The sequence below is a fragment of the Carassius carassius genome, chromosome 6 (assembly GCF_963082965.1).
Source record: "Carassius carassius chromosome 6, fCarCar2.1, whole genome shotgun sequence".
Lineage (NCBI taxonomy): Eukaryota > Metazoa > Chordata > Actinopteri > Cypriniformes > Cyprinidae > Carassius > Carassius carassius.
The window spans coordinates 10,455,964-10,522,431 of record NC_081760.1 but is presented as its reverse complement, the minus strand read 5'-3'; the positions used below and the strand labels follow the sequence as shown (position 1 = coordinate 10,522,431).

The 66,468-nt window shown below is 34.9% G+C and overlaps 3 protein-coding genes across 6 annotated transcripts in view; all 3 read left to right on the top strand.

The window, feature by feature from the left end:
- Positions 1-29,368: 29,368 nt before the first annotated feature.
- On the top strand, positions 29,369-43,204 carry LOC132142374 (ATP-binding cassette sub-family B member 6-like). Of its 3 annotated transcripts, none has more exons than XM_059552186.1 (20): positions 29,369-29,447; positions 30,724-31,288; positions 32,787-32,924; positions 33,016-33,205; positions 34,813-34,905; positions 35,008-35,200; positions 35,436-35,557; positions 36,219-36,328; positions 36,479-36,544; positions 36,680-36,805; positions 38,137-38,213; positions 38,312-38,375; positions 38,453-38,538; positions 38,646-38,703; positions 39,143-39,247; positions 39,399-39,573; positions 41,642-41,754; positions 42,332-42,426; positions 42,559-42,627; positions 42,720-43,204. In XM_059552186.1, the coding sequence occupies exons 2-20, from the start codon at positions 30,773-30,775 to the stop codon at positions 42,877-42,879; spliced, it is 2,556 nt and encodes an 851-aa protein (XP_059408169.1). In that variant the 5' UTR covers positions 29,369-29,447; positions 30,724-30,772; the 3' UTR covers positions 42,880-43,204. The 3 variants fall into 3 exon arrangements, with proteins under 3 accessions (XP_059408169.1, XP_059408167.1, XP_059408170.1); XM_059552184.1 differs by having other exon boundaries at positions 29,408-29,562; XM_059552187.1 differs by lacking the exons at positions 41,642-41,754; positions 42,332-42,426; positions 42,559-42,627; positions 42,720-43,204 and adding an exon at positions 39,709-39,852 and having other exon boundaries at positions 29,408-29,562.
- A 1,985-nt stretch (positions 43,205-45,189) lies between these two features.
- On the top strand, positions 45,190-51,808 carry LOC132142373 (protein CNPPD1-like). The gene is made up of 8 exons (XM_059552183.1): positions 45,190-45,389; positions 45,752-45,842; positions 48,654-48,735; positions 48,842-48,962; positions 49,086-49,214; positions 49,361-49,422; positions 49,779-49,896; positions 50,891-51,808. Exons 1-8 carry the CDS (start codon positions 45,327-45,329, stop codon positions 51,500-51,502), a joined length of 1,278 nt encoding a protein of 425 aa, XP_059408166.1. The 5' UTR covers positions 45,190-45,326; the 3' UTR covers positions 51,503-51,808.
- Positions 51,809-57,458: 5,650 nt separating this feature from the next.
- LOC132142372 (reticulophagy regulator 2-like) overlaps positions 57,459-66,468 on the top strand; it is a 16,295-nt gene continuing 7,285 nt past the window's right edge. For both annotated transcript variants that reach the window (XM_059552182.1, XM_059552181.1), the window contains exons 1-5: positions 57,459-57,799; positions 60,590-60,693; positions 61,361-61,391; positions 61,510-61,639; positions 64,043-64,127. In XM_059552182.1, coding sequence (XP_059408165.1) covers positions 57,573-57,799; positions 60,590-60,693; positions 61,361-61,391; positions 61,510-61,639; positions 64,043-64,127 — 577 coding nt within the window. In that variant the 5' untranslated portion in view covers positions 57,459-57,572. The remainder of the gene's footprint in view (positions 57,800-60,589; positions 60,694-61,360; positions 61,392-61,509; positions 61,640-64,042; positions 64,128-66,468) is intronic.

The following is a 66,468-nucleotide window of genomic DNA, read 5'->3' as shown; positions in this document are numbered from 1 at the left end:
TGTTAGATTAATGTGCAGGACACTTTGCCTAATAATAAAATGTATTGTATAGTTAATTTTTATGCATATTTGTACACATAATGACCTGGGGACAGAAATGGATTCGGAGGAATGGCCCTTCAACTGCTGGATCACATCCCTGAACTTAGGAGCCCCTAGCATGGCATGAACTTTAACCTCTGTCTTTAAAGTGCTGGCTAAGATGACCCCAAAAGTGCTGAGCATTCAAACAAATAGTTTGGAAGATTTTGGTTGAAAAAGAACATTAGAGTCTCAAGAGAGATGAGAAGGAAAGAGAGGAAGAAAGGGTCAAAAGAATGAGAGTCACTATGAAAGGAAAGAGCTAAGGATAAAGGAAATCGTAAAGTCTGCTTTGGTTGATCTTGTTAAAATGACTCCAGAGGAGCTGAGAGCTGCTTCTAGCATGCATTTCCTTTTCAACCTTTGTATTTAGATTAGTTCCACAGTTTCTAATTATGATGCATATTGCAAGTGTTTTGAGAATGCATTGTTCAGAGGAAAACAAATCTGTTAATGTACGATGGTCAGCTTTGAAAGGAATTGATACAGTAGCACACAAATTAAGTTCTGCATGAAGAAAATAGTTTTTGCATTGTGCCATTTTTTTTGTAACATTTATATAATTTTTTTAAAATCTAAATTCTCATTACTATAGTGCATCTCATTCACATCAATGTCCATTCTCATTAGATTTCCATTATTGCATTTTTTACTACCTACTTAATATTATGATGTAAAGATTTTGTAAATATTATACAAAAATATATATTTTTAATCAACATAAATTGAAAGCATTAAAACTATATTAAAGTCAAAATAAATACATTCATATTGAAATGATGAATATTTATACATTTATATTGACTATAATAGCAATTATTTTTATCATTTTAATATACAGTATATTTTTTCATTACAGTATTTATTTATTCATTCATTCGTTTAGCAAAATAATGTCTCAAAAATTATTAATAGTCCAAAAAACAAAAATTTCAGTCACTTTTTAATAGAGGAGACTTTTGATTGTTTGTTTACTCTAGGCTGACCGGTCAGATGTGTCTTTTTCATTTTTTTTGACTATTTTGAGCTAAAGATGATGGTTTATGATAACTTTTCTGTCAGATTTGATTAATTTGAAATACATTATTGAAACAGAATCCTGATGAACAGTTTTGGAAATTGTGGTCTTTTTTTAATTCAAGAGCTGTACTTGTTTGACTTGTATGACGGGAGAGTTTCCCAAATTGAGCAAAGAACTGCAAAGCGTTACACAGACCAGAATCAAAGTATGTGTGCAGATTTCATTACAATCAAAGGAAATGCAAAATAACTTCCTTTTAAGTTTGCTCAGCCTTGTAGAATAGTAGAAAGCAAGATAAAAGCACTCCAGATAGGTTCATTCAGCTCTATTATGAAATAATCTCTTTATAATTGAGCAGAAATAATTCTAGGCAGAAATAACCTTTTCTATTGTTGTGGTTTGAAGAGTTTTTCAGTTCTTTCCAAACCACAGCAAAGACAAAATAGCTCATTTTCTCAGGATGAGAAAGTCTGTCTTGCCCTCTGTATCTCATTCCCCAACAACAGATCAATTAGAATTGAGTTGCTGCAAGCGCGATGTATTGATCTATGATCATAATTTCCATAAATGCCATGAGTCCAGAGACACAATTGATCCAGGCCAGACTTGGGCCATTGTGTCTATATATAAGCATTATTTGCATCATAATGGGAGACACCATGCAGATCATGTTATGGAAAATAAAAATCACTAGTGAGACCTCTTTATTTGTAAGTCATTTTGGATAAAAGCGTCTGCAAATTGACTAAATGTAAATGTGTTCTCTCAACTGCTTGTCAGTCTCATTAAGAGAATAAATAGAGATTGAATGGAGGCTTTCAAACATCTTTATCCTCCAAACTTATTTCTTCCTCTTCTTCAATCCCGTGTTTATTCATAATGATTGCACTTTATTTCACAAGTGCATAAATTGTTGGAACAATAAAAAGCTCCAATTTTATCATTGGTGACATTTTTTACTGTACATCTCCCAGTGAAATTGGTAATAGCTGACAATAACTCCCTTTCAAATGCAATGATGTGTTTTGAGCATATACATTTTTATTAGAGAATGCAGTGAAATGTCAAGATCTTTTGGAGGTAAATGTTGTTGAAATGTCAATAAAGTAGTTTAATAATATTCTATTCTGTTGTTACCCCTCATAATGCCCCATTTTAATATATATATTTTTTTACATTTTCTAGGGCAAAACTTGCCTCCACCATGCTTTAATACGTTGCCAGTTCATTACTGCAGTACATGGTTGCTAAGGAGTTGCTATGCAGTTGCTAGTGCATTCTGGGTAGTTTCTAAGCTGTCTATTGTTCAATATGTATTTTTTTTTTTCATTTTATTATGCAAAACTCAAAAGTATGATTGCTTAATAGCAAATATTAAACATATTGTGTAATCTGTATGTTCAGTGTATTTGTTGTAAAAAACTGGCTAAAGAAAAAGTATTTTAAAGATAAGGGTTTTAGATGGAAGGACACACACATTGTAAAAACATTATTTCAAACACTCTGTTTCCACATCCACAAAGGAAATCAATAAATGTACAGTTTCACACAGTGCTGTGTGTTAAACAATCTCAGAAGGTCAGCAGTAGTCAGTCGATGGCCGGGAAGCTAAAATCTCACTTCAAGTCTTAAGAGCAAATAGCACATTATTGTCGGAGATTCATCTTTTTCCAGTCCAGCAGGAAACTGGGATTGAGGCTGAAGACAGTTTTCTTGGTTTTAGCAACACATTGCCACCAACAGTCGTAAACTCTTCTTTTATGGCAATGTTAAATAAATGTATTCTGAACACCACATACTTTTTATTTAGTTTTGGTCTTTTGGCACTTTATTCAGAGGAAAATACGACTGTATTTCTATAAAGGACAGGATGAGAGAGCATGTGCAACTGCGCAGTCCACGACTTTGACAAAATATTAATTCATTAGTTTAAAAAATAAATACAAACACATGTCTTTCCAAACCCATAAAAGCTTAATTTATTTTTCAGAACACAATTTAAGATATTTTGGATGAAAGCCGGGAGGCTTATGACTGTCCCATAGACTGCCAAGTAAGTTACACTGTCAAGGTCCAGAAAAGTATGAAAGACATTGTTCGAATAGTCCATCTGCCAACAGTGGTTAACCGTAACGTTATGAAGTGGCGAGGATACTGTTTTTAAGCGAAGAAAACAAAAATAACGACTTTATTCAACAATTCCTTTGTCAACAGTCTCCTCTGTGTCTCTCCATGTCACTCAGGCGCGGCTGACACAGAAGAGCGTAGACAGTTTGAGTGATGTGGAGAGACACACAGGAAACTGTTGACAAAGGAATTGTTGAATAAAGTCATTATTTTTGAAAGATGACGTCTTTCATACTTTTCTGGACTTTGACAGTGTAACTTACTCTGCAGTCTATGGGACAGTCACAAGCCTCCTGGTTTTCATCCAAAATATCTTAAATTGTGTTCCGAAGACAAACGATTTTTTACGGGTTTGGACCAACATGGAGGTAAGTGATTAATTAAAAAAAATCATTTTGGGGTGGAGTATCCCTTTAAACTACTCATGATTGTGATTCACTATATAGAAATGCCTCATGATTGTTATTGTTGTGAATCGTGTTGTATGCTTTGATGCACTAAAGATACATTAAGATTCAAGAACCGATCATTTGTTAGAAACAGGTGGCTCCGATGCTCAACTGTGCATGTAAATTTGTTTGTGTGAACATATAGATTTTTTTGTGAAGGTGAATTAGGTTTCATGCATTGTGCTCCATATTTCTTATTCTGCTGTGCTTAAACTTCAGTAGTGGGGAGCAACTGGTACTCTAAAGTAACATTTTACTAGATTTGTAAATTTCCTTTTGCTTGCTTATCCTAAAAGTGCCAAAATGTTGCTAGTGTGGTTGACATGGCGTTCCTATAGCCTATATCAACCGGCTTAATGCCTGTTTCACACATGCTCCGTCTGCAATGCGTATGCGGTCCGTGTGTGTTATGTATGAGGTGAAGACAGAGTATGTGTGAAAAATATATATATATATGTTATTAACAAGAGATTCCAAAAATCCATCTTCTAAACCATGTTTTTACCCAACCCAAATGCACTTTGATAGATCTGCAGTAATTGAAATTTATGTTTTAGAATTGTCCGGGTGGATTTGGATTGGAGCAGAGCCGAAGCAGAACCAAAACAATGCTATTCTGCAAGATACATGTAGATTTTTTAACCGATCAAGGTCCAGATGTTGCACAGTGTAAATTTAAGGTTAAAGATTTGTTTCTCTAACCCCTAAATATGAACAATAATACAGATGTTTTGCTTGGCAATCACCCCTAATTATTTGTGAGATCCGTGCCCAGTTAACAACTATTTTCCCAAACTGCCCTCTTCTGTCCCCGGCTGTGGAGTTCTGTGGGGATAAAGAACCAAACACTCAAGCTCATTAACCAGATTGTTTACATGGCATCAATCTCTTAATTTTACAGTGTTAACTACTACATGCTACAATACAACATAGTGTTTCTCAACAATAAAGCTAGATTCATGATGTATGTGAATTCCAGATGTCAGAGACAGTCATCCAGACCACAGGAATAGTGTGTAAATATAACCTCAACGTTTCAAGCATTTGCGTTTTGTTAACAAACTCTTGATTTATCAAAGAGAAAGTTATAATGAGATTTACCAAAGCAAATGCAGATAATCAAGGGAATATATCTTGTGTGTGTCCCTGGGGATTCAATTATGGCAAAATGACACGATCAGACATGATGGATAACTGGCTGCAACTAAATGTGTTTGGACTGCAGCTTCACAAACAGTAATGCAGTGAAATGTGGGAATGTGTAATGGCCTTTTTGTGTATAAATGTGTCTGAATGTGCATATACTGTATATGGATGCATGTGAGAGCTGTTTTCAGGTTTCAAAATGGCCAAATTACTGCCAGTTATCATTTCTTTCACTGTCACTAAGCATTAGTCCATTTTTCTATCTCTACAGCATTACCTTGATTGAAAAATGGTAATGAAGATGCATAATGAAGAGAGCTAATATCCTGCGGTCAATAAAACAACCTAATAAAGTCAGTAGACTTCCATCTATGCACCACAGCACCAGACAGCTGAAGTTTATTATCGGACAGATGACTGAATTACCTTCTCAAACCAAGGTGAAAGTCTTTTGATGACAATGGTGACTAGTATCTCAAAAGGTATTATAGGGATAATTGTTTGTTAGCAAGCATCACTGTTGCCCATACTTGATCAAGGTTGTTAAGGTGCAGTCATATTATTCATTGTCCGTGAAATTTTGTGTGTGAAATTCAGTCATTTCTATAGGAATCCACGCCACTGCGAAAGATTTTCCCATGCAAATTTCACTGTACTGAACAACAGAAAGCTGTTTTGTTTGAAACTGACTTCTGTGTGAGCAATGCTTCATCGCTACAATATTGACAACAGACAATACAAATTTTTTTGTGTGTGTGCAAAAACCACCTAGTTGCCACTCAAACCATCCTATAGCAACCACCTATCAATGCCCTATTAACCACAAGGCAGCACCTAACCACTTACAGTAACAATACACTAGTAACCACTTATAGCACAAATAGCAGCTCTAGCAACATGCTAAAAAACACTCAAAAAACAACAAAGGTCCTGCTGTCTGTTTAACACCCTTGCTGGTGAGTTTTGCACAGGTAAACCACATCATTTTAATTAAAAATCGAGTTAGTGACATGCTGATAACATCACTGATTTTATTCTTTTTAAATTTGAATGTGTTTAATTATATAAGATTGTGCACATTGCAGTAGGTCTGTACAGAAAGACGCGGAATATCCTGTGGAAACACCATATGATGCATGTCTTCAATAACAGCACATTTCTAATCAGCTGGAAAGTAACGCTGATGGTTTTTAAATCAAAGCCCCTCTTTTATTACTCCATCTGTTTCCTCTGGATATGGCTGGCATTTGGTTTCTTGGTTGTAAAACCACATTTGTTTTTGTCCCGTTTTTATTTTACTCACAACTGTCCCTTTATTTCAGGTAGATTATTAATATTATTTTTTATATATAAGTTTTTTTTATACTTGTTTTTTTTTTTGTCTGTTTAACAACATTTCCCACAGGAAAGGAAAATCACAAATGGGATATTTAACATCTCAGTTGTTTCTCCTAGACGAAAAAATGAGATTACATGGACAGCAAATGAAGACTGAGCACCTACTCAAAATTCTGCTCCCAGGAACCCAAGAAGAAAGTCATTTGTGAGTTTGGAAAATGTCCGATATTTCAGGATGGGCACATGATTTTCACCCTGAGCTTCACAAGTTATTCTGTGTTCTTGATTTCCATCAGATTTCATTGTCATTGCTATCATGATGTTTGGTAACAGCCACATACTGGTCATAAAATGCAAATATTGTCTTAATAACGTCTTCTAACTTTTTGATTATTTGGCATGCCACTGTGATCTTAAGGTCATTATTTTTTTCATGCAAAAAAAAATAATAAAATAAAAATACTATATTGTTTCTTTATTGTAAAAAATATTTTTTACAATATATCAACAGGGTTCCTGCAGCTGACCAATGCATTTCTAAGACTTTTCCAGTTATTTGTGATTAATGGATATATATTATATATTTCAATAATGTATTATTAATAATTTAACTGTAAATACATTTATATAATTAACACAATATATATGTAACAATTTTATATTCATCAATTTCATAAATATGCACTCAAAATGAACAGTTTCTGACTGATCAAATATTTTAGAGGAGGGAATAGTTAGAAAATATAGAAATTTGCATTATTTCCAGACCTCACAATCAAAATGTTAAAATTTCATTACATTTTCTTTGTAGAAATACCGAACCACAATCTGAAATCAGGGATTTCAATATGAATTCATTACTCATCAAATTCCTCCATGACCAAATAATCTGAGCTGCTTTCAAACTTCATGTTATATATCTATACTCTTACTGTGTCCAAAATTGTCTCACTTGTGTCTTTTTCTATTTCTTCTAAGGAACTGTTGGAGAAACATCTTTCAACAGTTTTGATACTTGAATGAAACATAATTGATAACTCAAGTCAAGTCTCTTAAGGTGGGAAACAGCCAGCCCAGAAAAGCTCATGTTGAGCTGGCTTCCTCGAGCACCTCATTCACACAGAATGCAGGAGAAATCCAGCTGCACCTCCAAAATATTTGTGATCATGTGACTTTCTGAGTGCTCAAGCTCTGAAATAACAAACCATGGGTTAAACAAAGACAAGCGCTAGCAGATGTGTGGGAGCAGCAGGCTTCAGATCAGTCAACAGACACGTAAAGCTGCTTGATGCACTTCTTTTGTCATCCACATCCACTTAGAGCCAAGCTTTTGGCCAGTATCTTTATTGTTTCTTACCACGTTGCTGCCGCACAAAGAAACACAACTGAAAACATCATGTAGCTTGCAGGTATGTAGGAAGCAAGAACCACAAACAAGGTTTTCAGTGTCTCAGTTATTTCTCCTTAACAGATACAAGATTACATAAAGATCAAATGGCTTTTGCTTAAAGGAATAGAAAAGAAAAGTCATTGCAATCATTTTTATTTCAACCAAGACATTTTAGCAGAAAGTTGATACTGGCTGTGAATGAAGGTAATTAAATAGGAGTCACTGGAAAAAGTCTTTTATATGATGCAAAAAACATAATAGAGATTACACACACACACACACACACACACACACACACACACACACACACACACACACACACATATATAAAAGAGGAAGACACCAGTATCATATAACATCATATTGCAAAAATATATTATATTAAATATATATTTTTGTGATTTACTTAATTTATTGAATAAATGCTGCCTCTAAAAAAGATTTATACAAAGTATATAGTATGCATGCTACAAAATTTACCTAAACGTAGACTGAATTTGGAATAGCATATTAGCATACTAATCTTTCTGTCATATTAAGATGGAGCTGAAATAATAAGAATGCTAATATGCTATTCTGAATTCAAATGAAACATAATTACAGCTGGCACTGCCCTCTACTGGTGTGAGACTCTCTGGATGACAGGCTCAGGGCTCATTTAGCATGTTTGATCATGAGCAGCTGCTGCCTGTCTGTGTCTGCAGGGAGTAGAGGGGTCACCGATACTTGCTTCCTGTGGTCCCCAGCAGATGGCCCTGCTTTCTGGCACTGGAGTCGCAGGCCCGTTCAGATCCCCTGGGCCAAATTAAGAGGCCATTAATGGAGTTACTGAGAATGGCATAATAGGGTTGATAGGCAGCTCCAGCTGATCTGAGACCTGTCCTCTCACAGCTTCCTCTCGTGTTGGAGCACAGCATGTTGTAATATTCTGTGAAAGACTAACACAACACACCACCTGATACACGCTTTATGCTTGTGAGGGAATCTGAAAAGTGAGGTTGAATGTTGTTTTGGTGTTGTTGTTGTTGGAAAATTGGAAATTCTTGACTCTATCTGACTTCATGAACATGAGCTGAGTAATGATACACTATATATATATATATATATATATATATATATATATATATATATATATATAAAATACTGGGGGGGGGGGGGGTTAACATTTTTATATAAGGTATATTTAACAAATCAGCCTAATTTCTTTATGATCTAAATAATAATATATTTTATAAAAAAATTTCTTGTGAAAACCCTTGTATTACAGTTAAATATATATATATATATTAAAGAAAACTACTGAACTTTTTTAAGAGTGATGATGATAAGTAATGCATCCTATTTTAATAAATAAATATTTTAAATAAAAGATCTGGTGAAGGCTTTTAAAATATAAATGTACATATTTAAAATAAATGAATCTTTGTGATTATATATTTTTTTAATGATGACAATTAATGCATCCAATTATAATTTAAATAACTTTTAACTTTAAATAAATGCAATGTTTTCTGACAAAAACCTTGTATTTTTAATGTATTTATTTATTTGTTTGTTTTATTTATTTTTTGCATAATGATGACAGTAGGCTACATACCATTTTAAAATATATATATATATATAATTTCCTGACAGATAAAACTGTTGTGAAAAGTAGATTGTGAAACATGTCTGTAAAGTTGACATCAGTAGAGCAGAGCTCTAAAGCATGTTGATTGGCATGAGCTGGAGGGAAATTTAAAAGGGCAGAGTTAAATTTGAACCTGCCTTTCCAGTCAATCAACCTGGCCTATAACCTGATGTGAAGGATAAGGTGGTTATAGAGCCAGAGTTTGAACCCAAGGGACTAGTGCTGGCAAACACTGTGGATGTTCATGGTGGAGAGGTCTCCGTCAAAGTGCAGATAAAGCAGGATTTTTTGGGGATCAATCAGTTCATCAACCCCTCTGATATGACTCTGTCAAATCTCAAATCTCCATCTGTTGGATTTAATGACCAGGACAGGATTGTTGCTTTGGAATCCGAGCTACAAGGATGTGGGAGCACATTAATGGTACTGTATGGCCTCATAAAGATTGTTATCTCTTGCTGTTTTGTAGTTGTGATTGTCAAGACTGGTCTAAAATGGAACTTGCCCATGATGCTCTTTGACAAATAACTGTTTGTTGTCACCTGAATTAGAAGCGTGTCTATTCAGGGGCATCAGTACATGTGAACATGAAATTTATATATATATATATATATATATATATATATATATATATATATATATATATATATATATATATATATATATATATATATATATATATATATATATATATATATATAATTTGTGTGTTTCTTGCATTTTATTGAATATTTAGTTTGTTCTTTTGATAAATTTATTTTTGTCTTTACTACTTTCTTTTTAATTGTATGTATGAACACCGTTTTAATATTTGTTTGTGGAATACTGTGGAGTCACTTGTGTATTCATTTGTTTTGGTGTATTCACCTTCACCTGTTCTTAACGCCTATTGTGAAGACTAATGAAGCTGTGCTTGAAATGGCATCTACAAGCTACAAGGTAAACATTTGAAACCAAAATGGTTACATGACAACCAGTTTTCAGTTTATACTTTAAAAACTATGCTGCAGTGAGAGCTGGTGAAGAACATCTGAATTTCTCCCTCAAACTCATGACTGGTAAGGACTCTTTTAGTGATATTGTGTTGAAATTGTTGGTCTAATGGTTTTAACCTGTCCTAAAGATGACTTGAGGTATGAGTGACCATCTAATGCCTATCTGGGAGATTTAATTAACCAAGAAGCCTCAGTGGTCCGTGCTAATCTCATTCCTCCGCGGGTGTTTGTGGAAAGCTGTGCAGCTGCTTTGGGCCCCAGTGGGGAAGCCACCACCATCTGTTTGCCTAGAAACAGCAGGTGAGCAACTTTTCCAGATAGTCCTTTTGAGCACTTTACTATTGTGTGCCATTGAGTTAAGCTGTTAACTACAATCTTGAGATGCATGATGGATGCCAAGCTGACAGAGTCCAGGTTCATGTCCAGGATAAGTTCCAATTTCAGATCGAAACATTCAGATTTGAGCTTTATTCCAGCAGAATGGTGAGTCAATTAAGGCCCCAATATACTTGGGGCCTAATCAAAGATTTCTAACAATATCAGACTACAACTAAGTTTATTCAATTGAAGCCACTTCCCAAAGCAAACCTTCTGTAAAAGTTTGCCCTGTCTGGTACACATTCAAACTACCATTAGCAATTACTGTTGATCTGTGGTCTCCGCTATCATTGACATGGAAATATTGTCTGATTTGTTGCTTCTGTTCAGTCCATCAAGATCGGACTCATGTAAAGCATTTTCTAGTAAAAACACAGCTGCCATTCACAGCTGTAATTCTAATTGAAAGCGACACTTAAAATGTATGTTAAAAAGCTGCTTGCTTTAAATTCTACTGAATGAAGTGCCTTCTAAATAAACGTAACCTGATTAGACTGCTGAATTGTCAAGCTGGAGCAAACGTTTCCACATCACTACTATCAGATGTTTTAACTGCTGTTTTTATTTACATAATCAACTAAAAGGGATGTTTATGCTACTGTACCACTATATTGCTACTCTGGTATTTCAAAGTTCTTATCTAAGTTAAGAATGAAAACTTACTTTGCTGTGAGTATATTGGGGCCTTTCCTGTAAAGTTTGTTCCATTTACACTTGATCCAGATCAGCCATCTGTTAATCTAAATTAACCATTTCCACCTAGATCTAAATGACTTGTCATTTGAAGGCTACTACCACATCCAGTCCGATTGATACAATGAACAAGGCCTGTTCATTTGTTAAAGAAACAAACCGGTATGGGTGAAGTAATGTTGGAAACAAGTTTAGAAGTCTTGGTTCAACAATCCATTATTTGAATTAGATTTTTATTTTTTCATGTATTTATTTCTTCAGGCAAAGTGTGTGGCTGTTGTGAGACCAGCTGCACTATGAGGAAGGGCAGAAGTCTGAATACTGACGGTATTGTTCAACACTTAACTCCATCCAAATGTGTTTGGAAATGTGTAAACTACTGCTGTGCAACTTGATAATGCAGTTTACATCCTTTTTGCTTGTTGTTGTTGTTGTGTGGTTTATTTATTTAAGATTCCACGTTGGAAGATGAGGCTACGATTGGACCAATTTTTATTCATGAACCGCTACCAATGGAAGATGAGCCTTTGCTGCAAATTCAAGAATCTTCTCAGGTATCATCAAATCATGCAGGTGACCGTATTGCCTTGAAAAGTATGATTCATTTAGTGTACGGTGTCCCCAAAATATACACTCCCGTTCAAAAGTTTGGGATTGATACGATTATTATGATTAATTTTTTTCTATTCTCATTTTTACCCTGGCTGCAATAATGACAGTAAACAATATTTTGTCATTTAAAACTGTTTTCTATTTTTTACAAATTTTAAATTTATTTGTCCATTTTAAATGTCAACATCATTACTCTAGTGTTCAGTGTCACATTATCCTTCAGAAATCATTCTAATGTGCTGAGTGTTGAAAAAATAAGTGCTGCTTATTTATGTGGACATTGATGCATTTTGCAACAGCAAAAATGTGTGTATGTATAATGCACTATACAACAAAACATTTATACAAAAGTCGTTTACTAACAGTTTTGATTTAATGTGACTTTGCTGAATTTCTGCTGTTTATAAGAGGCTTAATAAAAAGTGTTTCTTCGGCTACAGGTAACAACTCTTTCAGTAATTTAGTGGGTACAGGATCTAATAAACATGTTGTTGGTTTAGATGCAGTGATAAGTTTATTTAGCTCTTCCTGTCCTATATTTGTAAAGCACTGCAGTTTATCTTTGGGTGCGATGGATGAAACTGAAGTGTTAGACGCTGTAGAATCTACATTTGTTATTGTATTTCTCATGTTATCTATTTTATCAGTTAAGAAATCCATTAAGTCATTACTATTTAACGTTGGTGGAATATTTAAATCAGGTGGCGCCTGGTAATTTGTTAATTTAGCCACTGTGCTAAATAAAAACCTTGGATTGTTTTGGTTATTTTCAATAAGTTTGTGGATATGCTCTGACCTGGGAGTTTTTAGAGCCTGTCTATAGCTGGACATACTGTTTTTCCATGCAATTCTAAAAACTTTCAAGTTAGTTTTTCTCCATTTGCGTTCAAGACTACCAGTTTCTTTCTTGAGAGAGTGGGTATCACTGTTATACGATGGCACAGTACGTTTTTCTCTAGCCTTTTTCAATTTGATTGGGGCAACAGCTGCTGATGTATTAGAGAAAATAGTGCCCATGTTGCCAGTCATTTCGTCTAGTTCATGGGTATTTATGGGTACACACAGCAGTTGAGATAGATCAGGCAGGTTATTTGCGAATCTGTCTTTGGTGGCTGGAACAATAGTTCTGCCCAGACGGTAACACTGAGAATCATAACTACTCTCACTGATATTAACTATTATAGTTCATATCGTGATACGCAGCATGCAAGATGCAAGGAAATGATTGGTAAAATCATCACTTTGAGGTATGATATCCTATTTCAGTAAGATCGATTCCATGCTATAAAATTAAATCTAGTGTATGATTAAAACGATGAGTGGGCCCGGTGACATTTTGCTTGACTCCAAAAGAGTTTATTAGGTCAGTAAACGCAAGTCCTAATGCATCATTTGTATTATCAACGTGAATATTAAAATCTCTGACAATTAGCGCTTTATCAACTGTAACCAAAAGGTCTGAGAGGAAATCTGTTAATTATTTTAGGAATTCTGTATACGGCCCTGGTGGTCTATACACAGTAGCCAGAGCAAGGGATACAATAGATTTCTTTTACATATCTGACAGTGCAGAACATTACTTCTGCTTAATGTTACATATCTGACAGTGTAACATTAAGCAGAAGTATTTTGAATGAGTTAAACGTGTATCCTGTTTTCTGGGTAACATTGAGAATATCACTATATATTGTTGCAACCCCCACGACCAGTCTGACGGGGCTCATGCTTATAACAGTAGTTTGGTGGAGTAGAATTATTTAGACTAAAATAATCATTTGGCTTTAGCCAGTTTTCAGTCAAGCAGAGTACATCAAAACTATTATCTGTTATAATTTCACTTACAATAACTACTTTGGGTGTGTGTGATCTAATGTTCATGAGCCCAAACTTTAAAGGTCAGGTTTTTCGTGTGTTTTTTTTTTATTTTTTAAGCTTTGATTGTGTTTACAGTGCGCAGTATAACATGGGTTTATGTTTTGCGTGTAAAAAACAGTATTTTTCACACAATTCACCTATCTGTATACCGCTGTTTTCACTATCATAAAAACAGGCTGATGACTCCCTTGTTCTATAAAGTCCCTCCTTCAGAAATACGTAACGAGTTCTGATTGTGCCAGCGGTTCCTGTGTTGTAATTCGACAGCAGCTTAGCGCACGCTGCCCTCCTGGAAACGCAATTGGGCTAGTTTTGAGAAGCAAGTGGACAGGATTTGTTTTGAAAACCTGGCAATCCTGATCTGAACGCACGTGCTGGAGATGTACTTCTTATGTACAGAACGTCTTTAACAAGATGCGCATGAAAATCTCATTTGATTTTTTTTATTTTTTTTTTGCACAGCCCTCACATCTAGTTAACAAAGCTAAACAACGTTTCCCTTTGTGTAATAAGTTACAGAAAGTGCACCAACTTATATAATAACTTAATAATAAAAAAAACTGCTGTGTTTTGAACTCTCTCACAACAGACACGGAAGAGAAGACAATGATGAATAAAGTCATAGTTTTTGCTGTTTTTGGACCAAAATGTATTTTCGATGCTTCAAAAAAATTCTAACTGACCCTCTGATTTCACATGGACTACTTTGATGTTTTTCTTACCTTTCTGGACATGGACAGTATACCGTACACACAGTTTCAATGGAGGGACTGAGAGCTCTCGGACTAAATCTAAAATATCTTAAACTGTGTTCCGAAGATGAACGGAGGTCTCACGGGTTCGGAACGACATGAGGGTAAGTTATTAATGACATAATTTAGATTTTTGGGTAAACTAACCCTTTAAGACGCCTTTCCACTGCACACGACATTCGGACACATTTCTCCCTCTAGTGGCAGTTGCGCAGAATTTTCAAACTGGTCGTGCAGCAACCGTTACTTCGGCATATTTACCATGGTAATATAAATCATTTTTATGAATATAATAATGTATATGCAGAAGTTCACATATTTGAATGCATCTGAGGCTCAAATCGGACCCGAAATTTTCGCATACGCATATGATCGGAACTCCATGCACTACTTTCAATTGGAAATGAATGACTTCCGGTCTGTCGTTTGCCAGAGACAGTGGAAAGGCGGCTTTACCCTGGACTTGTGAGCGTCAGCCCGGGATGATTCCAGCGCGGCTCTCCGCTCTCTCAGCTGGGCCTTCCTCACCTCCAGGTCGCAAATCTGCTTCTCCAGGGCCTCCAGCTCGAGCTGCATTTGAATGTGTCCTCACCTGCAATCAAAGGCAGACATACAGCCACCATTAAAGCGAGTAACCGTTAGTAAAGCAATGGTTGTGTCTGTGTGTGTGTGTGTAAATAGAGTATTAGCAATGCAAGCATGATTAGCGGCTACCACGCTGTCGATGCTAATGGGCTGTAAGCTAAATAGCAGAACCAGGAAATCAAAATAAATCTAGTGACAACAAGTTTGTTTCTGTGGTAGAATACGATAGAGGATATATTCACACATTATGGGAACGAAAATGATGTATAAAATAGATTTTTAAGATAAAAATAGTCTATGAAAAAAATAACATGACAGAGCTCAAACGCAATACACACTGAAGCAACAAACAGGAAGTGACATAATCATAAAATTGATTTTGATACGTGTTTCTATTTTAATTACTCAGGTTCATATTTGAAAAAATAAATTAATCAGCAAATTTGCATCTTTGTATCCACTTCAGAAATTAAGACCAAGATATGTGGACTTGTGAAACTGGGACTACTGAATGTGTAAAGAATAAAGAAAACACGATTTGGTCACAGAATATTTTTGAAAGCTGTGGGCAATTATAGTGGATTTTTCACTGGAATCGTTGTTGTTGTTTTCAGTTCCTGTTCTTGTATAGCACTGAATCATGTCTTTAGTATTATCAACACTTAAATATACTTATAGTATCTGATTTGTTATAAACATCTAAATTTTTCCCTCATTCTGTGAACCGTTTCTATGTGGTTAAGCATTTATTCTGCACAGTTATTTTCTGATAAAATAATGTTTAAGCTATACATATATTCATACATGACTGAAGGGACACAATAATGATAATAATTATGATTTTATGCTGTCATATAAAGAGAACATTTAGAGTTATAGGGTCAGATTTAAGATTCATATTCATAACCTGAATGGTTAAAATATATTTTAAAAAATCTGTTTTAAAATCCACCAACTTTTATTTTATGACCACTTATAAGTCACCACTTCAGAAACAAGAATAAGCTGCTGAAATGACCTCGGTGTTCATTCATTTTACAAAGATAATCTGAAGACGTATATGTATTATTAATAAAGGAGTCCAGACTCAAGGCCATTATACAGACTAACAGGTACTTAATTGCTTCCTCAGTGTCTGGAACTTGGGCTGCAAAAGAAAGGTAATTAAATCTCCTCCTCCATTATGAAGATTTCTTTGAAGGGGGTCTTCATAAAGGGGGTTAATTATGAGCTCTGACAGGGTTCATCTCGCTTCACGACAGGAGGCCTTTTGTCATCTTTATCTGGGTTGGTCTACCTTCCTCATTCAAATACTAGAGGAACAAAAGAGTACAATAACTGAAGTGCTTTATTTAAAGAGTAGTCAGGCTTCTCGTAAGCATTAAACAAAAGAAATTACACCGTGCAAATCTAGAATGACATTTACAAACTGCCAAAATACAGAAACAGTAAAGAATTATAAAAGTGTCAAAATTTTTTATGAATACTAAAATACATTTATATACTGACACAAAAAAACAAATAAAATAAAAATAATAAAATGTAATAAAAAAAAATAATGAAGTTGTTATACTTTAAAAAAAAAAAAAAAGGCCAATGAAATAAAAAAAAAACATGTTAAACATGAGTTATTTGAAAAACAATATAACACACCTTTTTATTAATATTGTGTATATATTATAGATATGCAAGATAAAAAAATACTAATTTAGTCAGATATACTTAAAATAATCTAATGCACATATAAAAATACACATTCAAAATATATGATCTTATAAATAATATCTCAAGAAGGTTTGACTCCTAGATTTTATCTGAAAAGGTTGAATTTTTTTTTTTTTTTTTTTGTGCAATGTTTGAAGGTACTTCTTACTCTATAGTTATGTCATTAAAATTCTCACCTTATATGGCTTTACTTCAATTTAATTTGTTATTTTATTAAATGCAATGTTAGTTTAATGCATTTTGAAACATTTACTTTGAGTACAAACATTTTGTGACCTGAAATCATCAGATTTTTTTTTTGAAGACAAACACATTTTAATATGACCATACCATTTAGTAAGTTATCATAACTGCCCTGAATCCACTTGAGCATTCCCTAATTTTGCCATCGTCAGCATCTCGTTCTGGGCATTTGGAGGGCAGCAAAATGCCACACCATTAAAAACTGGAGGCATTAGTAAAACACACAAAAATAACATGACATCAGCCGGCTACAAACAAACCATTATACTTCTAAGTCCTACTTCATATTAATAAAGCTTCCTATTGCTTTTATGGCCATTTTAATTACGTCTGTTTGTCTTCCTGTTCCCATGAGCCCCGTGCATGGATGCAGTCCATTTCAAATGCAAGACATGGACCATAAAACTCAATCACCAAAATATAAAATTGGATTTTAATGCAAGTGGCTGTGTATTAGTCTAACTGCTCCATGATCTCTAATGTGAAATATAACAAAGCTTGGAACAGTGACGATATCAAATGCTTTATTCAGAGGACAAACAAAAGGTTTATATAACCAACTTAGGATATACACTACCATTCAAACATTTGGGATTTATAAAGGTGTTTGAAAGAAGTCTCTTATGATCACCAAAGAAATTATTTTAACTTAAAAAAAAACTCTTATTAAAAGGTGGTTTAGCACTCTAAACATTCAGAAATCATTTGGATTGAAGTTGAATTTTTTTCCTCCAAAGAATAAAAGCATACTCGGACACATACCTCAAAAAGCGCTGCTCTCCAAAACAAATACCGATTTTCTCATCTTTAAAGGATTGAGAAATTCAGTAGTTAGAGAACTGCGTAAAGCAAAGACAGCCTATTTTATGCAATTGATTTGAGGATTCGGAAGGAAATAGTGCATCCCTTTGGAAGCACCTTAATAGCCTTACTAAACTTAAGCCTAGTCAACAAAAAACAATAGCTGAGTTGGAAGTGAATGGAGTTATCAGCACTAACAATTCAGCTATTGCAAATGAACTTAATAAATTCTTTATTCAGTCTGTTGAGGAGCTTGCTGAGACTTTTGAACCAGCAACCCTATCACAGACTACAAAGTCTGACCAATCAGATCTTTTTCAAATTAAAGAGGTTAGTCAGGAAAAAAGTACATAAAATTATTTATAAATTAAATAAATCTAAGTCAAAGGATGTATTTGGGTTGGACACTGCCTTTATTACAACTCACTGCTCTGCTTTGATTAAACCTGTAACCCACCTTGTAAACCTTTCCATCAGAGTGGGCAATTTCCCACAAAGTTGGAAACAAGCCATTATTAGACCGATTTTCAAGGCTTGCGCAAAGAATCAAGCAAGCAACTACAGGCCAATCTCAGTACTGCCGGCTTTCTCCAAAATTTTAGAGAAAATTATCATAGAACAGTTAGTAGAACATCTTGAAGGTAACAAACTTATCAATTCTAAACAGTTTGGATTCAGAGCAGGGTATTCTACAGAAATGGCTAATTGCTACCTTACCGAGAACATTAAGAGTAAGTTGGACAAGGGTAATGTTGTGGGAGCTGTGTTTATAGATCTAAAAAAGGCCTTTGACACCGTGAACCACAACATACTATTGAATAAACTTACCTCCTTCAACTTCTCTGAACATGCTATCGGCTGGTTTGCATCATATTTGGAGCATAGAGAGAAACGTGTTAAAATAAACACCGAACTCTCAACATCATTACAATCCACAATGGGTATTCCACAGGGCTCCATTTTGGGGCCTCTGCTCTTTAGTCTATATATAAACGACTTACCTACATGCTGTCAGTCAGCCAACTGCCAAATGTATGCTGACGATACAGTAATTTATGCTTCAGCTAGGACACCAACTATAGTAGCAGAGACCCTGACTAAGAAATGGAGGGTATATCCCAGTGGCTTAAAGAAAATCATTTGACGCTTAACGTCAAAAAGACGGTATCTATGTGCTTCTCAATTAGAGGAAAAACTAAATGTACTATTAAAATAGATCAAGAAGCCATAGAGGAAGTTGAGGAATTAAAATCTTTAGGTATTATTCTGGATCCCCAACTCAAATTCAATACACACATTAACAAACTCTGTAAGACTGTTCGGACAAACCTAAACTGTTTTAGAATGATTAGGCATCATATACCTGTCAAAGCAGCTTTGCTGTTTTTTCATGCTATGATACTTTCTCATTTATCTTATTGTGTTACTGTATGGGGTCAAGCCTCCCAGACAACAGTCAAACCCATCATGTCATTATACAAACAAGCACTGAAAATAATGGATCAGAAACCAATTATGTGGCATCACTATTTGATTGTACAGAAATACAAGCTTTTAAATTTTGACAGTTTTATTAAGTTCTCTTTTCTTAAGCTGATTTTTAAATGTATAAATAATCAAGCTCCAGCCGTACTCTGTCCTTTTGTGACAAAAATAAACACAAGGAGAGTTGCCACTAGGAGAGCAGCGGGTGGCAACTGCATAGCAGAGGGGCGCAAAACCACTTTTGGCCACTCAAGTTTTTCAGTGATAGGGACCCATTTTTGGAATGATTTACCAACGGAAATAAAAACAGAAACCAACCTGAAAACATTTAATAGAAAGGTGAAACACTGGCTGAAAGAAAATCAAATATGTGGACATTGACTCATTTTTGTTGCAATGTATTGTCTGTGCTGGATGTGATGTGATGTGTTGTGTTGTGTTGTGTAATGTGGTCGGGATTGTGTAAAATGTTAATGTTAGTGTTTATAAGGTATTTGTTGCATGATTGTGTAGTTTACACTACGTAGTTTATATTTAGTATATGTTTTTAGAAAGGCCTGACCAGGGACTGGGGTTGCAAATTAGCCTATTGGCTAGAAACCTTTTATGCAACACATTTACACATTTTGTTATGGCTTTGTCTATGATAATTATGTATGTAACAATGTTCGCTGCATTGTCCCTGATAAATAAACTAATAAATAAAAATAAAAAAATACACCAGTGCATTTGCACATCTTTTACACTGAAAAACTGTGAATGGAAAATTGTTACCATGCTCCAAACCGACAAAGAGTTCTGCATTAGTCCTTTTAAAAGTTGCTGGGACCTTTGCTACAGATGGGACCCCTTGAACAGAAATAAGAAGCTAATGGGCTTTAACCAACTAACTGCGAAAGAACTGCGACAAAAGAAAATAGTGTTCCAAGTATAATTACACACAAAAGTCCAATTGCAACCACCAAACCAGCCAGAGTTTCAATTTGATGGATAAATCTTTTTCTTTTCTTTTTTTTTTTAAGAAGGTGAAAAGTAAGGGTTGTGACAAACCTACATCATTGTATATACAGTGGACCCAAAAGGTATTTGAACTAGGGTTGGTAATTTAACGCATTAATTAGATTCATTATGGAGAAAAATAATTAACGCGTTTAACGCACTTGCCCCGCCCCAGACCTATGTGGATCATCTGCCATTTCATACAGTCGACTGATGACTAATATGAAGCAGGTAGATATTGTGTCATTTTAGACACAATGTTGCCTGTTTTGCTCAATTTTGCCAACCAAAATATAAAGACAAAATCAAAACTGTTCATCCTGAGCAACCCACAGCGGCATTTCATTTCTTAATCCACGTTTTGAATGAATTGGGTGAACCCTGGGCGATTCAAAAGCACAAGGAATCGTCTGCTCTCTAAGCTCTTGCTGTTCTTTGATGTCACACACAGGTCGGTCTGATGGTGATGATCCGCTTCAAGTCGAACAAGCCTAATGCTTCAACGAACCTTTCATAAAAAACCATTTACTTCACTCCTAAATGAATCAGCCATTTGAACGATTCAAACAAATGAATAAATGACTCGATGACTTAATCATTAAGACATTTACCACCACCTACTGGCAGTTTTAGTTTATTATTTAGAGTATCATTTCATTAAAGAAATTATTTAATATTTTCATAGTAATAATAATAAAATTAAGAAAATAAATTAAAGTTATAGTTCACCCAACCAAAAATGACAATTCTGTAATCATTTACTCACATGGTCCAAAGTAAATGCAATAATTTTATTCAAACAAAATATTTCTTGCTGAACCCTGCTTTTTGTAATCTCTGTTTGATGCTTTGCACAACAATGACTTTAAATTATCTTTTCAGAGTAATTTCTTCAAATTTGATGTGCAATTAATTAATCTCCACATCATGTAATTAATTAGATTTTTAAAAATCTTAACGCTTACCAGCCCTAATTTGAACTCTTAAGTCACTCTTATTGTGGCTAACACTATTTCAATGATTTTCTACCAAGTGGTCTTGAGGTGATTTTTCACAGACGTAAATCCATGAATAAAGTAGCAATAGTTCACTATAACATGTACCAGGAAGTGTATTATTTTATAAAATGCACAAGACTAGTCTTAATTCAAGCAAAGTGCACTACCATGAAAGTTTAGGGTCTGGAAGAATTAAGAAATAAATACTTTTTAGTAAGGACACATTAAATTAAAAGTTGAACTTCTTTGACCATCTTAAAGTTTTTAACATTTTTTCTAGATAACATGCTCAATTGAGCTCCTTCCTGCAAAAAAAAAAAATATCTTTATGTAGATTTTCAGTCAGGTTTCAGGCCCCACCATAGCACAGAAACTGCACTTGTAAAAATTACAAAGGACTTGCTTCTTGAATCAGATCAAGGCTGCATCTCATTGCTACTTTTACTTGATCTTAGTGCTGCGTTCGACACCATAGATCATGACATACTCATAGATCGATTACAAACCTATACAGGTATACAAGGGCAGGCTCTAAGATGGTTTAGATCCTACCTGTCCGATCGCTACCATTTTGTTTATTTAAATGGGGAGTCATCCATGGCTGGACTGGCCATTGGGCATACCAGGCATTTGCCCGGTGGGCCAACGTGCTTTTTGGGCCGATATATCTCATACTCATCCTTTTTTTTTTTTTTTTAAACGGCCCATAAAATTTGTACATCGGCGGCCCATTCGTTTTGTTTTGTTTTGCTTAATTGGCGGCGCTGGGTTTGTGCCGGTGTAATGCATTGGTCAAAGTCAGTGTTCGTTTTTTTTTCTGACAGACCAGCCCATGAAACACGTAGATCAGCGGCCCATTGGCTCTTTTCTTGATTGACACTGGGCTGGCCCAATCACAACTTTAAACGAGTGAGCGAGCGGCAGCAGTGTCAGTAGGTGTTTCTCAATGTCAAGGAAGGATCCTCGGAAGCCAGTATTCCGAGGATGCTACGTCATCGACATCCGTCGAAGGACTGTTCCAATGTCAAGGATCCTCGGAATTTCAACCAAGGACTGAGTCCTTCGTTCGAAGAATATCCCATACACAGGAAAGGATGCATATGTGTATCCTTCGCGCTCTCAAATCACCCACAATCCTATGCGCGCAGCTTTGCTATCTTGTTGAAAAATTCAAAAATGTCGAACGTTAGCGGAGTCGGAGGATTAACGGTGTTTATTTACGTTACCAAACATTTGTTATAACTGTAGTAAATATAAGTAAAGTTTAACGTTTAAATGCAAGTACAAATTACTACCATATTTATATTGTAAATTATACAAATACAAATGGTTAACTGAACCGGACCTGTCATTTAACAATTGGTTGCGTCATCGGCATTTCTTTTATAAATAACTAGTTAAGTTGTCCAAAGTAATTTAACGATACAGCGTTATTCAAACTGATCTTTTCACTGACGTAATGACGCAATTACGTGCACTTGCTAGCCTGTTCCATTTACGTGTTCTCCGAATGCTTAAGTGGAGTCTCGCCTAGCCTCTGAAGGAAGTGACTTGGAAGGACACGTCCTGCCAAGGAAGGATCCTTGACATTGAGAAACACCTAGTGTGTATCTGTAAAAAAAGATGGAGAAGAAATGCAAGGAATGTGCAGATAAATAGCGTGAAAAAATAGAACCAGGCCCTTAAAGCAGACACTGTAAACTGTGTCAAAATATATGTTTTCTGACCTTCATCAGCTCCTGTGGCAGATGATGATAGTGAGGACGGAGGATCAGGAGAGAGATGAGAAAGTGTAGAGCCTGCGGTAAGCATAACTACTTTCAAAACACTTAGGCCATGTCATGAGTGTAGATTATTTCCACATCTGCATAGTTGACGATTACCGCAATTCACTAGAAATTTAATAAGAGGCATTTGTAAACCATGTTTTCCGCCAAAATAAAAGCTTGATGCAGTTTGCATCAAAATAAAAGATCATGTGCTTATCTCTTTCAAGTATAGAAATTGGTACAACTAATTAAGAAAGTTTCCTTTATTTTTTTGTGCATTTGTTTTACAAAATATGGCTATTACTGTCATTGGATTAATATTATAACTATTATTATGTATAGGTGTAATGTAAATAGACACTGTAGCTAAAAGAGGTTTGAATTTTTCTTTAATTTGCACACTGAATATGGGTTGGAGCTTTTAATTTTGAACTCTCAAAGTGCACCAGATTAATGAATTTAACATTAAAATGCACAAAATTTTCTCACGGGGGGGCATGCCTCCGAACCCCCCTAGAAGGACCGAGGACACACCACCATAGTTTTAACAAAAATCCTGTAAGAAACACTGGTATTGCTATGCCAGAGCCGCTTATAGCTTGTTTTAGGATTCACCGCTGTGGAGTATAGTTCAACTGTATTAATAAATATAAAATTTTGACTTATTTCATCTGTTAACTCTCACTCGTTCCTATACTCACTCATTACATGGCATTAGTGGTTTTAATGAATAGGAGTTGGTATGCATATAACTACAAGCTACAGGTAGTCCAAAATACAGCGGCTAGAGTCCTTACCAGGTCAAGAAAATATGGAATAGCCTTCCTGATAATGTTCAGGGTTCAGACACACTCTCTCTGTTTAAATCTAGATTAAAAACACATCTCTATCACCAAGCATTCGAATAATGCATTTCATAATTTGTGACTGCAGTTGTATCTGATCAAATGCGCATGCTAATGATGTCTCTATTTGTTTCTCTGTTTTGAAACTAGGATTTACACAAGCTCCAGTCTGGACCCAGAACACCTGAGAAGAGATGATGCCAACCCCTCAGAGGACCTCAGATGATGCTAACCCTGAAACAACATACATAACTAACAAATATTGTTACTTACTATGCAATCACATTATAATTGCTGTTAATGGTATTCATCGTTTGGTTGACTATGTCTGGTATACATTTTTCAGAAAATTCCTGTCATTTGCACATAAACTGATTACCACTTATAAGCCACTACTAAATATTGTAGAAACTTAATTTTCTTTAAAGTTGCTTTGCAATGATTTGTATCGTAAAAAGCGCTATACAAATAAACGTGAACTGTATTAAATATACACATACAAAATGACAAGAAGTTACATAAATAGACTAGCAGGGGTTTTTTTCTTCATGTTTTAAGTGTGCAAAAGCATGGAGTAAGTAAAAAAAATGACCTTACCCTCAGCACAATGCAAAACAAAGAAAAGGCCTGTGTTTGCAAAACCACACTGCTATATTCTACACTTACTATTGCTGTAGTATTCTACAGTATATTTTGCACAATATGTAATTTTTTCTGTATATATGGAATATCTGGATGGCTTACAACCGAGCACACTGCACATAATACTGTGCAATGCAACAACGTGACCTTCCATTTCCATTGTGATGTGTGGACCTGAAGTAATGACAGCATTTGTCTGGTTTACTCATTTTATCAGATAGCTAAATGCGAATGCATTTTATTTATACTGTTGCACATACTACCAAAAATATTAGGTAGTAGAGGGTAGTGTAGGCAGTATGTACTGCACATGTTCATGACAAACATTGCCTGTATAATATTGCTCTCTGCTGGTGAAATTCCAGTTTGCAGCAAAAAGAGTTAGCATATTTAAAGTGATAGTTCAGTCAAAAATGACATCATTTACTTGTTCTCAAATAGTCTTAAATTTGTAGGAAATTCATATTTCTGTTCAACACAACAAGATATTCTGAAGAATGTTTGTAACCAAACATATGTTATAACCACTGACTTCCATGGTATGGAAAAACAATGGCTACTAGCAACTGTTTGAGTTTTACACAATAAATGTTGCTGTTTAGTCTGTCTCTTAAAATAAATCAATAATAATAGTAGTAATAATAAACATGTACACTGAAAAAAAAATTTGTATAGTAAGTGGTTGCTATTAATTTATTTTAGCTACATTTAAATAAACACATTTTGCTGAAATTTAATCAACTAAATTAGTTTATTTAAATATAGCTAAAATAAATTGATTGCAACCACTTACCATAAAAAAATTAGTAAATTCAATGAATCATTTTTTTCAACTATTAACACCTATTTATTTATTCCTCCAGGAGGCGCTTGACACATCTACAGAATTTTCCAATGAGTCGCATTCAAATGTCTGATAAATGTCGTACATTTTTTGTCTTACATTTATGTTCCAAAAAGTATAATCATTTTAATTATTGCGTCCCCAAATTCTATATTTTACATATGGAAATTCACAGCAAAATGGCAAGCCGGGTTAACACATAATCTTTAAAATGTTCTTATTTTCATGCTTCTAGAATTTATTTTTTAGCTACTAGTATAAGCTATCTATCCCATTACTTATTCATTAGCCACTAGTGCTTATTCTTTAGGTTCTGGCAACTTTTTAAAGATAGCCTACTATTTATTTATTAGATACTAATTCTTATTTATTAGACACTATTTCACTAATGACTACTAACTATTATTATACCATTTTATTTTTAGTAGTATACCATTATGAGGATCTGTCATTCTGATATTAACTATTCAGTTCTGATTGTATGTGTTCCAATTGTGACTAGTACCTTTTTAAATAATACTTGTAAGTATTCATTAGATACTAGTTGTAACATGGAGTCAGGGGCATTTGGATCCTTTCAAAATGTTTATTAGAATACGTGGTAAAAACATGCAGAGGTCTATCAACAGCGTCAATGATAGCACAGATAATCTGAATCGAGGTCGGTTACCAGGCTTGGATCAGGGCAGGCAAGTAACAGGTCACAATCAAAGCAGAGGGGCAGAAGGGCAGGCGGCAGAGAATCAATAGAAGAGGGGCAGTCCAAGATAATGTACAGGTAATAAATAAAATCAAGAAGCATATGCTCAGAAATGCTAGACGGGGCTAAACAAGACTTTGCAATCATTGACAGTCCAAACACAGTATATATAGGGGAGTGGTAATGGGGAACACCTGGTGCTGATTAGCCCTAAACACGGGATTATGGGAAATGGACACCAAATGCAAGAGTCCTGAGAGGAGTGCCCTCTACTGGAGTTCATGAACACTCCAGCTGATGATCGTGTCACTAATCGTTACTAACAAATGTTATACTAGTCACACCTGCTTTTTTACCTGCCTTATGCCATGACTAGTCAGAAAAGCCTGTAGAGTTCAGTCAAATTATTATAAAAAATCTTACATTTGGAATAAGAACTGCTATCTAATTAACATGTATCTACTGAATACGTAGCTAATCAATAAGTTAAGTATATATAATGAATAAGTTCTGTTCAGTTCATCTTTTTTTATTTTCCCCATGCAAAGCAATTTGGTTGCAGCATACAAGCATTTCACACAAGACAACATATAAACACTACAGAACACAAACACACAATCATCCTAAAAAGTATTTACTTTAGATTTAAGCTGAGGACATAAATTAATGTCTTAGCCGATCTGTTTTACTAATCTGTTTAACACTCTCAATACACACTCCATTCATACTTGTTTGCTCATACTACTAAAATCAACAGTTATCTCCTTAGTCTTAAGAACATTACGTTTTAGAAAAGCCTTCTGACACCAGACAATAAAATCATCAAACACAGGCTCATGCGCAGAATCCTCCTCACTCAATAGGCTAACAGTTACAGAACCATCAGCAAATTTTATAATATGCCTATTTCTAAAACTACTCCTAAATAAATAATAAAGGAGAGAAGACAAATCCTTGAGGTGTCCCATAAGATGACACCAGCCATTCGGAAAATAGTTCTCTGCACAAGAAAATCTAAAATCCATCCTACAAGATTAAAATCCAATCCAAATTCAATAATGAGTTGCTCAACTAAAATGTTTTGCTGAATGGTTTTAAAAGCGGATGAAAAATCAATAATAAGTAACTTAACAATGTTTTTGGCTTATTTAAATGCTAAAGTTTAAGGGAGTTACTACTGCATTCTCTACACCTCGTTTACGTAAAGTGAAGGGGGTCTGAAGATCTCTGTGTACTTTGCATAATTTCTCTCTTAACAAATTTTTCAAAACATTTCAGAACTAAAGATCTAAGCACCACAAATCATCAAATGTTTGTGCACTATTCATTTTTGGCACTGGAATCACTCAATACAAAGACTGTAGAATACTAGTCTTAAAGGGATTCTGAATCACTGTAGACTGCTTCCACCGTCCAGGTAGGTTTTTTTTTTTTGAAGGGGCAGACTAATTTTTTTTTTTTATAAAATATAGGTCCTAACGGCTCAGCAAAAAAAAAAAAATACATAAGCATGGTCCCCGTTTACCCTACATTAATTTTTCAAACACTAAATTTCCTGTTTAAAATCATAAGTAACAAATCTTAAATACTAAATATTAAATTCCTGTGACAAAACTGTCTGAACTGAATCCATCCAAATTAATTCTATTACTGGTTTTCCTACTCTCCTGACCTTTCATTAAATGCATCCCCTCCCAAACAGAACCTGAATTCCCTATTTTCAATTTTGACTCAAAATCTTCTTATAAACTGCTTTAGGTCTCTTAATTTCACACTTAATCTCTCTGTCTAGCCTGTGCTGTTTTAATGTATTTCTCTCTTTAAAGGCCCTATGTCTTCTTGACAGAAGAATCTTCAGTGATTTTGTAACCCACGGTTTGTTGTTTGGAAATTTCCTGAACGATTTCACAGGTATTAACATATCCTCACAAAACGTCATATACTGTGATTACAAATGACATCTGTTACTTCATCAGGGTCCATTTCATGTACCCTTTTAATCGAAACGTAGCATCATCCAAACCAATAATGAATACTTGTTTGTAATCATATGTATTAGTGTCTATTTATTAGGTACAATCTAATTAATAAACACTGTTATATAAGAATAAAGTACTCTCTAATAACATTTAGGCTAATAGTTTCAAAAATAAATCAATAAAAAAATGGAACAAGTGGAACATAATATCAAAGCTGATATCTATTTCCATAGATGTGGATGGCAAAAAATGTGTTTTTGGTAACAACAGAATAGTTACTAATTAAATAAGTATTAGTATCTAATAATAAGTACATTAGGCCTATCGACTGAATAAGTATAGTGTGTATCTAATGAATGAGTTTGAGTAGCCTATCTAATAAATAACAACTAATTAATAATCTTTTTAAAAAGTACTAGAATCTAAAAACATATCCAACAAATAAATAATTGTAACTAATGGAACAGATATTAGAACCTAAAAAAAGTACTAGTAGCGTGAAAATGGATTCTGGAAATTAAGTTTCTACAATATATTTAGTAGTAGTTTGTCAGTGGTGACTACTGTATGTCAAATTGATTTACATATGGCTAAAATGTACGGGAAATTCAGTTAATCTCATCAAACAGACGATGAACACTATAAACAGCAATGATTATATGTTGCAATCAAACTCTAGCAAAATTCGGTAGTTCTGTATGTTGTTTCAGAGTCAACTGATGTCTTCTGAGGGGTTGGCATCAGGTGTTCAGGATCCAGATTGGAGCTTGTGTGTAGTTACCACAGGGTGTCAATTCCACGGCAGAAAGAGAAATAAATAGAGAAATAAATAGAGACATAATTAGCGTAGCTGTTCCAACCAAGCAAAATTGATTTGTAATATTTTGTAACTGACACGGAACGTAATAGGTAGCCAGTGCAGATACTGTAAAATTTGGGTAAATTCATTTCTTGACCTGGTAAGGAGTCTAGTCGCTGCATTTTGGACTAGCCTACCTGTAGCTCATTTATTGAAGATGCAGACCAACCACCTAGCAGTGCATTACAATAGTCCAGTCTAGAGGTCATGAATGCATGAAGATTTTCTGCATCAGGTTTATATACTAAATGGCTTGCCATAATCGCAATAATTAACCTTTGTTTTTAAACGCTCATCGAGTAATCACAACGACGTGTTATTGGACCATTCTAATTAGCGCTGAAAAAAGTAACACTACCCACGCCACCTGTTGACATTACATTAGAGTATGATATTTAGTGCGCTAGGACCCAGAGAAGTGTGAGGTCTGTCTGCCCCGGTGTTATTGTGTAGGCAGGCTGTATTATGTCACGGATAGTGAACAAGGTGAGTTTATGACCGCGACGGCAAACACAGACGTTTAAATGTTTTAGCAGCAGTAACAGTCATCTCAGGGGATAATTATTCAAAGACGCACTTGAAGCAGTGACATTTGCAAAAGGTTAGTTCATAATCCTACTGGCCTAAGTTTTTTTTTTTTTAAATATATATATATATATATATATTTTATTAACGTGGTATCAGGTGCTAATACTATGGTACGTTATGGTAATTAATTACTCATAAAGAAAAACTTTATTTTTTGGACATGGTACAGTAGCGAGGCAGTACCGTGTTATGAGTGCAGTATATTTTACCACGGTAACGTTAGCGTTTTAGTAAGTTCGTCACAACTGTTTGACTTCTGTATATCACATTTAAATATAATATGTAATTGTAAAAGGTTTCAGGGTTTATTTTTGTTGTTGTTTTTTGTTATTGTGCCATGGTAATACCCTGGTATTATTTGAAGTACTTTGGGTTGCATGTAAATACCAGGGTATATGAATATGTTAATAATTTTTGCACCATAGTAGTAGTCACTGTACTATGCCGTGTTATTTTATTAAATATTAGGCCTATAGTTTTGTTATATTTAGATATTTTTATTAGATTTTCCATTTTAAGATGTAAAAAAAAAGTTTTAATAATTTTATTTTGTATTTTTGCCATTTAAATTAGTATTGTTAAAACTATGTATTTTTCATTCATCGTTTTTTATTTCGTTTTAGTTATTTTACTACATCAAGTTAAACGAAATAAAAATAAGAAATGTTTTTTCATTCATCGGTTTTTTATTTCGTTTTAGTTATTTTACTACATCAAGTTAAACAAAATAAAAATAAGAAATGTTTTCTTGCTTAGCTTTTTTTCATTTAATCTGAAGTAATGATTTTTTTAATTATTATTATTTCAGTTGTAATTTTAGTTTAGTTTATCTATAATAACGCAGGTAGTAGCCTACCATGGATGTGGTATAGCCACAGAACTGTGTAAATTTACTTCAGTAGTACCATTTTGGAGCAGGTACCATGGTAATACTTATTTCTTTGCAAATGTCCATGAAAATACAACATCTTCCACATGTACATGACACTACTTAGGTATTTTTTTGTCATTTGTAGTAAATGCCTTGAAGTTAAACACTGTAGTATATGAATATGGAAACCATACTGTACCATTGCATTCCCATTACAATCCCTGTACTATGGTACTGCCACGGTATGTTTTTGTTGTGGGAAATAAAAGTTCATTAGGTTTCTCACCATTTTGTTTTTTCCAGATATTCTTTTTGTGGGTCCACCACCACCATCATCATCATCATCATCATCATGGTGGATATAAAGAGTTACTGTGAAGCAGGAGTCTCCATGCAGCATGTCTGGACAGAGGGGGGTCTGACTCTCTGCTTCTACTTCACCCTGGTGCCATCCGTCCTCCTCACCCTCTCCTTCCTCTTCGGCACTTTTCTGTGTATATGCTACAGACGCTATGGCACAGACATGGAGCCCAAGTTCATCCCTCGCTCTCGACTTTACCGGCTCCAAGTGGGCCTGTCGGTGCTGCTCGTCCTGCAGGCTCTGGGCTGGATGGTGTTTCGAATCATTCGGAGCGGAGAGCTACCGGGATACGTGGTTCTGTCGGGCTGTCTCTCCATGCTGGGCTGGATTTGGGCTGTGGCCCTGCTGCATCTGGAGAGGAGGAGGGCTCTGGTGAGGGACAGAACCAGAGGACACAGTACGCTACTGTTGCTGTTCTGGGCTGTAGCATTTGCGGCTGAAAACCTGGCGTTTGTGTCTTGGATGAGCCCTCAGTGGTGGTGGAATCTGGAAAAGTCTGATCAACAGGTACCTGTGTGTGATCGGTTTGGGAGTGGTGTTTATGTTAATAATGATTATTTGTTGCAATAATCTAAGTCAATTTTTTGACTGTTTATCATCCACCAGTTGGAAAGTAATGGCTTATTTCTCCTAAACTTTCTTCATGTTGAGTTTTGTCAAGTTACAAGCCAGGTTTTGTCAAGTTATGTAGATTATATTACAAAGGGTTCTTTTTAGTGCTTTTTAATGTAATTTCTATTGTAATTATAATGTATTTCTGTGCTTTAATAACCTTTGGCACAGATGCCATTGTTCTGTCTGAAGTGGAAATATTTCAAAGTGGTGACATGTGGGAATGCTGCTCACACAGCATGAATCGGCATTATGGTAATAATGTGAAATTTATGATAAATAGAGGATCCAACAAATGACTCCAGTTCTGTCAATTCTGTCTTGATGGTCATTAACAATATTGTTGAGTCATTTTGTGTATTTAAATAGCAGGCAGGGCCATGTGTAAATACTGTTGAGTCATGGTCACTAGCTGCATTCCTTCCTGCCACGCCCAGACTATTTAAGATTGACCAATCAGATAACAGTTTCTGCGAAACTTCATGACATGGCACTTTTACTCTACTCGCTCTTGCTTATGAATGTTGAAAGCAGAAGTTAAATGCATGTTTTAAAAATGGCATCTAATTTGCCAGATTTTCCTAAATAAGCATTTACAAAAATAGTCCAGTTTTCAAATAATAATAAAAAGCTTTGCATATATACATGTATAATAAAATAAAAATTATTATTATTGCATTAACTCTTATAATTATCTCAGGACAAATTACAATAGGATAGAATTAAAATCAGGATAAATATAGAGTAGATAGATATACGTATTATACTATGTATAATCTAAATATTTTATATTTAAAAATATTGTTAAAACTTTAATACATGAGCAATAATCATTAATTATTAAACATTAAATCAATTTAGAAATTACATATGACTGTAATTAATTGTAATATAAATAATATGATTATAAATGTTAGTAGACGTAAAAATTAATCTGAAACTATTTTATATTTTATTAAATTAGGCTTATATATTTTATATTTAAAAATGTGTTTGATTCTCTTTTTTTAAGCATTTTGTTCTAAATTTGTTTTAAACACAACTTACTAGTGCTACAGATTTTTTACTAATTTAATTAGTTACTAATTAAATGAGGTCAATTCACTGGATCAATTCCAATTAATTCCACACCACAAAATAATATTTTATTAAAGCCAAAGAAACCACAAAAGCTAAAGTCCTTTGTTTTAAAGCTAATGACTAAAACTCTCGAAATGTGAGACATATTATAGTAATGTCATACTTTAATTATTATTACACATTATAGAAATGTCATTCTTTGTCATTCTCTTTTCACTTTCACTTTAATGTTTAGATATTGAGATGTATGATTCTAGAAAACAATAGCATAATCACTGTATGCATAATGTTCATTGTGACTTTATGTCTACAGATGGAGTTTGCTTTCTGGTTAGTTCGATACTTCGCCTCAGGATTGCTGTTCCTGTTAGGCCTCAAAGCTCCAGGCTTGCCACGCCGACCGTACATGCTTCTGGTCAATGAAGATGAGCGAGATGTGGAGCACAGTGTAGTAAGACATTAGATTCACTCTCAAATCTGCATGAATACATCTTATTCTCTTCATTATTAATCTCATTAATACAATTCTTGCATCTTTTTAGCCACTCTTGGGTAATTCTGATGAGAATCAGTCTACTTGGAAAGATTTTGGGAAGAAGCTCCGTCTGTTGGTGCCGTACATGTGGCCTAAAGGCAACGCCCTGCTCCAGCTGCTAGTTCTGCTTTGTCTCGGGTTGCTGGGAGTGGAGCGTGTCATCAATGTGTTTGTACCCATCTTCTACAAGAACATAGGTACAGAATAAGAGTCTTACTCTCATAAATAACTCTATTCAGTTATTTATGCGATGGAAGGGAAATACATAATTGCACTTTCGGTGCAGTTGTCGTATCTCAAATGGGATCCTTAGCCCTATTTGCATGCATAGGCTGTCGATTCCATGCTGTATCAATGCATGCTTTGAAACGAATTTAGAATTTATTTTTTATTTTATTTATTTATTAATTTTTTTCATATACAATGAAAATACCCATTGCTTTTTTAGAATAATAAAATTTAGAATAATATTAATATTATATAAATAATACTGCACACCTAGTAAATGTGTCGAATCTAAAATATGGAGTAATTCTGTGAAGCTTAGAGAAAATATAAGCACAGGCTCATAGGCTTGACATTTATCCTGCTTGAATTCGTTCTAAGAAACGCACGTAACTTCAAAAGTAATAAACTTTCATCCGTGAATGTAAAATATTTTAACTACACTGTTTTTCTTTAATTTTTCTTGACTGCAGCTGTCAAATGTTACACATCGGTGAGGCAAAGCTGACGGCTATTTGCGAAAATGTGCTTTGATGCGCTTGTTTGATAACTTGTGGTTAAAGCGCCACTCAGCGGTCAAAAGCTGCAAATGCACTTTGCAGACACGGCAGCGGCGGTACGCGCGGCAGTAGAACCACCGTTTTGGATGGCCCCCTACTGTATATGCCAGTTGCTTTGTCTCCATTTTTAAGTATTGCTCCCTAAATGTATATAAACTACAATGTTTCACTGACTTTTAATGACTGCTGCACCACACAGCACGTTCTCAATTAGAGTCCTGCTGACAATACCAAACAGTCTCCTGGTCTCCGCTTCTGAGTTTCCAACAGGTGTAATAATGAAACAACCATTTTAAAAAGTGATTTTTCATAATTTTTAACAAGATTTGCATTTTCATGGGTTTTAATAAAATATTTTGTTACAGGAAACAATAAAAACAACTTTGTACATCAAAATTGGACAGGAAAATAAAAGACTTGATTTTCAAAAGTCAAAGAATTCGACAGATGAATGAAACGTCAGTTTCTGAGTAACATGTAATTATCTAAGCTATGAAAAAAACATAATTTTCTAAAATAAATATTATGAACTACACACAAACACACACACAAAACATTTCTCCTGCACATTTTATAATTACAGACATGTCTGTCAAAAACTTGGCTGGCTGTCGGTTGGAATATTAGTACTAGAACATCAATATAACACACTTCACATCAATCACTGAATACTTGCAGCTAAAATAATAATCTGTTTTTAAATCCACATCATTCATCGATCATGTCACAACATCAATGTCTCTCAAAAAATAACATGCACAATACATTCTCATTATATGCTGATACATAGATTCGGGAACGTGACAGGTGGTTTTATAAAAAGTATTCTGATCACTATCTTCTTGATCGTTTAAAAGATTAAGGCAACTATCAAAGTTTAATAAAATGTTTAATATTCCAAATAAACATTTTTACATGATTTGTTACATTTAGTTACCTTTTTGCAGATTTGGAGACTTTTCCAAATTGATTATTAATGTCTTTTACATGCTAACACATTGATTTCCCTCCTGTCCCAGTGAACCAGCTGACAGATGGGAGCTCTTGGAAGACTCTGGCGACTACAGTGTGTGTTTACGGGCTCCTGAAGTTCCTGCAGGGAGGTGGAGCTGGTGAGGGGAACATCTCCTAATTTCATGATATCTTTGTAGCATGACATGGAATATCCTTTAGAATCTGACCACAGTCTGATCTTCATTTGTATCGATATCCAGGTGCGTCTGGGTTTGTGAGTAACTTGCGTTCATTCTTGTGGATTCGTGTGCAGCAGTACACTAACCGTTTGGTCCAGGTGCGTCTCTTCGCTCATCTGCACTCTCTGTCTCTGCGCTGGCATCTGGGTCGCCGCACAGGGGACGTCCTGAGAAGCATCGACAGAGGAACCTCATCTATCAACAGCCTGCTGAGGTGAGAGCTAGCTTTGCAGTATACTGCATCTTGATACTAGAGACCTTCTTACCTCAAGGTGTTTGCATTGAAATTCAAGTATAAACAAGGTCAATTAGGTCTGTGTGCAATATTAATCTTGGATGCATTAGCATGCATGCATATAAAACTTAAGAGCCCACAGTATGCTTTCGCAGTAAAAGTGATCTCAGTTTGTATTATCTTGAAATACATATTTTTGTTTATTTTCCAACAGCTACATCGTGTTCAGCATCTTCCCCACTATTGCTGATATTGTCATCGCCATTGTCTATTTCATATCGAATTTTAATGCCTGGTTTGGCCTCATAGTGTTCGTTTGCATGGCCCTCTACCTCAGTAAGTATTTAACAATGCTCATTTCTAAATGTGAATACATGAACACACACATTGCTGAAGATGCTGTAGTTGCTTCTTTAATGGTTTGGTTTTAGTAAAACTTCATTACTTAAAGTATTTATTTATTTATTCATTCATTTATTTATTTATATAAACAACCATTTTGAGTTTTGTTCAATAAATTTAAGTCATTTTAAGTCAAAAACGGATATGAAAAATATTGAAATGACAAAAGCACATAACAAATTACAAAAAAAAAAGATCAAAATTACAATGAGAACTGAAAATATCAAACTTAATGTATAATATAAAAGCTTATTCAAGCTAATATAAAAACTAAAAAAACAAAACACTTATAGTATTAAAATAATGCCAAAATATCAGTCAGTGTTCCTCTTTGTGCCGCTTCTTGAATTCTGCAATTGGTCTCTCTTTTGATCTTGTGAAAAAAATGTGTTATTTTGAAACTGCAGTTGATATTACTTAATAATAAACTCACAAAATGTGAAAAATTGTGTACAGTAGTTCTGAACATACCTAAACTCTGCAGGATTGTTTTTGATTCTTTCGTCTCAGGAGTCACTAATGAAAGAAGAATGGAAATACTTGGATTATAGCATTTGATTTATTGATTAATTGTTGTAATCTGTGTCTCTGTCAGCTCTCACTATTGTAATCACTGAATGGAGAACGAAATACAGACGAGATATGAACATACAAGATAATAATGCCAAATCGAAAGCTGTGGACTCTTTATTGAACTTCGAGACAGTATGGCTTTGCTTTGTTCTCTCTTTGTTTAAGTAAAGCATCTGAATGTGTGTTATAAAAAATATGCAATATGCATTATTGTCAAATACAATATAATGCACATAATAAAACATTGCATGTGCTGTGATTAAATTATGATATTGTAAACAGGTGAAATATTACAATGCAGAGGTTTATGAAGTAGGACGCTTTGAGGATGCTATCTTGAAATATCAGGTAATTTTTTTTTTAAACAATCCACACATAATTTGTTATATTTAATCTGTATTTTATAGGTTATTGATTTTAAATTAGTTTAATGTTGGAAGAGCTCACTGTAATATAAATAAATGCAATTTTCCTTTTGCTTAGGTATCGGAGTGGAAGACCAACGCCTCTCTGGCGTTTTTAAATCAAACGCAGAACCTCATCATCGGTTTGGGTCTTTTGACTGGATCTCTGCTTTGTGCGTACTTCGTGACAGAAGGAAAGTTTCAGGTACGAACAGTCAGGACACCTCAGATATCAGACCATTGGTAGTTCATTCTGAAGCCATCAAATAAGCTATGTTTTATAGCAGAAAAACTTGAATGTTGCTTCATAAACAGCCTACATCTTGGCTAATCCACTACATAACTTCAATTCAGAGGTTCTCAACCAGGGATTTATAAGATTGTAATTGTCATAAAATTCCATATAGTTATTTTTATAAAATGTAGTAAAATAAAACATTTTTTTTTAATTACTGTATATATATATATACACAGTACAGACCAAAAGTTTGGAAACATTACTATTTTTAATGTTTTTGAAAGAAGTTTCTTCTGCTCATCAAGCCTGCATTTATTTGATCAAAAATACAGAAATAACAGTAATATTGTGAAATATTATTACAACTTAAAATAATAGTTTTCTATTTGAATATACTTTAAAAAAATAATTTATTCCTGTGATGCAAAGCTGAATTTTCAGCATCATTACTCCAGCCTTCAGTCACATGTAACATCCAGTCTATCACATGATCATTTAGAAATCATTCTAATATTCTGATTTATTATGAGTGTCGGAAACAGTTCTGCTGTCTAATATATTTGATCAATAAAAGGTTAAAAAGAACTGCATTTATTTAAAATAAAAATAAAAATTCTAATAATATATATTCTAATAATATATTTTCTTTACTATCACTTTTTATCAATTTAACACATCCTTGCTGAATAAAAGTATTGATTTTATTAAAAAAAAAAAGAAAAAATTACTGACCCCAAATTACTGACCAGTAGTGTATATTGTTATTACAAAATATTTATATTTTAAAAACATAGCTTCTTCTTTTTTTTTTTTTTTAGAACAAAGTATCACATGTTCTGAAAAAATATTAAGCAGCAGAACTGTTTCCAACTTTGATAATGAATCATCATATTAGAATGATTTCTAAACGATCGTGTGATAATGATCCTAAAAAATCAGCTTTGCATCACAGAAATAAATGATAATTTAAAGTATAATAAATTTTAAAACAATTATTTAAATTGTAATAATATATCACAATATAGTTTTTTTTTCTGTATTTTTGATCAAATAAATGCAGGCTTGATGAGCAGAAGAAACTTCTTTCAAAAACATTAAAAATAGTAATGTTTCCAAACTTTTGGTCTGTACTGTGTGTATATATATATTTAATGTGTGTATATATATATGTCCTCTACAATTTTCATAGTCATGAAAATAAAGAAAACTATATATATATATATATATATATATATATATATATATATATATATATATACTTGTTTTTCATTGTCATGTGACTCCTCATGGTCTTTCAGGTAGGAGATTATGTGCTGTTTGGGACGTACATTATCCAGCTTTACACTCCTCTCAACTGGTTTGGAACATACTACAGGTATGAAGCTTTTGTCTTGCCTAATAGTTTATCTCAGTGTATAGATACATACATTTTTTAAAAGAACAAAGAGTAAACATGTATCTTTCCTGTAAAAGAATGATCCAGAACTCTTTCATTGATATGGAAAGCATGTTCAAGCTCTTCACTGAGGAAGAAGAGGTGAGTGGATGAATTTTTCATTGAAATGTATTTGATAGAAGCTTTTGTATAATTAATGACATGATGATTCAATTTAGGTGAAGGATGATGTTAACGCAGGAAACCTGGACTACACACAGGGAAAAGTAGAGTTTGAAAATGTCTTCTTCAGCTACACAGAAGGGTTAGCAGCTTCAGTTGTATTCATTTTATTATTATTAGAAAAACTTGGGTCAAAAATAAGCCATGTTCATTCAGCTTTTATTTCATATGCTGTGGATATTTTTGCAGCAAGGAGATTCTAAAAGATGTCTCTTTCACCGTACTTCCCGGTCAAACAGCTGCACTTGTAAGTCTATTCTATTCTATTCTACTCTATTCTCTGCTGCTCAGGAAACATTTCTTATTATCAATGTTGAAAACAGTTGTGCTGCTTAATATTTTTGTGCAAACTATGATATACTACACACATTTAAAAGTGTGGGCAAGATCTTATTAAAACGTAAAGATATTAATACTTTTATTAAATTAATCGAAAGTGACAGTAAAGACATGTACTGTATGTTAAAAAAGACTATTTATTTCATGGGAGATTTTTGTTTTTCATTTCATAAAATAATAATGAGAAAATATTGTCATTTCAACAAAAATGTTAAGCAGCAAACACTGATAATAATAAGAACCATTATTAATAATTGAGCACCAAACCAGCATAACAGAACGAGGAAATCTTAATTATTCCGCTAGTGTATGTGTAACCACTTTAGGATTGCTTTGGTTTATTTCAGATTGGACAGTCTGGATCAGGAAAGAGCACCATTGTTCGTCTGATTTTCCGTTTTTATGATGTTCAGGGAGGGTGTATAAAGATAGATGGCCAGGACATCTCAAAGGTGAAGCGGTCATTGATACAAACACAGGAGGGAACCCAAATATTCCTTTTAAAATCCTGCTTCAACTATTTGAATTCCTGTATTTTATGTTTCACGTTTTTTTGCACTATATATGGGAAGCTCTTAATTCATTTGTCTGGTTGCATCTCAGGTGAAGCAGTCCTCTCTGCGCGCTCACATTGGCGTCGTCCCTCAGGATACCGTCCTGTTTAATGACAACATTCGAGACAACATCCGCTACGGTCGTGTTACTTCTACTGACCAGGAGGTGGAGGAGGCTGCGATTGCCGCTGACATCCATGACAAAATCATAACCTTCCCGGATGGTGAGAATCATTTCATTGTACACAAAAATCCACAAGTTTTCAGCATTGAAAGCATAATTCAATGGTAGAAAATTCATATAAAATGTGTTAAGATTATTTTAGGTCATTGCAATGGACAGAGCATTTCATGGACAGAGTTATTATAAATGGCATTGGGCGATGTCTACTAAATTAGCGTCAGACAATGTCTGTGGTGAAACATCACAATGGACGATGAACTCATGGCATACTCAACTGCAGAAGTCCAGCAGCATGATGTCTGGACGATGACATCATCCATTGGCCCAACCTTAATTATAAATAAAATTAAAACCATAAAAAAAACATTTATTGGGAAAAAGAAAAACATACTGGAAATAAGAAACATATATATATATATATCTTTGCTTAGGCAACATTTCTCATTTTCATTTTGCTTAAAGGAGCATTGCGTAGGTTCTGAAATTTCTAACCGTCACTGACACCAGTGGCCGTTAGAGGAACTGCAGCCAATCTCATGCTCGTTCTTAGTGCGCACGCTCTTTTTTTTTTTTTTACTTACGAGGAGTGTCCGTGGGTGTCTGAATTGTGCTGGAGGCTGGTCGCTTCTTTCCATCCACAGAGTCCATTTGAAAACACTATTGCCGCTGCTTACTATAATGGCTGGCGTGCCGTACGGTTGTAAGCCCAAGTAGACGAGAACGCGCATGACGTCACATTTTGTGAATTTTCGCGCCAATTCGGGCCCGACTACTCCAAATTGAGCCTCCTTTAACCTAATGTACTAAAATAAGATATACAATAAAATATAGTTTATACTATATACAGATTTTAAAAAGACAGAAAGTAATGAAATGGCAAAACCATACACTGTAAAAAAAGAAAAGTTGATTTACGGTATTTTTCGGACTATAAGTCGCACTTGATTATAAGTCGCATCAGTCCAAAAATACGTCATGATGAGGAAAAAAACATATATAAGTCGCTTTTTTTTTAACCAAAATCATTTCTCTTGGTTCATGTCAAATTAATTTTGATAAATAAGTCGCACCTGACTATAAGTCGCAGGACCAGCCAAACTATGAAAAAAAGTGCGACTTATAGTCCGGAAAATACGGTAACTTAAAATTACAAGGTAATTTGCTGCACAGCTTTTTTGAGTTTACTCAACTTTTAAACGATTTAGTTCACTTAACTCAATTCACTGAGTAAGGTCACATGTCTCCCAACTTAAGATCTTTTGTTCAGCTGATTGAGTGTTTATAGTTAAAAAAAACGTTTGTTATGTAATTTCAACTTGAATTTTATTTCCACTTGACTTAAAGTACGTTCAGTTGACAAAAAATGTGTTTTTAAACAGCATCACAAGGTTAGAAAAACTGCTTGATATTTTGGTCCAGGTTTTATTTCAAACCAGCAGAAACACATTGGTAACTTTAGCCATACTCATTCTTTAAAAAAGTAATCAAATGAATAGGCAGAAAAAAACAAAACAAAAAAAAACATTCAAAGTGCTATCTCATTTAAATGGTCCTAAATACTTTAAAATGTTCTATGTTTAACATTTTAAATTGTTAACACAAAACATGTTACAAAACGAGCAATATAAGTGCAAGTTAAAGGAGTACGCTGACTTTTTGGGGCTTTAGCTTATTCACCGTATCCACCACAGTTAGGGTGAGGCTCCTTTGTCTGTTCGGTGTTGGCGCGCTTCATTGCACATGTGCCAATTCCATGGTGGTTACAGTGTGCATGCTCCAACCTCCAACCCAACTTGTATGATTGTTAACTTGAATTTACAAATTGAATTTACAATCAATTCTAGGTTGGTCCAACGATTGTTGAACCAACATCTTCACTAGTTATGCCAACATTTTTGCATTTAATTAAACTAAAATATAATCATTAGTCTAACTTTTTGTGAGTTGGATTTTTTACAGTGTACAACTAATTTACTAAAATTAAAATGAATATTAATGAAATCTAAAATGGTATCTCAGTGATGCTAAAATTAAACTAGTGTGCCATCCATTTTGAGACTGTATAGTATTTAGATTATAGCTGATATTCATTTGATATTTATTTGCAGGCTATGACACTCAGGTGGGTGAGAGAGGGCTAAAGTTGAGTGGAGGAGAGAAGCAGAGAGTCGCCATCGCTCGCACCATCCTCAAAGCGCCACAAATTATCCTCCTCGATGAGGTACAACATCACCAGTGCATTATGGGAGAACGTGTACACTATGAGGGAATTATCCCAGTTTTGCCTGGTGTTTTTATGATTTCTTGTTGAGAAGTTGTCTAATTGCTTTAGCAGGTTTTGGTAATGCTGTGGAAATACACTACTGTTGAATGATTATTAAGCAATGATTGAGCATTGATGCATTAAACTGATCAAAACTTACAGTAAACACATTCATAATATAACAAAGGATAAATGCTGGGACAAAAATTAATGCTGCTCTTTTGAACTTTGAAAAAAGTTCAGTTTCCATGGAACTGTTTTATAAAAGTTATATATCTTTCAAAAATATCAAAAAATTCATCTGATTCCAAACCTCGCAATGCAGTAAAATCACAGTCTGTAAGGACAAGTTTAATATTCGGTTAGGATGTGGGGCTAATGAAATTTCAGTGAGTGGAGATTCTCTTCGTCTATACTGGACAGAAATAGAAAACAAGTAACCGATTGTCTTCTTGTGATTTCTTTGTGAATTGATTGATGAGATTTCAAAGTACTTTTATCTTCATTGACTAATTTACTCATTCTCTATCCATAGGCCACATCTGCTTTAGACACACAGACTGAGCGAAATATTCAGGCCTCACTGGCTAAAGTCTGCACCAACAGAACCACCATTGTGGTGGCACACAGGTAAACCCATCACTGAATTCACTGAGAGATGTTTCCAATCAAAGCATCTTCCATCGATTATTGTAGTGATAAAACAATCATGAAACTAGATTGCAGATATTCTTAACACCATCATTGCCATGCATATTATAGATTGTCGACTGTCATTGGAGCCGATGTGATTCTTGTACTTCGTGATGGACAGATCGTTGAGAGAGGAAGGTGAGTTTATTCACTGGTATGCTGAACACAAATTCAGATGGGTTAATACATGAACTATGCGGTTTGAAGCCCAGTATTATTGTTTGTGGTAGACATGAGGAGCTGTTGGCGAAGGGAGGCCTGTACTCTGACATGTGGCTGAAACAGCAGCAGGCCCAGGATTCCGACTCGGCCTCTGACACGGAGACGAAAGACAGGAAATCTGAGAAACTACAGCCACAAACATCCACTGCAGGACACAAGGGACATTAGACACTTGGGACATGCAACCAGATCTGGTTTTGTGTGTATTTAAAGCTCATCCAATGCTGTTTTGACATGTTAGATGATCATTATTCAATATCATTTTATGTTTTTACCAGTTCTTAAAAGTGGTACATATTGCCTTAGGATTTATTTATTTATTTATTTAAGTCCAATTTGATATTTCTTTGCAATTACGCCCCACTCCTTTCCCTCAAAGTGCAATAATATCTCTAATTAATATGGCCATAAATGTATTATTTATTTAAATTTAGGATTTAGTTATAGCCAGTGGGGAAAAATCTTTTTGTCAATTTTAATATTAATTTCTGATTTTTTTACTTTCTTTATGATCATGTGTGTGTTTTAAGATCATGCTGTGTATGTGGAGTGCTAGTTATTGCATAGATGTAATAGATTTCTGTAGTGTACAACTTCAGTTCAACTAAAGGGACAAAGGAGCATGTTCATTTTATAGGACTGACACTAAACTCAGGGGACAAGGTTGAAATGAGCCATTGGGATGTTGTTGTTCACTCATACTGTATGTAAATAGCTTGACACAAAAGTTTTTAAGTACATTTTTATTGATTATCCAAAGAACAGGTGGAGTTTGCCTTGGATAAAATGGATAAAGTCAGATTTTTTTGTATGTACTTTACTGTACAGTAAAGACAAGAATGGCATACGTGAAGCGGAGTGGTTCTTTGCCTCCACAAAGTGCATTTAAAATCCTTTAATGCATGGAAAACCGTTGATTATCCCTTACATGTAGGTTATATTACCAAGCTAAACTCTCCTAGAGTCTTCATGACAGAACTGTAATTAATTTTCTCAAATTAAATTGCAGTAACTTAATAGAAATTGTCTAATTAACTTTGAAATTTGGTAGGTTTTTCGTTCCCAGCCTGCTTTGCATAGGACTGGACAAGGAAAATAAATACTGAAAATAAGCTTTATTTCACGTTTTGTGTTTGTAGTGAAGGGAAAGACATTTCATGCTTAATGCTGTTATGTTTGACATTTAAAAGAATTTCTGTTTGTTGTTATATCATTGTGCTGAAAGTGCTGGTGGTTTGGTTGTTGGTGGCTACATTAGATAAATACTAATATTTACCTGTTTATTATGCCAAATAAGTTACAGGCTACATTTAGAATGTGATATGTAAGCTGGTGATTTTTTTCTTGAAAATAAAATTATTATTAATAATAATAAAAATAAAATAATTGGATTAGGCCTAATTGGTTCTAGGGCCACAATTCAGCTTAATGTGTTCAATAACAATAATCAACCTTTCAAAAATGTGTAACAGTTAAATTAGAAGAAAATCAAAAAGATTGATGCGAAAAGGGGGGGAATTTTTTTTTTTTTTTTTTTTTTTTTTTAGAGAGGCATGCTGCTCATTGTATGTGTGCAGAGTAAAACTGAAAGTGCTTATACTGACTAATGTTTGTTTACTGATGTAGATTAAATCACTTGATTTATTAACAGCTCTTTTGGCATAAAAAAAAAAAAACTACTGTCAAGATTAACTAATGACGACGTGCATTGTAAATATTTTGTTGCTGACCTTGACACTGAATCTTTAAAATAGTTTCAAATGAATTCAAGAGACTGCACACTATTCACTGATGCTATAACATATGAGCGACGTTATCGAAGATATGGCTCATGTCATGAATATTAAATAGGTTAAGTGATTGGACTCTAGACCAGACGACATAAAGTTCATGAAACTTTCGCCATAATAGTACAGATAAACTGTCACTATCATAATGATTTAGATTATACAGTATATCAGTATGAAAGTGCAAGTTTGCCTAGAGTCTAGAAAATACATTAACTTCCTCTAGGGGGCGCCTGACGGACAAAAATACGAATCCTCTCGTGAATATCATTCAAATCGCAGCGTGTTTTTGTTTGTTATTGGGTATATTTATACACTAAACATATAATCGTTTAAATCTATTCCTCTATTTCTGTGAAGTAATTGGCATATACATAGATTTAAAAAAATGGCTTTCAAATAAAAATTATTTTAAAAAAAGTCACAGAGATTAATCATAATCTACTGAGATCGGTCAATCACATTGACGTGGTGTTCCGTGATGCTGTGGAACTTTAACAGCGCTTAATAAAATGCATGGCGGTTAGTTAAAATGTAAAACTATGTATTTATTCAAAAAATAATTAGACACTATTAAAATGTTTGACCCAAGGTCGGTCCAATAAGTCCCGCTCCTGTCCTCCTTCTCTAGTCATGCGGATCCACATTTACGCTGTTATTCTAATTCTACGCAACTCAGCCAAAGCACACTGTCTTGCTCTTGCGTAACTGTTGTTGTGAATTCGTCGCAACGCAGCTGTCGCGTCAGAGAGAGAGGGCGCCTCCACGACGCCTTCCTTCGGCCTTTCCGTGTTTTCAGTTCTTTTAAATTAATGCTGGAAGCCCAAAATGGATTTTGGTGATTTATTTGACGAGCGGACGTTCACCTTTTCTGACTTCCAGGAGTTTACGGTCAGTATCTGGGGTGTTTTTGTTCTAGTTGCGCTGTTTTGGCGGGTGACAGAAACTCACGGGAAACTGACTAAAATAGGGTTTAACGTCTTCTTTCATATACAGCCCAGAATGTTAGACTGGAAGAAAATAATTATTCTTAAATACAGCAAATATCTGCTTTATTTTAGTATGTAAGACAGTAACTATTTGTTGTGAGTATAGTTCGAGGCTTCCTCAGGGGCCCAATGTTTGGGTGTGATAGGAAAAACACACCATAGTGTTGTCGTTGTTTTCCTGATGTGAAGTAACGTTAGTCTTAATAAAAATGAAGACATTTGAAATTTAAACCATGAAACGTTATGTTCTGTTATCATGATCAGTTTCTTCCTGGACATGAGCAGTGGTCAGAGAGAGTGAGGAAACGACTGTATTCTGACAGCCCGTTGGATGCTCTATCATGTCCCATGACAGGTGAGTCAACTAACGTTATTGAAACTAGTGCCAGCGTCTGTGGTTGTTTCTGCAGTGCCAATTATTGATTTACTTGTTTTGTCTCATGTATTAACAATTATTTAAAAAAATATTTTAAAAAGTTTTTATTTAAACTTCTGTTTACAATTATTCGAAGTTACCGAGGAAACATGTTGCTCATATTAACATTTGGTCATAGCATAAAAATGTTTTTAGGTCAGACCAGAGCCATATAGAGAGAGAGTTGCGACAACGGAAGTTCGAAATGTTTGGTTGTCACGTGATTCATGTAGACTTTAGATAGTTCCAGGAATTGCGTTGGCAGCCATTCAAACTGATAGAGTAGAGTGACAGAACTGCGATTTCTGGTAATAAGGAGTCAATAAATGCATTTATTTTATATATTTATACAACACAACGACATGTGTATGTAGCATGAGTATGTAGTTACAGTGATGTTGTTTTTAAAATATCAAATCAGGTCATTATTGAGGATTAGTGTTCAATTACCGTTATTTTAAAAACTTATTTCAGGCTAACGTTAAGTTGTATAAACACGGGTTGCTGTTCTTTTTTTTCACTGATCTCATGTTAACTAATGTCATATTGATGACTTTCAGATAGTACAGAGACAGGCTGGTGACAGGTGATTTTCAGCTCACACCGCACAATGGATCAATTAACTGTCAACAGCAGTAATTAGCATGTTAAGTAAATGTAAAATGAAGCTTATTGTTTACATTTCTTACAATTGCATATAGTAATATAATTATGTATTATAGATATTATATCTAATGTATAATTCTTACAATACTTATTCATATACACAATATATTCAGGTTTAAAACAACTTAAGCATACTCATATATAAACATGTACGCTGACATTGAAAAGTAATGATGCTGAAAATTCAGCTTGGCATCACAGGAGTATATTACATTTTAAAATAGAAAACAGTAATTTTAAATTGTAATTATATATTACGAGATTACTTTGTCTTTGCATTTTTATTCAAATAAATGCAATTAACTATTTACAGCAATTCATGAATACATTTCTAATAAATTTAATAGCATGCCAAGCATTTTGTATGTGTCCTTTCTTTTCATGTTGTCCTTGCATAGTCTCCACCATGGTTTACTGTGCTGCATGGGGATGCTCCACTCGGTCAGAGAAAGGCTTTCCAGAAAGGCAGATGTATGGCTTTCCCGCTGACATGTAGAGGAGAAAATAATGGTTGGCTCAAGTCAGTAGGAGCAATCTAAATATAAATAAAAATTAAAACAACAACAAAAAATTGTTAGGTAATTATACTTAAATTTATTTGCACTTTTTACATGGAAAATTATTTACTAGAAATAAGGAACAAGCAAAGCCTTGCAAAACGCAGGGAGCTGAGATTCCCCCCTGCTCCACGATGCACCCCTAGACCTGTAAACATACAGCAAATCGCTGCTGATCACATCTATATTATTTCAGGTGATACATATATAATAAGTACAAACTCGTACTAGTTGAAGTAATATTTCTAATTTTGAAGTGATGTGACATTTTCAATATTTAAAATTAGCAATACCATGTATTCTGTCTCTATCAGTTTCAAAGGTTGTGGAAAAAATGAATGAGGACACTTAGAGAAGGGAAAGTGACATTGAAGAAATAGAGGACATGGCTAGAGAGGAGAGACAGGGACGGGTGACACTACTCAGTCAGTCAGCAGCAAGTCAGTCAGCATTCCAGTGAACCATCTGCCAGTTACCTGGGTCTATTAAAAAAATTAAAGGGACAAGAAAATATATATTAAAAAAAATGCAAAGGCAGCACTAAGAAAAATAAAGAATGAAAATGCAGCTCTCAAAAAAATGGTCCCCTCAGCACTGTGGCACCACTAATCCTCCACCTACCAGCACCTACAGAATGTTACAGTATGTTACTTTTATACACTAACAAGTCTAAGTATATAATACAGTAGTATTATAATATAGATAGGTTATATAATATAGACAGGTAATAGTCAATGAATCACAATGACTAAAAACACTCCACCCATGTTTTTGCAAACTCAATTCACTCTAAATTTATATCAATAGGGTGCATTTTATTATTAAGGAATTTAATTATTTAATACGTGTAATAGGCAACAAACTTTATAACCTCTTTATACCACTTCCACTCACCGCTGTCACACGCGGTAAAACGTTGTATTGAACTAATAGGCTATGTAACGTTAGCTAACTTTCCCCACCCTGCAAAAAAAATATGTTTAGACTCCTTTTCTCTAATTCCAAACACGATGGGTGAAACAGAATTAAGAGAACAGATTTTACAATTAATAGGGTGTTCGTTATTAACTTTATTCAGCTCCAATCCTAGCCTAATCTGTTATCTGATAACATCCCTTAAATCTACTCATTTAATGAGTAATAATCTACTAGAAGGTTTTAATATACAATTGTCATTTAGATGTACTGATTATATATAATCTTATTATTTAACCGTCTTCCCTTTTAAAAGTGCGTCGCAAACGGTTTGTTCAGCTGCATCTCTATGGCGCGGCATCAGTTTGCTGCTACTTCCGGGAACTTATAAGAGGCTCCACGAGCCGCCATTGCTGTAAAAAAAAAAAAGTGTTCCATTGGAGTCAATGGAGTGGTCGCAACTCTCTCTATATGGCTCTGGGTCAGGCAAAGTTTCTATATCAAAGCATTCCTAGATAGGGCTGTTTTTAGGTAGAGATATATATATAAAAAAAATGTTCTATTAATTTTTTTTACAGTACTGGTAGATCACTTATCATTGTATTTCCTCTAGATATTGCTGTTGAACTGCTCCAGAAATCTGCCCCAAGTCCCATAAGGAAACTCCACAAGAAGTACGCTGCACACGTGGCCAGGTAGGATCGCATTATATCTTTGATTTCAAAATGTAATTTCATTATAATAAATTGTGTATAAAACATTTTCACTGGATTAACATTGAATCCTTTTTTTGTGTTACAGGGAAGCATGTATATCTCCCTGCGCTATGATGTTGGCCTTGATATACATTGAAAGACTGCGACACAGAAACCCTGAATACCTACAACAGATCTCATCCTCAGACCTCTTTTTGATATCCATGGTATGCACATCCAAGTATTCATTTTTTTTTTATGTTTTAAAAAGTCAATTTGCTATTTTAGTCAGTTTCAGTGACCATTTCATTGAGAGTCTAATTTCTCTGAATTTCTCATGTTATCTCCAGATGGTTGCCAGTAAATATTTGTATGATGAAGGAGAAGAGGAGGAGGTTTTCAACGATGAATGGGGTACTGCGGCCAAGCTGGATATTCAGACTGTCAACACTTTGGAGATTAACTTCCTCAATGCGATCGTAAGCGTGACTCTCCACCTTTCCAAAGAACCACAGCTGTTTACAGTAGTTCGACTTGTTTTTTAAGGCTAATTCTGGACTGTTGCATTACTGGTTGTGAGTTTTCTGTCGAAATTGATATGAATCAAAATCTTTCACATTTACAGGACTGGAACCTCTTCACTGAGCCCAGCGACTTCTTTAAAGTCCTCAGTCAGGTGGAATGCAGGTTGGTTAACTTTCAGTACTTTATCTACATCTCAAACTATACTGAGTCATACGTATTTCTTTTCAAAAGATCAAGGAGGATTTTTAATGACATGATCTGTTTTAATTGCCCATAAGTATTTATGTCTTTTGCAACTAGACAGTGACTCGCTTAGACTTAACGCAATTGCACTTGTCAGTCTAATGTTTATAAGAGTAAGTTGGTTTAGCAGTACGTTTCTGTTTCTCACAGTTATGTGACACAGTTCAAGGCCTTCACACATGCTCATTTTGTTGTTTGGTTATGTTCCTATATATATATATACACACACACGTGTAATATAAAAATCTATATTTCAATGGACTTTGTCCTTGTAGCATTGCGGAGCGACAAGGTATGAAGCGAGGTTGGTTCACCTACACTGATCTCTGTGTCCTGATGGAGCAAACCAATTGGAGGGAAGCACTATCAGTTATCTACCAGCACTTTACCAAGGTGAATAATCACAGTTAAACATGTATGAGCTCCAAAATACAGTAGAAGCTCATAAAGGTTTCATAAAATAGCCCATATGACATGCACGAGTCGCCTAAAACACACACACACACACACACACACACACACATATATACTGTGGCAATGTCTCCAAAATTCTTCAAGAAACCTGTAAAGCTACAGTACTGTACAAAGTTTTAGGCACTTGTGTAAAACTGCTGTAAAGTGAGGATGCCGTCAAAAATAATGCCATAAATAGATTTTATTAATTAACTTCTATTAACTTAATTAAATTAAATCAACATTTGGTGTGACCACACAATGCGTTAAAAAAGCTTTTATCCTGGGTGAGCTTTCGCATTGTTTTTCAGGTAGCTTTGCCGGTCAGTTTCTTGAAGTGTCTTGGAGACATTGTGACAGTTCTTCTGGATTTAGTCTGTCTCAGTTTGTTCTGTTTCTTCCTGTAATTCCAGACAGACTGGATTATGGTGAGATCAGATCTCTGGATTATTACATTTAATGGCAAAAAATAATGTTTGGAAATGTAAACTGATATTTCCTACTGACACAATACAGCAAAACAGAAATAACTGACAGAAAACCATTTTTTGTTGGTGAAAATACAAGTGGCCTAAGACTTTTGCACAGTAGTGTATATACTTGAACAGTTTTACTGTGTTGCAAAAGTTGGACAAAATTGTATTTATATTTATTTATGTATACAGTATAAATATACATATATATAAATAATATGAGCTTTACTTTAAAATCATAGGGAAAAAACACAGGAAGCTCTTAAAGCCTCTTCTTTTCACAATAGCTAGTTTCACAAGTTTAAGAAGATGGTTGACACATGTTGCATTCCCAAATGCATATTATAAGTAACGCTTTCCGATTTAATAAACACACTAAGACATATTGCGATTTCAGTTTTTATTTCAATTAATCGTGCAATGAAATCTTTAACCTGTTGTGTTTTCTCTCTTCCCTGCAGGTTACCTGTATGTTGGGTCTCCTGTACTTGACTAGCGTAGCCGGTTTCATTGCTTCTTCTGCTGTCATCCACAGCTGTATTCCCAATACCAGCCACACTTACCTGGACCCGATGAAGCACACATCCATTAATACACCAGCACTTCTCCCTGAGCTCTTGCCAGACACGCAACAGCCAACCTCAAACCTCCATTGCTGCAGCCTGACCAACAATAGCTTGAAGCCACTGCCCAGTGCTGCTCTGTCAGAACAGCAGGGTTCTACCTCCTCATCGTATCAGAACATGGTGCTTTGTTTCTGGGGCTCCATCATCTCCACTCTTTCCTACTCAAACTCCTCATTGGATATTCAGCCACAAGACTGTTTGGTATCAGAAGTGATCTCTCACTGTCACACCGGTGGTTTTCCCCACTGCGCAATAGCTCGCAATGGCTCGGCGCTTCTTACCTCTCCATGGTATGCTCGTCTCACAGCACTTTTAGCTCCATTTAGTGAAGACTTGATATTTCCGGACCCCCATCTTGGCTCCATGCCACCATTTCAAAGACACTCATGTTGCCAAGAGACGACTTTGCCATTTGGGAAATCACCATCTCTTCTGCTGCCTGGCTAGATGAGTAAAATAAAACCAGCAGAGTTTACATACACAGTCAAGTCCATTGGTTTTCCTTAATGTTGAATACAAACCAATCATATGGATTGGTTGTAACTGGGTTGTGGTGAGATATCAGTACGTTGGGGAGAAGGTTGTAAGGAAGTTTATTACAAAAGTGGCATATGATATGCTGATTGACAGTTTGAGTTTTGATGTGTGTGATGCAGTGTGTGCTAATGCAGTAGGAATGAACAGGCTTTCTTTTCTTTCTCTTTCTGGATGGGCTAGTTTGGTTAGTTTTAGCTGTTAAATTAAACCTCCAAGGCATCCAAGCAAAAATAATGGTAAGTAGTTAGATAAGTAAACAAAACTTATCTAACTCTGCTATTATGTGCAGAAGTGTGTGTTCTTGTTTTGAATAGCTTGCCTGGCTTTGCGCTACATGGCATTGTCCAGAGGAGGACTGTATTGTTTTGAAGTTCCTTCCTGCGAAAGCCTTTATTGTCAAGTTGGTAAATAGTTTGAATTTAAGCCTGGTTTTGTTCACTTGGGTTCAAAGAGGAAGGGTAGAAGGAAAGCAAAAAGGGATGTCAGTTATACAATTTAGTGAGATATTCTTGAGATTTGTAATGGTCAGATGGTTGATGCAATACCTCATCCACAAAGCATTCACCATAGATTGCTTTAGTTAACTGTTCGAAGAAATAGTCCTCAATATTTTGATAACCTAAAGTAGTAAAGTATTGAAAAATTGCAGAACAGACTAATTTAATAGATTCGGGGTCATCGCTCGACTTTTTTAATGTTTAATTTTGGATTTATGTTCATTAAACGTAATGTAATTAAATTATATTTTATTACGACTCGGACATAAAAGCACCCTTTAATATCTGATTTAGTGATTTATTACATATCTACCATTATATGTTAATAACTTCTAAAGTCTGTTAGCCATTTTCTGTCCCAATTTTGTACATTTTGTATAGAAATTATACATACAGCTGCAACAATGCAAATAATAAAATATATTAATCTCAAACTTGTTTTGGTCTTTTCTAGGTTTATTTATTTATTGTATGTGTCTATATTCGTTTTATACATTTTTAGTATTCATTATGAAGTACTTCAACTTAAACTGAACAATAATGAGAACTGTTCTCGACTAGTAGAAATTGTGTAAATTATTATATTTTATTTCGATAAATGATTTTTGGCATGGATTTAGTTACGATAATCCTCCACTTTCATTTTTCACTTCATACTTAATTTTAACAAAATAATAGCCTATTAAAACCTGTTTAATGGCTAAATATTTCAAGAAATATTTTACGAATTTTTTTAGCTGGCCTTTGGCAGGTGTGGCATAAAGTTAATTTTGGACCCTTCATAAAGGAATGAATGGTCGCGCGCATATCACACAAACCACGCGAAACAACCTGTGCGCGCTCCAACCAGGGGGGCAGGGTTTCATATTTTATTGAAGCATCCCTGGGACAAACTGCAGAGATTTCTGGGTAAGACTGAACTTGCTGAGTGTGTGCATATTATTTTTATCTATATGAATTGTGCTCTTGTTTATTTCATTCCCTTGCCATTTTCCCAGGTATGCTGACAATCACAGATTTCATTAATATTCTTCATCGGTATTACAGGTCACCTATGGTGGGTTGCGATCCCTGCCTCTTCTCTAATGATCACCTTGTGTTCTCCTTCGTGATTTAAATCGTATTGATTTCGCATTGACTGTGTCCACATAATGCTGGATGAAGCAGATACTGTTTCTTTAATAGATGATAACAAAGTGACTTGAAATATGATTTGGCCTCAGTACATTTTCATGCAAATTATTTTCTCAACCTGATTATTTTGTGCCTTTTATTTATAAATAATCTCTACAACAGAGACAAAAAAAGAGAGAATACTCTCAGTACTTTTGATTACAGTCGTGGCCAAAAGTTTTGAGAATTACATAAATATTAGTTTTCAAAAAGTTTGCTGCTAAACTGTTTTTAGATCTTTGTTTCAGTTGTTTCTGTGATGTACTGAAATATAATTACAAGCACTTCATACGTTTCAAAGGCTTTTATCGACAATTACATGACATTTATGCAAAGAGTCAGTATTTGCAGTGTTGGCCCTTCTTTTTCAGAACCTCTGCAATTCGACTGGGCATGCTCTCAATCAACTTCTGGGCCAAATCCTGACTGATAGCAACCCATTCTTTCATAATCACTTCTTGGAGTTTGTCAGAATTAGTGGGTTTTTGTTTGTCCACCCGCCTCTTGAGGATTGACAACAAGTTCTCAATGGGATTAAGATCTGGGGAGTTTCCAGGCCATGGACCCAAAATTCCAACATTCTGGTCCCCGAGCCACTTAGTTATCACTTTTGCCTCATGGCACGGTGCTCCATCGTGCTGGAAAATGCATTGTTCTTCAGAAGTTGCTGTTGGAGGGTGTTTTGGTACCATTCTTAATTCATGGCTGTGTTTTTGGGCAGAATTGTGAGTGAGCCCACTCCCTTGGATGAGAAGCAACCCAACATATGAATGGTGTCAGGATGCTTTACTGTTGGCATGACACAGGACTGATGGTAGCGCTCACCTTTTCTTCTCCGGACAAGCCTTTTTCCAGAGGCCCCAAACAATCGGAAAGGGGCTTCATCGGAGAATATGACTTTGCCCCAGTCCTCAGCAGTCCATTCACTATACTTTCTGCAGAAGATCAATCTGTCCCTGATGTTTTTTTGGAGAGAAGTGGCTTCTTTGCTGCCCTTCTTGACATCAGGCCATCTTCCAAAAGTCTTCGCCTCACTGTGCGTGCAGATGCGCTCACACCTGCCTGCTGCCATTCCTGAGCAAGCTCTGCACTGGTGGCACTCCGATCCCGCAGCTGAATCCTCTTTAGGAGACGATCCTGGCGCTTGCTGGACTTTCTTGGACGCCCTGAAGCCTTCTTTACAAGAATTGAACCTCTTTTTCTTTGAAGTTCTTGATGATCCTATAAATTGTTGATTTAGGTGCAATCTTAGTAGCCACAATATCCTTGCCTGTGAAGCCATTTTTATGCAACGCAATGATGGCTGCACGCGTTTCTTTGCAGGTCACCATGGTTAACAATGGAAGAACAATGATTTCAAGCATCACCCTCCTTTTAACATGTCAAGTCTGCCATTCTAACCCAATCAGCCTGACATAATGATCTCCAGCCTTGTGCTCGTCAACATTCTCACCTGAGTTAACAAGACGATTACTGAAATGATCTCAGCAGGTCCTTTAATGACAGCAATGAAATGCAGTGGAAAGGTTTTTTTGGGATTAAGTTAATTTTCATGGCAAAGAAGGACTATGCAATTCATCTGATCACTCTGCATAACATTCTGGAGTATATATACATATAATTGCTATTATAAAAACTTAAGCAGCAAATTCTCAAAACTTTTTCCCCGATGCGCGGGGCGGGTACTCTATTTGCGGGGTTGGCTGGGGCGGGCCAAATAATTTCATAAAAGCGGGACCCTCTGGTTGGACAAAAACCCGACCCGCGCATCACTAGGCTGCATGAGCGAACACAAGTGATATGTGCTGAAATTATATTAAAAATAATAGTTTTTAAATGTATGAGTTTTAGATATTTTTTTTTTTAAATATAATTTTAAATATATTTTGTTCATACATTTATAGCTTAATTTTTTTGGGTTAGTAAGATTGATTGATTGATTTAATACAATTTTTTTTTTTACCAATGAAGCATTAAGACATTTAGAATGTTACAAATATTTATATTTCAAGAATTGCTGTTCTTTTGAGCTTTCTATTCATCAAAGAATTTTGAAAAATGTATCACAAAAATATTAAGCAGCTCAACTGTTCAGCATAATATGAAATGTTTCTTAAGCAGCAAATCAGCATATTAGAATGATTTCTGAAGGATCATGTGATACTAAAGACTGGAGTAATGATGCTGAAAATTCAACATGAATAAATTACATTTTAAAATAAATTAAAATATATATATTTTTTTTTAAATAATCTTTTAAAAAAATCTACTGTATCTTCAATTAAATAAATTATTAATAGGATAAGAAAAAAACAATTCTTTCTTTCTCTTGTAGGTTCTGATCTATTAACTGGAGGACATGGAGAGGTGATTCATTTCAAAGTAAAAAATCTGAACTACACAGATGATGTTTTCCAGTGCAGATATTGTGACCAACCCAAAATACAGTCACTACCAGTTCATTATATTTAAGTCTTAAGGGACTATATAGGTTTGACTTACTAAAACATTTAAAAATATACTATACATGTTTATAATAAGCATTCTTTACATCAGTTCAGATTTTAGGAGAACACATGTATTAGTGAAACATTATCAGGCTGCCTGTATCTCCACAGTGCTCAATATATCTCACGCAGCTGACCATCATTGTGTGATTATAGGGCAAATTTACTGCATAGTGTTACTTATGAACGACTTACATTTAGATATTTTTTCAATGTTTCTGTAGACGTCTATCTGCAATATCACAATCAGTGCCTCATCAGTATCACACCAGATGCGAGGTATTAAAACTTTGTGCTTGCTTATGTAGTTGACGCAATTGAGTTTTCTTGGTGGTTGTCAGGGTTGCTGGCACCACGTATGATAAGAATAATCATAGCTTGCATATAAGGTGCTACATAGATTTATCTATACTGCCATTTAAAAGTTTGAGGTCTGTTTTATTTATTTTTTTACATTGAAAGAAGCTGATCAAAATTAGTACAATTGTGAAATATTATTAAAAATTTGGTTTCCACAGTGCTGATGTGTTTTCTCTCTACTTTTAGATATTCACAACCAGTGAGCAATGAAAATAATTGAAAGCGCTTATATGCAGTACTAATCATAGAGAATTGCTGATGAATAGAGTACTTTGCGCATGCTTTGTGCATGACCTGTTTGTTAGTTGTATGAGTATTTGAATGTTTGAGAATATGCTGGTGGGTCAGGGATGTGACCTGGGGCCCTTTGTTATGGACATTTAACACCAGTGTGGTTGGAAACACAGTCACTGTCTTGTGCTCTCTGTATGATCTAGTTCAAAAAGCATGGTAATACCATGCTACTCTTTGTAAGTGTATTCTCTTATCCTGTTTCAGATTTTTAAAGCAGATATGACTGCAAGATAGAATCAAGAAAGGATATTTTTTACATTATATGTTCATATTGTAAAATTTCATGGTCAGTTACAGTGTGTAATATATTAAACAACACATTTTTTCATTTAACTGAGAAAGTATGATAAATGAGTACTGTTGCATTGTTTTCTTGTATGAGTGAGCACATGGACTGGGATTTTGATCAAATTGATCATCTAGTTTGTCTTTTTTGCTTTGCTATGATGAAATAAATTGTTGGATTATCATATATATATATATTTTTAATCTAATAAAGAATTCATTGTGCTCTTTGCGTGATTGCCTACTCAATAATAATAAATTAACAACTGTTAATAACTGTTTCCTATAGACACAGTAAAGAACACATACATATTTTAAATAAAACATTTCTTTAATGAATAAAGTACTTTTTGAAGTCTTAATAAAATAACAATTATATATAGACAATATATAAATTAATATTTTTAAGTTTAATAATAATAATAATAATAATAATTTATTTTTAAGTTTAATAATAATGATATTTGGATATTTAATAAAATGCAATTAATTTAATGTAAATTTATTTTAATTACATTTTATGAAAAAAATTAAATTAAATAGTATGTTTTTAACATTTTGTATATATATATATATATATATATATATATATATATATCATAGTATAAGTATTTTAATTAAATATAAACAACACTGAATGAATAAATCAAATTAAATTAATGTCAAGTTCAATTCTTGGCGTTTGTGTGTATGTGCAGCATCCAGCAGATGTCACCCATGGGCGCAGTAAACACTGAGCATGTGACACTGTCAGAGCCTGTAAGATCCGCGGTGTGCTTCTGTTTTTTCTACTAATCCATGACGAGCCTCCTCTGACCAAACCCCGTAATCAACACATAAACAAACAACACTGGACAAGTGACAATGGCGAGCAGACGGGCCTCGGTGTCTTCCTCATCGGCGGGTCTGGAGGCCTGGTTCCCCGCGCCCGGTAGCGCGGAGGACGAGCCGGAGCTGCGGCGGCTTCGGGAGCGGCTGCGCGGGTGGCTGTCGCAGTGTGAGCCCGCGGTGATCTGCGCGCAGCGGCTGCTGGTGTGGGAGAGGCCGCTACACAGCAGCATCGCCGCGCTCGCGCTCAACACGCTGTTCTGGTGAGACACGAGCGAATAACGATGTTCATTTGGAAGGGACGACGCTGATCCTGACGAGTAACGTTAGTTAGTAATCGGCTTAATCTGCTCGTTAGTAGTTGCTTCTGGTCGAAGTTCCCCCGTGTTGCTTTTGTGGCAGCTTCGCTGTACGCTTACTTTTCTTCGGACATGTGCTAATTTGTTTTGTTTTGGATACTATCATTAATACAATACCATGGTATTCTTGGGCGACCGTGTAAATACCATAGTAATTGTACTTTACCGTAGTATACACTAGTACTATGGGTTTTGGACGTCTTACCGTGATTACTGTGCCATACCATTTACTAAAAGTACTTTGGCAGGACCATAGTACAGTCATTATGTTATCAGACGGTAATAACATACTATAAACCATAGAACTGAATGTCTGCCATATTCATATACAGTACAGTATGGTATTTACAGTACATGGTACTGTTTTTTTAACAGTATGATATGTTCAAAAACTATGATAGCATCTTGTCCAAAAAAACATAATACTTTTTTTTAAGGGGTAAACACCATGGTGTATGATTATGGTATTATTGAACAAATGTCAGTGTAATACCGTGTTTGCTTTGGACATTTACTGCGGTATTACCATGACATTTTTCAAACAGATTTTACCACAAAAATATGTATTTTACCATGATAATACCATCTGCATCACGGAACTTCCACCATTTGTTTAATATATAACATTAAATATTTATAACAATATAATATGTATTTTATACATATGAAATAAACATAAAAATATAATATTTACAATTATATTTATAATAACATAATAATAAACATAAAAAACATTTCTACTTACACAAACACAGTACACAGAAAGATATTTATCTGTCCATAATATGGTAAATGTATACCAATGTTACCTTTGTTCATTATGGTGATATCACAGTTAGTAGGCAAGAACTATGGTAAATTTTCATATATGGGAAAATAACATACTAGTGTTGTCACGACTCACGATACCAAAATTATTGTTTCGATACGATACCTAGTCAAGAATTGCGATTTCGATACTTTTTCGATACTTTTCCTGAAAAGGGAAAATACACTCTCAAATATCATTACTGTGCTTTATTTTAAAACCTGGACAACATTCTAATCATATATATATCATATATTAAACATTTGAACAAAATATGAAATATCAAAATATAAAAAATAAATTAGAGCAAGGACATTCATGGTAAAGAAAGAATACATTTAGCAGCATTATCTCAGTTATCATAAGAAACATAAGAGTAATAAATATATCTTGAACTTTGAATAAAAATATGAACAGCGACTATGTTAAACAATGTTTCTGAACTCAGAAGATTAGATGTCAAAAGATAAATAATATCAATTTAAGCAATGGTATTCAAGTAAAAAAAAAAAGAAGCAAATAAAATTTAGCAGCAATATCTCAGATATTGTAACTTATTCTGTCAGTTGTGCAACCTTTTCTTTCAGAGGAGAAAACTCAGCGAGTGAGTTTTAATAATGAGCGTCATCTTTATTGAGCGTCATCTTTTTCTACCAGTCGTGGACCGGCTGCCACAGTATCACTTGTGCTCGCTCATGCAGCCTAGTGATGCGCGGGTCGGGTTTTTGTCCAACCAGAGGGTCCCGCTTTTATGAAATTATTTGGCCCGCCCCAGCCAACCCCGCAAATAAAGTACCCGCCCCGCGCATCGGGGACATCACGGAAGATACGTTGCTACTTAGACCTTCGTATTGTAACCTTATCAAATAACCTAATAAAGTATGAAAATATATATATTCCAAATATTTAATATAGGCTATATAAAATTGCACTAGTGATGGTTCGTTCGAGCACAAATCTTTTAGGTGAACAGATCGTTCTCGTTCAGGTAATCCACTGACTCATATTTCTCGTTCACTGAAGTTCTTCCCTCCACAGCAGCGTGCGAGCACTGCGCTATTAGCAGCGCATGCGCAGCTCGTGAACAGCTCTGTGAACTGCTTCATCCTGTCAAAGAGTTACTCAAGATGTGACGGAGCATGTGATTGTTGAATATAGTGAACCCATACACCCTTCAATGAACGAGATCGAGAGATCTTCTCATTCGTGAATGAGTTGAATGAGCTGATACATCTCATTTATGAATGAAATGAATTGAGTTTACGTGGTCAGTGAGCCAAGCATGTAAATCTCGATCAGCAATCAGCAGATACAAAGCACAGTTATAGGAGCTGTGCAGAAACGCTCGTTTTCATATTTAGCATACAGAACATAACTCCACGTTTAATCCCCGATTAATGTTATATTATTATAATCACAACCATTATTAATGTTATAATTATATATGAACTACTGTATCTGTCCAAACAATAAAAATGTTAATTATGCAAGAAAACCTCTTGCTTTGTTCATCTGAACAACTTATTTAAACTATTGATGCGATTATGCACACATTTTAGTAAAGCCACTAATGCAGCCATCTCGCTGTAGTGTTTTTTTGCTGCTTGCGCTAGGAGAAAAAACACAGACGTCCATAGGGAGGCACTGGAAGCATGCGTTGCACACACCAACATGAAATACGTCTCTTACAAATCTGGAACGCAGTCATTCTTTGAAGTATCGATACTAATAAATTTAGGAATCCTGATGTTTTTAATTTCCAAGAATCGCAATACTTTTGAAGTATCGGTGCACCGTGCAACACTATGACATACACGACTTATTTCTGTCATATTCTGTCATATATGTCAGATTGTGATGTTTGAACAGATATATGTGTGTTTTAGGCTCCTGTCGTCCACATCTCTGAGACCCTTGTTCCTCCTGAGTGTGTGTCTCATTGGACTGACGTTACTGGAGAGATGGAAAAGCAAGCTGCCGCAGATCACCGGTAATCTACTGATTATTTTGATTTATATGCCCCAATGTAACAATAATAATACCGAGGTGTTCTATAAATACATAGAACTTATTTATTTTTTTGGTAAGAAGTTGCTTTTATAATTATAAATATGTTTATAATGCTGCAAAATATAAATGCTGTTTATTTGAACTTTCTATTAATCAAGTAATTCAGACAAAATCTATTACCACTTCAACCAAAAATATCAAATAGCACAACTGTTTTCATTATTGATAGTAATAAGGAATGTTAATGATTTCTGAAGGATCATGTGACACTGAAGATTGCAGTAATGATGCTGAAAATGTAGCTTTGCATCACAGGAATATATAACAGTGTAAAAAAAATTCATGTAGAAAACATGACTTCATATAAAAGTCATTTAAATTGAATTAATTATTCACAATATGACAGTTTTTACTGAATTAAACAAATACAGCATGTAAAACCTTTTAGACCTAATGTTAGAGACACTTCTATTGTAAAACATCTATGTTTTCAAGACACAAGGAGGGATCGCAAAACTGGTCCAATGAGAATTTAACATGTTTGAGATCGCATGAACATTTTAATTTTAAGATGCCCATACAGTCACAGTTTATTGTAGGAACCTCTTTTATTTTGCTCTTACTGTTTGCTCCTCTGTTCTCTACAGTGTGGAATCCAGAGGCGTCTGTCGTTGAGAGGTATGTGTCTTCATTCTGTGCATGTCTCAACAGCACCCGATCTTAACAGATTGTTTCCTTATTAAATTAGTTTAAATTTGTCCGAACTGCAGAAGTTAATTTGTAAATGCTGTTACAGAGAAACGCTAAGTGAGCATCCACGTTTGTTAAGCATCGAGGAGCTCAGCCGTCATCTTGCAGAGAGTTACCTCACCTTCAGGCTTTACATCCAAGAAATGCTTCAGTATAAACGACAAAACCATGGCAAGGTGGGGAGAGAAATATTTTTTAAATGTTTCAAAATAACATAAAAGTGTTAAATCTGTCTTTATTCATCCTTATGTCATTCAAAACCTCAAAAGTCTACACCATTTAAAAGTTTGAGGTTAATAAGATACATATTCAGGGCTTAAAGTTCTCCGGCATGCAGCGTTTAATCCTACATTAAAAAACTTTTGAGTTCATGCGTTCGCCTACCAATGGTATGAGAGGTGCAACTTTCACTCTCAACCAAACTAACATTAGTAGCCAGTCAGAATGTTTTGCTTTTATAAACACGAGATGTGCATAATAGTATTCAATTGCATAGTCGCAGCCCTATGAATAGAGAAGTGCGACAAAAAGCTGTGAGGCGAAATGGTCAAATATATCCATCTAGCGCATATTTACATAGAAAAGCTCATTATAAAGCAGCGGAGCTTTGTAAACAGCTCAGAGTTATTATGTCATCTCCAAAAGAATGATATGATTGCCAAAAAATATTTACCGGGATTTCTGAAATGTCCTGTTCACACATGATCTATTAATGGTAACTTTACCAGTAAAGACTGTATGTGTGAAAGGGGCTAAACTCTTCCTCTGTATACGCTGTGAATTTTAATTGCTTAACGTTATGTTAATCTGGAAAAACCGTGTGCATTATCTCCCTAGATTTGTAACGTAAATCATTTATAAATCTTTGCCAACACAGCAGATACATCAACCTACAGTATGTCTAAATATGCCATTGTATTGTACATCGCGATTTCAAAATAAATGTTTCTGCACGTGGCCAAATATTAAAATTTAATGGATTTAAACATTGTTTAAAGGAGCTATCTGGAGGTTTTTAATTAAAAAAAAATCTTTAAGATAGAGACACCTCGACTGTCCACCGCGGTTGCCTCTATCAGCCTGTAGGCTCAATTGTGTGTGGAGGAGTCGGGCCCGAATTGGTGCGAAAATTCACAAAATGTGACGTCATGCGCGGTCTCGTCTTCTCGTCTACCGTACGGCACGCCAGCCATTATAGTAAGCAGCGGCAATAGTGTTTTCAAATGGACTCTGCGGATGGAAAGAAGCGACCAGCCTTCAGCACAATTCAGACACCCACGGACACTCCTCGTAAGTAAAAAAAAAAAAAAAAGAGCGTGCGCACTGAGAACGAGCATGAGATTGGCTGCAGTTCCTCTGACGGCCACTGGTGTCAGTAACAGTTAGAAATTTCAGAACCTACGCAATGCTCCTTTAAACAAGATGTAAAGTGAAACATCACCAGGCCATTGGCGCCCTCTGCAGGTATTTATTTTAACACATAATGTACTCCAGTTATGTTCATGTTACATATAGGCATATTACATTATGTATTTTAACAGTGTTGTTCAATACAATCTTGTAATTTCTTGCTTTTGATGTTTTATTTGAGCCAATTATTATTGCCTAATTGTTAGTTTATATATAAAAAGTCATACTAAAGCCCGGTTTTGACTTAGGTCTGTTTGTGTTACTAAAAAAAATAAATAAATAGGATTACTCAGTTGTCAAAATAATCTGTAGATTAATTGATTACCAAAAGAATCATTAGTTACAGCCATAGATTAGTTAAAATATTTCTAAATACAACTGCATTTTTTACTTTTTGTAATAAAAAGACAAACATTTTATTGAAAACTTCTTAAAAACAGTATTAAAATATTGTCACTTTCTAGTGAACCAAGTATTTGTCTCATCTCATTAGCTAAGTGTATTGTTACACCCCTAGTGTTGATAAGCGATGATATAGCTCATAATTTTCCAAGTGTATGATACAGCTTTCATTCTGCAGGTCAATCATATATTCATGAAAAAGAAAATCAGTTTGAATGAAGAAAGCAATACCTTTGCCGTAGTATCCTTACAAATGTTAAAGTTGTCACAGTCATTGCATGCTTTACATGTGCTGCCCTGCCCCGTCCCCGGAAAATTTTTTTTTTTTGCTTTAACCCCTGCATATTTTCTTCAGCAAATCTGCATTAAGTTGATCAAAAGTGGCAGTAAAGACTTTGACAAGGTTTTTTTGAAAATTAATCAAAGAATCATGAAAAAATATAAAGCAGCACAACTGTTGATAATAATAATAAGAAATATTTCCTGAGCAGCAAATCAGCATGTTTGAATGATTTTTGAAGGATCATGTGACACTGAAGAGTGCAGTAATGATGCTGAAAATTCAGCTTTGCATCACAGGAATAAATCACATTTTATAATGCTTTCAAATAGAAAACAATTATTTTAAATCTTAATAAAATTTCACAATATTACTGTTTTACTGTATTTTTGATTCAGTAACTGCACCCTTGGTGAGCAGAAGAGACCCCAAACATGTTATGTCCAGAAAGTGTTTACTGATCAGTCGTTCTGTTTCTCCTCATCAGTTCTGCATCATGATGTGTTCAGGATGTGTCCTGCTGGCTGTGGTTGGACATTACGTTCCCGGGATTATGATCTCCTACATCATATGTGAGCAAACTTCCCTCGGTTGTGTTTGTTGATTTCCATACATTACTTTTTCACACACTGCTGCCCTTTTGCACCAGCTACTTAAATTGCACACAACACACAACTATTTGAGTCCACTGACTGGCTTTATGGCCCAAAAGAATACACTTCACCCCACTGGAAGTCACTTCGAAACCGAGTAACACACTGCCATTAGAAAAAGACTTCTTTCATTAACTCACAGCAAAACCTTTCTATTGGGGGTTGTCCCCCTTGGTAGAAATCACGGTCCTGAGGCACCTAGATTGTAATGAAAGGGCATTTTTAGGTGCTTTCACATCTCTAGCTCGGTTCATTTGGTCAGAACCAAGGGCAAACAATTATACATTGTAGCATTTTTCAGCTTTTTTTGTTCCTTTACACACCACACTGATTGCTTTGGTCCGAACCAGTTGAAACGAACCAAAATGCAGTCACATGACAACATCCACATCTCTCATTGGCCATGACGTATTTCCTAAACTGCTTTTTGATTGGTCAGAATTTATGTGTGGGAATATTCCAACATAAAAGGGAAAGCCAGCAAACAACACGGAGACAACACAACTATACTTAACTATAACTTATATAACTATCTAAATGATAGGGTATATTTTAGGTTGATACCTATGCAACATATTTCATATAAATAGTTTTTGCATTAACAACCAATCCAATTACATATGCAAAGCACCATGCTAGAAGTCAACGAGTCATAAACTTTCCCTCTGAAAGTTGAAAGGGGACTTATTATGCAATTTCAAGTTTTCGTTTCTCTTTGGAGTGTTACAAGCTCTTCGTGCATAGATAAAATACCTAAAGTTGCAAAGACTTAAGTCTCAAACACAAAGAGAAATTCCTCGTCCATGTCCTGAAACGCCTCGTTTAAACATGACCCCACATGTTTACATCACTGTGTGGGAAGATTTGCATAACAATGCCCAAATGTTCACGCAAAGAAACAAGGCATCACTTTTTTCTCGCTGTAGTATTGTTGTTGTCGTCGCCATCACCACCATGTCATGGAGACACTGTGTGTTTCGTGAAACAACTTTGTTTGGCCTTCCAAAAGAGGACGATATTCGCCAATACATCAACTTTGTGCTTTGGATCGGCTTTCACCGTGGACGAAATAGAGTCCAGCCCAGGGTTGTCAAATGTGGTTGCAGCAAGCACGCCGGCGGGTGTAACGGGATTGTAACGGGATGGGGGGCTTATGATATTAGACTTCGCAGCCTATAATAAAAGATAATGAATTTCAAACCTTAACTAAACACATTTTTATTCAAAGATCAACCGTCATTACTCTTTAGTCTGCCACAAGAAACAACAACATTAAAATCATGAACTCAAATGTCATTGTAAAAAGAAAAAACAAAACAATGACTGTTGTAACATCAGACCTTTCTGTAACGCTAACGCTAATGAGCTTAAACTTATTTTTTGTACACAGTGCCACGAACTGTAAATCACTCCTGTACGCGTGCATCACTGTCCTCCTCGCAGCTGCAGCAACTTGCGCTCTCTTCATCAAGCTTTAAAACAAAAAGGGGACAAAAAGGTCGTATTGTCTTTGTACATATAGATTATTTAGATAAATGAAAATCTAAATTTGTGCCTATAGCCGCCTACGGACTACGGTATTTTTTTAGAACTTAGAAAAAAGATGTTGCAGCCAATGAGCAGCCGGCGGGGGCTGGTTGCAGGACGACTCAACCTCTGCAGACAGTTTTTAATGTTTATCAGACAATAACTACTCAAGATTTTGCTTTAGTATAATTTTCGGGACAATTAGGGCCAGATTCGGGATTCGGGACAACAGTTTAGATTTCAGGACTCTCCCGAATTTTTCAGGACATCTGGTCACCCTACCTGAAAGAGCTACTGCATTACTTCATTAGCTTGCGTCTGACCTGCAGCGATATCATTCAGACTTGGTGGGGTGTCAGCCAGCGAGTCACGTACGTCACGTATGTGTTTACCGCGCATGCGCTTGTAATTTGCATTGCGTGATGACGTTAGTTGTTTTCAAGTCGTGCGTGCATTAAAATGATGCGCATACTTAACAGAAAACTCTAAATGTTAAAGTATTAAAGAACATTAAGGTGTAAAAAAAGACAGAAAAAACAACCATGTTTCATCTGAGGTAAAATTATACGGAATTAAAGTTTATTCTGTAATATCTGTGTAGTATCTTACTAACAATATATTAACATTCTGTTGCACTTTACTTCACTGAGTATATTGTAATATTACACTTTAATGGCACCTAATATTTCTTATTGAGCTAGTTAAAATTACAACACATAATACAGTCGTCGGC

Excerpts from the sequence above, each read along its gene's own strand:
- LOC132142373 (XM_059552183.1), top strand. The coding sequence starts at position 45,327 with ATGGATTTTGGTGATTTATTTGACGAGCGGACGTTCACCTTTTCTGAC. Across the intron at positions 48,963-49,085 it reads ACCTCTTTTTGATATCCATG|ATGGTTGCCAGTAAATATTT; the intron begins GTATGCACATCC and ends TGTTATCTCCAG. Across the intron at positions 49,897-50,890 it reads TCTACCAGCACTTTACCAAG|GTTACCTGTATGTTGGGTCT; the intron begins GTGAATAATCAC and ends TCTTCCCTGCAG.
- LOC132142374 (XM_059552186.1), top strand. The coding sequence starts at position 30,773 with ATGGTGGATATAAAGAGTTACTGTGAAGCAGGAGTCTCCATGCAGCAT. Across the intron at positions 39,248-39,398 it reads ATGGCCAGGACATCTCAAAG|GTGAAGCAGTCCTCTCTGCG; the intron begins GTGAAGCGGTCA and ends GTTGCATCTCAG. Across the intron at positions 41,755-42,331 it reads AAATTATCCTCCTCGATGAG|GCCACATCTGCTTTAGACAC; the intron begins GTACAACATCAC and ends CTCTATCCATAG.